We start from the raw sequence: 72,089 nt of genomic DNA on the forward strand, positions 1-72,089 counted from the left end.
TCCATGTACTGAGTCATGTTGGCTGTAGCCTGGGAGAAGCTTGTTCGCTCATCCTTTGGAAGAATTGCTGTGGTCAATGGGAGAAACTAAAGAAAATCAGTGTTTTTAATAAGTAGGAGGGAATTTTTTTTTAAACTAATGAATCTGACCCCTGGCCTTAACTTGGTCTGACTGCCTTTGGGGTGAGATGCTAAACTGAACCCCTCCCTGCTGTCACAAGTGAACATAAAAGATTCCAAAGCATGAATTTGAAGAACAGCAGAGTTCATCTCAGTGCACTGTACAATATTTATTCCTCAACCAAAACCATTGAAAAAGGTTATTTGTCTTTAGTACATCATTTCGTTCCTCAGTATTGCAGGAATTATGATTTTTTCTCCCTTGAAAAGTATTCCTTCTGCAACATGGAAGCTCCTCACGAAAGTTCCATTACTCTTGAACAGCCGAAGGGGCTCTGCTCTGATGTGTGGGCCAGCCAGTTTGCACAATCTGCTGCAGTTTTCTCATGATGGCGTCAATCTTGGTCACTTCCCTGATCTCATCCAGTTTGGTTACAGCCGCAGCTAAGTTCTTTGTCAGCATGTGAACCTGTGCTTCCATTTCTTTATCTTTTTCCTCTGTAACGGGTAGGTATACAAATGACAGAGTGTCTGCGTAGTAAATGCTTTGTTCTGTATCAGCTGTATTTAAATGTTTTAATAGCAGTTTTGTTCCTTTTACATTTAGATGTCTATTTGTTCTCTCTCAGGGCTGTTTCTGTTTAACTGCATCTAACTGCTTGACTACGTGCGGTTTATCATCTTCTGTCATCTGGTTAATCTGGCATTTTGTTGTCTCTGCCATTCTGCAGATATTTATTGTTTTCTCCAGCGGGAGATCGGCTTCTCTCAAAAGCCATTGTTTCAAAGTGTCATTTGCGATCCGCAAATTATTCTATCTTGGAGGAGTGATTTTTAAAGCTCTCCAAATTCACACGATTTAGCTCGTTTTCTCAGTTCAGTTCCATCCTCACTAATGTTGTTACTGCCTTGCATACACGTTAAAAAAAAACAGTATCTTTCATGCGTGATGTTTTCTTTAGAGCTGCAATAGGATTTGAATTTTTCCAATTCTTTCAAGTTGTTTTGTTTCTCACCACTTTCAAACATGAATGTGTTTTCGACTTCTAGGGCTGCTTCACCTGCTACGTGAAGAAAGATGGAAGAGTGTACCCGAGGGTCTTTTTTTAATCACTGCCCGTCGCTGTGAGGTGCAGCTCGAATGGCTGCCAGAACCTCCTCCAGTTTTCGGCAAGATTTCCCTCCAAGCTGAGCTCTGTCGGTGGTTTCAGAACCTCCATTGTTGCATTTAGTTTACTTCTGACACTATGTCTTCTTTTTTCAATAATGTACACAGGCAGTCAACATTGTAGCTAAGCTCACTTTATTGATAGCACATTTCCGTAACATGAACTCATACCTGCAGCAACTGAATCCTATCAACAAGACAGGCTCCAACATGTGCTATCTGACCTTCAACTCCCAGGTCAGGTGATGCCATATCTGGTACTGAGTACGGTATAGTATCTAATACCAGAGTCTGGGAAAATTGTCCTACAGTCAGCTTCGCGGCAAAGATGTCTGGGAAGCATGTCCTGCAGTCAGTTCTTGTTGAAAATAACAAGAGTGACATCACAAGACAGCGCGAGAGCGCAGCGAAGAGATCAGAACCAACGTGAGTGCGGGGAAACTTCAAAAAGCGACGTCAACACAAAGGTGAGAGCTGATTGGTGAGTAGTGGGTAAGTGTTTTTCTCCAGTTTAAAACAGATTAAGCTCAAAGTACATAAATAAGTTAAAAACAGTAAAAAAAAAGTTAAATTAAGGTTTTTTTTCAACTAAAGGCATGGCAAGGCAGCTCAGTCCCACGTTATGTACAGTCTGCAACATGTGGGAAGTCCTAGACACTCCTTAAGCTCTGACCAACCACGTGTGAAGGAAGTGTCACCAGCTGGATTTCGGAGTTTGAGCAGCAGCTGGAGGCACTGAGGTGCATCCACGAGGCTGAGAGTTTCATGGATAGCATGTTTTTAGACGTGGTCACCCCCACAGCTTATAGAAGTGCAGACAGAGAGGGAATGGGTGACCATCAGTCAGAAGAAAGGTGTCAGGCAGGTAGTCAGGAAATCCCCAAGGTGCATCTCGCTTAAGAACTGCTTTTCTGTGTTGAAAAACAGTGAGAGTGATGGTTCCTTTGGGGTGTGCAGACATGCTCATGGCACTGTGAGTGGCTCAGCTGCACCGGTGGTAGGAGACTCGATAGTAAGGGGAACAGACAGGCGCTTCTGCGGCCATAGACGTGACTCCAGGATGGAATGTTGCCTCCCTGGCACCAGGGTCAAGAATGTCACTGAACGGCTACAGGATATTCTAAAGGGAAAGAGCAAACAGGCAGATCATGGTACATATTGGTACCATCAACAGAGATAGAAAGAGGGTTGAGGTTCTGCAAGCAGAATTTAGGGAGCTAGGAAACAGATTAAAAATCAAGACCTCAAAAGGTAATAATCTCTGGATTACTTCCAATGCCACACATTAGTGGGTATAGAAATAGGAGGTTAGTCCAGATTAATGCATTGCTGGAGAGATGGTGCAGGATTTCTGGGAGATTGGGATCGGTTCTGGGGCGGTGCATCCTGTACAAGGTGGACAAGGCTGCACACCTGAAATGGAACGGGACCAACACCCTTGCGGGGAGGTTTGCTAGTGCTGGTAGGGAGGGTTTAAACTAACTTGGCAGGGGGATGGGATCCAGAGAGGAGGTTCAACGGGGGAGATGCACAGCCAAAATTAGAAGAAAGAGCAAGTGAGCCTCAAAGGCATAGAAATTATAGGCCAGTTAAGGCACAAGGGAGTTTGGCAAGGTTGGATAGTATTTATTTTAATGCAAGGAGTCTGACGAATAAGACAGGTGAGTTGAGGGCACAAATTAACACATGGAAGTATGTTGTCATCGCTGTCAAGAGACATGGTTGAGAGAGGGGCAAGATTGGCAGCTCAATATACCAGGATATAGGGTCCTCAGACGAGACAGGGAAGGAGGTAAAAGCAGAGAGGGTATCGCAATATTGATCAAGGAATTAATTACAGCAGTAAAGAGGGGTTACATCTTAGAAGACTTCTCAAATGAAGCCATATGGGTAGGACTTAAAAACAAAAAAGGAGCAATCACAATTGCTGGGAGTGTACTATAGGCCCCCAAACAGTCAGAGAGAAATAGGAGAGCAGATGTGTAGGCAAATTTCAGAGAAGTGTAAAAATATTAGGGTAGTAATAGTGGAGGATTTCAACTTCCCCAACATTAACTGGGTTAGTCATAATGTGATAGGTTAAGAGGGAGTGGAATTCTTAAAATGCATCCAGGAGAGCTTTTTAAGCCAGTATATAGAAGGTCCTACAAGAGAGGGGGCAGTCCTGGAACTTAATTTTAGGGAATGAAACTGGACAAGCGGTAGAGGTATCAGTGGGGGAGCATTTTGCAAATAGTGATCATAATGCCATTAGAGTCAAGGTTGTTGTGGAAAAGGACAAGGATGGACCAGAAGTCAGAGTTCTAAATTGGGGGAAGGCCGATTTTAATAAGATTAATTATTATGATTTGACCAGAGTGGACTGGGTGCAGCTACTTTTAGGTAAATCTGCATCAGAGCAGTGAGACTCATTCAAGAAGGAAACAGGGAGAGTACAGAGCCAACATATTCCAGTAAAGACAAAGAGCAGGACCAACAAATCCAGGGAATGCTGGATGCCGAGAGATATACACAATTGGATAAAGGGAAAAAAGAGAGGCTTATGGCAAATACAGAGGCCTCAAAACAGAGGATGCCCTAGAGGAGTATAGAATGTGTAGGGGGGAAACTTTAAAAAGAAATTAGGAGAACAAAAAAGGTGCATGAGAAAACATTGGCAGGTAAAATAAATGAAAATCCAAAATTATTTTACAAATACATTAAGAGTAAAAGGATAACCACAATCAACTGTTATCATGCCAGTACAGATGAGGCTGCTGTCTCTCAAGGCTAGACACAGCAGCATTTGCAGGGTCATCTCAGGAACTATCACAGGTAGGTACAGAGCAATTGAATCCCAAATTGCTTCTCACATTTGCACCTCTGACTGAGGTCTAACTTAGAAGTGACAAGTAATACACAAGCAGCAAAGGGGAAACACCTTTATTAGCATCTAAGCACCATAGGGAAATATATTAACATCACTGACTCAAGATACAAAGTCAGGGAATGAACTGTTTGCACAGCATTTGAGCTTTGTGTCTCTTTCTGATAATGTAGAATAAATAGAAACACAAGGGATTATAGCCAGTATAGTTAAGTGAGCGCAAAGGATAGCAATGCAAAAGCACACTTTCTCTGCAGCACGGGATCCTTAAAGGCACTTAGCTGAATGTCTCGGATGAGTAACTGGCACACCATTATCTTGGCTGGGCTGGGGTTTCTACAGACAATTTTTCAGTCAGTATCTACATCTACCTTTAGCCCTCATCATGAAATTTCCTCCACCTCCATGGTTAAGCTTCTTGGTAGAGCAAAATTATGTAGCTGAGTCTTGGAGGCCCTGGTGCAATTGTATCATGTATCTTGATACATGAAGTACTGCTTCAAGGTAGGATCATAGAATTTTAAAACACAAGATGATGATTCAGTCCAACATGTATGCACTGGCTCCAACTTTAAGCTTTTTCTCAATCCCATTGAAGAACTGGGACATGGTGATGTTATCTGGGGGCTTGGACATACCCAGGGTGATGCATATGGATTTCAGCTCCATGACGGACTGGCTGGTTTTATCTGGTTGCTTCTGCACTGAATTCAACCCCCTTACCATTTGTCGATATACCCAACCAAATTTTTATTTTTCAATACTTACGCAGCTTCTATCACTGTTTCTGACACAATACTCAAGGCCTTTAAAACCTGGTGTAAAAAAATTCTCCTAATCTCTCCCTCCATTATTTTAATTGGATTTCGTGCCATCTAGTTGATAACTCATTGATCAATAGAAATAGTTTGCTCCTCATTGTTAAGAAAACCCCTCAAAATTTTGATTACCTTTATCTGAGCTCCTCTTAACCTTCTATGTTCCAATAGAAATAAAAACAGTTTTTCTCATCCCTCTTCATACCTAAAACCTCTTTCATTCCAGGTATGATTCTGGTTGCTGTCCAGGCCTTGTTGCTGAGCTTTGTTTCTGCAATGTGACTGCTATGAACACTGTCACCCACATGCTGGATGTTGATCAGGGCTAAAGCAGCCCTGCTTTAACCAGGGCTAAAGCAGCAGCCTTGATCTCCAAGGAACCATCCTTCCAATACCTCTTTGCCTTCAATTAAGCCTTGCATATACAATGATCTTAAAATAAAAGCATCATAGCATGAAATGCTGCCTGGAAACTGGACACTTGACCTGCATAGTAAAATATTAATGTTTAGTGACCAGTTACATCAAGGTGAAAACAGAATTACCTGGAAAAACTCAGCAGGTCTGGCAGCATCGGCGGAGAAGAAAAGAGTTGACGTTTCGAGTCCTCATGACCCTTCGACAGAACTTGAGTTTGAGTCCAAGAAAGAGTTGAAATATAAGCTGGTTTAAGGTGTGTGTGTGGGGGGCGGAGGGATAGAGAGACAGAGAGGTGGAGGGGGGGGTGTTGTTGTAGGGACAAATAAGCAGTGATAGAAGCAGATCATCAAAAGATGTCCACGACAATAGTACAATAGAACACATAGGTGTTAAAATTAAAGTTGGTGATATTTAATATCACCAACTTTAACTTTAACACCTATGTGTTCTATTGTACTATTGTCGTTGACATCTTTTGATGATCTGCTTCTATCACTGCTTATTTGTCCCTACAACCACACCACCCCCCCCCCCCCCACCTCTCTGTCTCTCTATCCCTCCGCCCCCCACACACACACCTTAAACCAGCTTATATTTCAACTCTTTCTTGGACTCAAACTCAAGTTCTGTCGAAGGGTCATGAGGACTCGAAACGTCAACTCTTTTCTTCTCCGCCGATGCTGCCAGACATGCTGAGTTTTTCCAGGTAATTCTGTTTTTGTTTTGAATTTCCAGCATCCGCAGTTTTTTTGTTTTTACATCAAGGTGAAGCAGAAACTCCTTTTATCCATATAAGCCGTTACACTGTGCCTTTGGGGTCTGAATGGCCAATTGGCTACCATTAGCAACTCTGTACCTTGGGAAATTCAGTAGTGTCATAAAATTGGGCAGCCCTACCATGCTTCCATTACTGTTCAGTGAGAAGAGATGGAACAGTTGGCCCTGCAGAACAATGCAACAAAGACCTGTTCTGTGCACAGGAAATAGGCAGGTGCTGGAAATATCTTCTGTGGCAGCCTGAAAGGAGCAGAGGCCACATTGGTGGTAATTAGCTGTAGATCTCTTTGAAGCAATTTGCTACAGAGTCGGGTGTTTTCCTCACATTCCCCCTCATTAACAGCAAAACAAATTATCTGGTCATTTCTCTCAACCGCACTCTGCAAACTGGCCACAATGTTTTGCCTAAAAAACAAGTGAGAACACTTCAAAAGTTTATTTGACCATGAACCACTCTCAGCTGCCCTGAAGATGTAAAAGCCACTACACAAATGCACATTTGTTCTTCCATTAAATCTAGTGAGAGAGAAATAAACCAAAAGCAATTCTCATAGCTTCCAATTGAATTGTATTAAGAAAGAATAGTACGGAGTTGAGAACTTGGCTGCCTTCCAATGCCCATTAAATAGGCAAGACTGGCAAACGACAAAAGAGGTGCAAGAATTCAAGAAATTTGCAGGCTTGCCCCTAACAGTTTAGATACAATGGCTTAAAATTGAAACAACTTATATTTATAAAGTGTATTTAATGTATTAAAAAGACCCAAGGCACTTGACACGAGCATTATAAAACCAAGCATGACACCAAGCCACATGGGGAGTTATCAGGTCAAATGGCCAACAGCTTGGTCAAAGAGATAGGTTTTAAGAAGTGTCTCAAAAGGAGGAAAATGATGTAGAGAGGAAGAGAGATGTAGGGTGGGTATGCCAGAGCTTACAGCCCAGTCAACTGAAGGGCAACCACCAATGCTGCAGTGATTGAAATCAGGGATGCTCAAGAGACAGAATTAGAGGAGCGCAGATATCTTAAAGTGTTGTGGGGCCAGAGGAGATTACAGGGATAAAGAGGGGTGTACACATGGAGGGACTTGAAAACAAGGATGAGCATTTTAAAATCAAAATATTGCACGACAATATAGGTCAGTGAGCACAGGGGTGATAGGGAAACAAGGCTCAGTGACAGTTAGGGCAGAGATATGGAAGACAAAGTTTAGAGGTAGAATGTGGGAGACCAGCCAGGCATGTGTTGGACTAGTCAAGCCTAGAGATAACAAAGGCATGAATGAGGGTTTCAGCCAATGGGTGAGAGAGGGGTGGAGTCAGGCACAGTTATAGGAGATGGAAATAGAGAGTCTTGGTGATGGCACAATTGAGGCATAAGCACATCTTGGGGTTGAATGTAACATCAAGGTTGCAAACAGACTCATTTAATCCAAAACTGTTGTCAGGCAGATGGAAACAGTCAGTAGCTAGAGAATGGAGTTTGGAGCAGGGACCAGAAGCAATGCATTAGTTTTCCCAATACTTAACTGAGAATTAAATGTAATTAAGCTTTCACATGGAACCATCGGCAAGCAACCAGATCAGAAAACTTGCATGAGGCATTAAGAGAATGAAGGGTACTGGCTCTCAAACTCTCAGTTTCTTAACCCCCACACACAATTTTGACCAGCTAAAGCACTTTTACTTGCAAGAATTTCCAGGTTCAATGAGACCAGAAGGTCTTGAGGTGACAGGAGTTACCTGATCCCAGCAAGCTAACATAAATCTACAGCAGCAGAGCTGAAACGAGCTTGTTTGATCCCCGGCCATTTATTGAATGAGTTGAACTGTCTCACACAGGTAAGTGAATAAGAGGCATCTGATCCAAAAAGTTTCAGCAAAGGGTGCAGTGAGTTGACTAATATCCAACAGTAGTTTGATCTTTCAACATCTGAAATTTCAGTTCATTATAATGAACTATTTCAAAATAAAATTATAAAGGAAAGTGCTGGAAATCTGAAATAAAAACATAAAATGTTGGAAACAGAGGGGAGCCCAGTCAGCATCAGTAACGTGGAAAGACAGGGCTGGGACATTTCAAGACTGTACCCGTTACCAGACATCTGACAATATCCATATGTTTGGGGTGGGGGGTATTTTTTAACAGTTCAGTAACAGAATTTAAACTTTCGAGCAGAAAAGCGTTTGTGGCAGAAGTGGATGTGGACAGAGTTTTGTGTGTGTGCGCGAGAGATCCCCAGCAGGCTGAGCTTTGTGGGAGTGAGAGCCCTGAGCTCAATACGTGGCACTCAGGCGAGCAGTTCGAAACAGCAACCAGCCAGTCCGTGTCCAATAAAAGTTATCAAATCTTCCAAAAAGGAAAGGCAGACGGAAATCTTGACAAGGGGCATTATTTCCTTTTTCGTGCTACGGAAGGCAAAACTTTTAAAAAAAGAAAGACAAAAACGAACCTTTTTTACTCGTCTGGCAGTGTAGAGCCCGATACCTTCTTGCACTTTGGATGGCTTCAAGGAGAATCGATCGGGTACATACATACCAAGCATTTTCCCGGGCGGCCCGAGGCCGCTCACCAAGCGCGATGCTCTCAGTCCAGGGGTGGCCTCTGAGAAGTTGCTCTCCTCCCCGCCTCGGCTGCCATGTTAGCGCTGGGATGCCCTGCGGACGCCAGCGCTCTGATTGGTCCAGCGATTTACTCAAACACTCTCTCCACAAAGCGGAGCCTTCAAGAAAGTTTTAAGCACCAGCTCCGCAATAAAGATCTCTTTTACTAAATTAAATTTATTTTTTATTTTTAAAAAGGGCCCCGGGAATCACGATGAACCCAGTTAATTTGCAACAGGGCTGAGGAAAGATTGTGCGGGAAAGGGTGGCTTTGTAAACAGACTGTTCCATGTGAATGTTTAGAGGCGGAATGTAAAGCATTAATGTCAAAATACTCATTTTCTTTTTGTTTGTTGCTTCACACATCAAGAAGGTATGTTTGTTTACCACGAGAGTATGGGAGACCAAACTTTACTAGGTTTATAAAAGATAAAAGAGATCTCAACTTGTCTGTCACCTCATTGTGATAACATGAAATAAGAGTCAGAAATACACCCAAAAAGCCGAATCAGTCTCAAGGTACAAGAGTCAATCATTATGGGTTATATCACCAGCTAACCTAAGGATCAGTTTCCAGAGAACTTGCCCCCTCCTTGATGCCCCGCAATGTTTACACATCGCCCTTCAGCTCGATAAGTCTTAGCTGCAATTCCTCCGGATTGCAGACTGCAGATATGGCTGCCTGAGCTCGCAATGTTCTCCACAAACTCCCACAGGCTACAGTTGCAGCATGTCACCTGCACTAGTCCCCAGAGGAACAGGGCAGAGATTATTTTTTTTTTTTGCGACAGCTTGCATAACGTTTCCACCCTTACATAGCGTTGCTTTATGTATTTAATTAATTAGTCTATGAGTTCAATCATTAGTTTTTTACTTGATCTAGTTGAAGTCATAGGTAGAATAAATTAAATATTGACCTGTAACAGAAACAATGAAAATTATTGGAGGTAAAAACCAGCACCTGTTCCCCTCTGAATTTCCACTCATGCTAAAGGGGGGAGGCAATGGCGTAGTGGTATTGTCACTGGACAAGTAATGCTCTGTTTATGTAGTGGTATCATCACTGGACGAGTAATGTTTGAAGACCACCACAACAGACGGCAATAAAAAATCTGGATTTAGAGGTCTAACAATCATGAAACCATTGTTGATTGTTATAAAAACCCAAGGAAATCTGTCTGGCCTAAATGCACAATGTGGTTGTCTCTTCCATGCCCCCCTGACACTCAGCTGAAACAAAAAAAGGATCTCTACCCTGTTTCCCCTCCTCTAGGAGCTAGTGCCAAAAGTGGAAGAGCTGGCTCACAGACTAGACAAGATGAGACATAGCCATCCTCATGGAATCATACCTTACAGATAACATCCCAAACACCACCATCTCATTATCCCACCAGCAGGACAGTAGTTAGTGCAGTAAGCCTACCTGAGCATAGTCCAGCCACGTATCAAAGAATCAGGAAGAGGACTCAGGACAGGACAGAGATAGGAGGCGCTGGGGTAGAAGGGGAGCCACACAGACAGGCAGGCTAGTGGTGCCGAAACCACACAGGGAGGCCAGACCACTACCCAAAATAGGAGGCAGAGCTGTGCTGGCAGGCTACAGTTTGAAATATAACCATAACCAAAGCCACACAGGAAAGCTAGACCCCAGTTAAGAGGAGGTGGAGCCGTGCTGGCAGGCTATGGTTTGAAATAAACCCTAGCCGAAGCCGCGCAGGGAGGCCAGACCCCAGTGAAATAAGTGAAACCGTATATTCCGCAAGTAACTAAGTTGCTAGGGCCGCACAAATGTACCGCGCAGAGATAGACAGGAATAAGAACAGAGGGCCATCAGGGAAACAGAATAGTGCTATGGAACTCAACTGGGGAATCGCGGACTCCATTACGAGGTTCATAGCGGAACAACAGTCAAGATTAAGCAGAAAGGGGGGGTGGAATCCACAGGGAACCCTTGGGGAACAAAAAGTGTTAGGTAGAACAGAAAAAGGATAAGGAAAAGAAAGGGGTGATGGTTATTATTACCTTGTATAATTGATCTAAGTTACAAGAACTGCTTGTGCTGAAGAGAGAAAGAGAGAAAAGTGGGGTACCCCTAGGGAGTTAATAAGCACTGACGGGCAGGAGCAGGGGAAATGTGAGCTTTCATCGTTTGATGGTCCCTATAGGTGGAGCCTTCAAGATCCCTTTATTTCCCCCATTGCTATTTGAAGTTTCGTTTAGAATATGAGAGTTTTAAGTCGTTAAGTTAAGGATACAAGAATATAAATACAAACCTCTAAATATGTGTTTGTTTGTGTGCAAGGAAGCATTTGTATGTGAGCTTTAATGTGTTTTCTTCCATAAATTGTCATTTGTGTGTGTGTAGTTCAGCACTTTAAGGTTGAAAGCCCCATGTTAGATTAAAGGAAAAGTATACTAAAACATTCCAAAGTTTTGAGTATTAGGTTTGAGTTGAGCTTTCTGGCAAAAAAATAATCGCAATTTGAAGGTATCACAAAGCTAAACAGGGTTAGATGAACCATACTTTGTACCACCCACTTGCAGACTAGAATCACCAGCCTCCAAGTGGATTGAGGTTGATACATATGAGTTGCATTAACTCATGAGTTAGTATTCTAAAATTCTGAGGAAAAAAAATAACCTGAAATTCAAAAGGATTCTAGGAAAACCCAAAGACATAATCACATGGTCTAGGTGGTTCCAATGGATAAAAAGGGGTTTATTTTGAAGAGATGAATTAAATATGAAAGGAAATCTGCATCCCAACAGCACTGTAATTTGAATTTGAGACCATCTTGAGATGTAAAGTGCAGTGTAATTTAACAGATTACTTTGAATAACGAGGATGCTATCCAAAAGCAAAGAATATGTCAATAAACATATGGGACTTATAACTTGGATACAAATCAATACACATTAAAAAGAGGTAGTTTTAAATTTGATAGCATAAATTTCTTACAAAGTTTAAAATCTTGAGGTTTGGTTCATGATAAAGTTCTCAAAAGGGAATTTTCATTTTAAAAGGTTTGACAACAGTTGGCACTAATTCAAATGCTGCAAGCTTTTGTATTTGTAAATCTGTTCCCAAAATATGAAGCTAAGCTCAAGACCTTGACAAAGTTTGGCAGAAATCCAATTTTTGGTCGAATTAATGAATCTGGGATAATTCTAAAAGAAACGGGTCAGACACAATTTAGTGGGTTACTTTTGAGACAATAAAATGTTGTTTGAGAAGAAGATAAGGAATGTGTCAATTCCTGAATTCTGTTTTTAAAACTGTTATGAGAATATTTTATTTATTTTAAAGTCTCTGCAGGCAACCTGAACAAGATAAGATGGTAGCTATTGCATGTGTAAAATGTTATGAGGCAAATAGGAGAAAGAGTTAGGGAAAGAGGACACAATATACAAACATTTTTTAAGGGAAGTGAATTTGATAATCTGGCCATCAGATGAGACATTGGAAACGCACAGGAGGAGATAAGCAAGGATCTAGAGACAGAGATCCTCATTGACATGGAATAGTTAATATGGCCTAAAGAGCAAGGAAACATTTTAAATGATCAAGACAATAGAGAAACTGACATCAAGAGAATCTTAGGATGATCATAGTCAGAGGGAAAAAAAAACTTAGAGGTAAAACTATGTGGAACCTGTAGTTCAGGAATTGAAATGTATGGAGAAATAATACCTAACAACAATTTACCACAAGGTGATACAGGTAAAGGGAAAGCTGAAAAAAAGCTAAATAGATGTATTACTGATTGTATTAATGTTCCTGCAAGCTACAAAAAGTAAGACCACAGGATTAACACTATGATGACAGACAGAGTTAAGCAGCTCTCAGAGAGAACTGTCACTGGAAGTGAAGATACTGAGTCATTGAAGGATAGGATAAGAAGGTGCATTGTAGAGTTGTGTCGGCAGTTTAAGGAATTAAAGTCCGACATGGGACAGCAGCAATAGAGTGTAGACTAGAAGGAGTGGAGGGTGCCTATCCAGATGGATTCAGATCAGGGAACTAACTCATTTCACAAGAAGAGTCATTGAAGAAATGTACACATTTAAATATAAACAGAAATTCCACATTCTCTACCAGCCACAGAGCTCAGGGATGGTGGAAAGGATGAACTGAACTTTAAAAAAAAACATCAATCACAAAAGCAATTCAAGAGACAGGGAACAGCCCAATATTCTATTGCGCCTTAGGGCTACCCCAAGCAGGACTACCGGGTTCACCCCATTTGAACTAATAACAGGGAGAGCAATGCAGCTACCTGAGGGAATCATAGTAGGAGTGGGAGATGTAGGACCACTAAAAGGAAGGATGCAAGACTATGTGAGGGAAATAAGTAAGCAACTGCATGAGTTAAGGAAGGAAGTCAGAGACCAACAGGTGATAGTCAAGGTGAGCTCAGAGTGAACAGGCATGGACCATACGAGATAATTATGAGAGGTGATACATGTGCACTTGTTAATATGAAAATGGGAAGGAAATGGAGGCATTACGCACAGTTAAAGATACATGACAATTGACCAAGCGGTATCCTGGAGAACGGGAGGCAATGTTAATGTCTCCACAGATCTATGATCTTGGTCGTGGGCATATCAGTGCTGGCAACAAGGTCGGGGATAATCACTGCTCATCCCGCACCGCAGGAGGAACTTTGGTACAGCATGGACAGTGCCAAATGCAACATGCAACGGGGAACGATACAAGTAACAGTAGGAGAACAAGTGCTTTTGAAAGGGTTTGCTTCAGATCGGGCGTGGGAGGTCCACCCAAAAGAGAAGGTTAGTACCACTACCCAGCCACCTCCTACATCTACTTCCACAGTCCGAGTAGAGATAATTGAAGCCTTTCAAACCACACCGACTGACCCACTTTGTCCAACTATGCATCCAGGACCGACGAATGGTTTGGTACTGGTTAATCAGAAGTTTTGATGCTGCCACGATATTCAATACAGGGACATCAATAGTTAATTCCATCGATCTAAAAACTGATGCTGAAGGATTTACATTGGCTAAACTAGCCAGCCAATCACAAGAAGTATTGCTTTACATCCTGCCGACTACGCCAAACTGTTGTGGTCACTTTGACAAACGGACCACAGGAGTCTCGGGTACAGGTCACGATCGTTTATTCGAGCAATTGCAAGGAGAGAACCATCCCAATGCAGCTTGAGATAGCATTCTGCTAAATTACAAGTGTTCAACATATTTATACATTATTGGTCACATACAAGAACAGTTTCCAGATTCCGATCTTGTCAACATATAGGTTTACATTAAACAGACATCTCTGGTAACAGGTACATGCATTGTATGTCCCTATTTTCACCCAAGCAGAGACCTTCCCTCCCATCTAAGCGGGGACCATCTGTCCTTCCCCTATTTGTTGAAGAGCACACTTAATCTTGGTTGTTTTCCAACCTAAGCCTCCAGTCTAACTCCCAGGACCTTGCTGGTGATTGCAAACCCTGAGGGTGTACAAAGTTTGAGAGTGTATAAGGTTCATCTGGTTTAACTGTTTAATTGTTGATTTACTGGTTTGCGTGATCTGCCTGTAGCTTTTAATTTAAGTAATTCATTCCCTTATAATGAATTCTCCCTTACCATAAATTCTCATTTACTTTCTTCCCCCTAACAGGCACAATGGTATACAGTGGGGAGGGAGTCCTCAACATTGATTCCAGACCCCATGAAGTCAAACAAGGGCAAGGAAACCTTGTGCTGATTACCACGTACCGCCCTCCCTCAAGTGATGAATCAGTGCTTCTCCATGTTGAATCCCACCTGGAGGAAGCACAAGGGTGCAGAATGTATTGTGGGTGGGGGACTTCAATGTCCATCACCAAGAATGGTGCGGTAGCACCATTGCTGGCTGAGTCCTAAATGACATAGCTGCTAGTCTGGGCCTGCTGCAGGTGGTGAGGGAAAAACATAATTCATCCTCACCAACCTCCCTGCTGCAGATGCATCTGCATCGGTAGAAGTGACCACCGTGCTGTCAGTGTGGAGACAAAGTCCCCGTCTTCACATTGAAGATAACCTCCATCGTGTTGTGTGGCACTACCACCATGCTAAATGGGATAGATTTTGAACAGATCTAGTAACTCAAGACTGGGCATCCATGAGGTGCTGTGGGCCATCAGCAGCAGCAGAATTGTACTCAAACGCATTCTGTAACCTCATGGTCCAGCATATGCCCTACTCTGCCACTATCATTAAGCCAGGGGATCAACCCAGGTTCAATGAAGAGTGCAGGAGGGCCTGCCAGGAGCAGCACCAGGCATACCTAAGCTATAACACAGGTCTACTTGTGTGCCAAACAGCATAAGCAACAAGTGATAGACAGAGCTAAGCGGTCCCACAACCAACAAATCAATTCTAAGGTCTGCATTCCTGTCACATCCAGTCGTGAATGATGTTGGACAATTAAACAACTCACTGGAGGAGGAGGCTCCACAAATATCACCATCCTCAATGATGGAGGAGCCCAGCACAGCAGTGCAAAAGATAAGGCTGAAGCATTCACAAAAATCTTCAGCCAGAAGTGCCGAGTGGATGAACCATCTCGGCCTCCTCCGGAGGTCCCCAGCATCACAGATGCCAGTTTTCAGCCAATTTATTTCCCTCCACGTGATATCAAGAAATGGCTGAAGGCAATGGATACTGCAAAGGCTATGGGCCCTGACAATATTCCGGCACTAGTACTGAAGACTTGTGCTCCAGAACTTGCCGTGCCCCTAGCCAAGCTGTTCCAATACAGCTACAGCACTGGCATCTACCCAGCTTTGTGGAAAACTTCCCAGGTATGTCTTCTATAAAAAAAGCAGGACAAATCCAACCCGGCCAATTACCGCCCCATCAGTTTATTTTCCATCGTCAGTAAAGTAATGGAAGGGGTCATCAACAGTGCTATCAAGCGGCACTTGCTTAGTAATAACCTGCTTACTGATGCCCAGTTTGGGTCCTGCCAGGGCAACTCAGCTCCTGACTTCATTACAGACTTGGTTCAGACATGAACAAAAAAGCTGAACTCCCAAGGTGAGGGGAGAGTGACTTGACATCAAGGCAGCATTTGATTGAGTGTGGCATCAAGGGGCCCTAGCAAAACTGGGGTCAATGGGAATCAGGGGGAAAACTCTCCACTGGTTGGAGTCATATCTAGAACAAAGCAGGATGGTTATGGTAGTTGGAGTTCAGTCATCTGAGCTCCAGGCCATCACTGCAGGAGTTCCTCAGGGTAGTGTCCTCGGCCCAGCCATCTTCAGCTGCTTCATCAATGACCTTCCTTCCATCATAAGGTCAGAAGTGAGGAAGTTCGCTGATGATTGCACAATGTTCAGTACTATTCGTGACTCCTCAGATACTGAAGCAATCACGTCTCATCTGGACCTTGGTTTCTCTTTGGCTTTTGTATCCTGAAACCTTTTGTTAGCTAATCTCGCTTGCCCGCCACCTGATCACAGACCTTCTCTTCTGTTCTTCCTGCTCCCTGCTTCCTTGCTGGGAGTCAGAGTGAAGCAGACCTGCAGAAGACAGTTGGGAGCTGAGGAAAGCCTATAAAAACAGACCGGGGATTGCAGAGCGGCCTATCTTACCGGGAGTCGGAGCAGAGCGGACATGCAGGAAACAGTCGGGAGCTGAGGAGCGCCTGTAAAAACAGACCGGGGATTGCAGAGTGGCCTACCTCACTGGGAGTCAGAGCACAGCAGACACGCAGGAGACAGTTGGGAGCTGAAGAGCACCTGTAAAGACAGATCTATAAATAAAAAGAACTAAAACTTTAAAATAATAAACCAAAATTTAAGAACTTTAAAATTAAAGTCAAACAATAAAGATTTAAATGGCAATAAAAATAAAGCACTCTAAACAAACATCTAAACACACACCTTGTTGTTAAGAAGCGTAAAACTTTTAGTTGTCAGTGTCAGTTGTCAATAAACACAGTAAATTGTAGAATACGTAGGAAGAAAGTAATTAAAGTAAATTAACTAAATAATATGAGTTAGAATCGTGGGACAGGTGTTGTGTTGCAGCTGTGAGATGTGGGATAATTTTGGACATCAAGGTGATCCACGACAAATACATCTGCAGGAAGTGTAAGCAGCTTGAGGAATTCCAGATTAGGATTACTGACCTGGAATCCGAAATGCAGACACTGGAGGGGGAGAAATACCTGGATACTTTGTTCCAGAAGACATTCACACCTCTTAGAAGAGGGTCATTTGTTTTGGGAGGGACAGAAGTATGTGATTGTCAGTGAGGCAGGTAATGGGACTGAGCAGACAATAGGGGAGAAGTCTAAGGCTTTGCCGTTGTCAAACAGTTTTGAGGTGCTCACAACCTGTGTGGATGAAAGCAAAGTCTGCAAGGTGGAAGAACTGGCTGGCCATGTCACAGGAAGCTGTTCAAGCAGGAGGGGGAGAACAATAAGGAATGTGGTGGTAGTAGTGGATAGTATAGTGAGGAGGATCGACACTGTTCTCTGCAGCAAAGAGTGAGAGTCCAGATGGCTATGTTGCCTGTCTGGTGCCAGGGTTTGGGACATCTGCTCAGGGCTGGAGAGGAACTTGCAGTAGGGGAAGGAGGATCAAGTTGTTGTGATCCATGTATGTACTAATGACATAGATAGAACTAGGAAAGAGGTTCTGCAAAGTCAGCGTGAGGAACTAGGTACCAAATTAAGAAGCAGAACCTCAAAGTTTCTCTGGATTAGAGAGACAAATGCATGGCTCAAAGACTGGTGAGGGAGAAGTGGGGTCCCGTTTGTGGGCACTGGTATCACTACTGGGGAAAGTAGGGGCTGTACTGTTGGGGCGGTTTACACATGAACAGTGCTGGGATGAGTGACCTCACAAATTACATAACTAGGGAAGTAGAGAGAGCTTTAAACTAAACAAGAGAGGTGAGGGATCAAGCTTGGGTGAAGATAGCAATTCAAGAGACAAGAGAGCAAAATAGTAATATGAGAAACGAGGGGCAGAGTGAAAAAATCTAAGAATACATCAACAGTCAACACTAGATGTTACAAAGGTAACAAAAAGACAAAACTGACGGCTCTCTATCTGAATGCATGTAGCATTCATAATAAAGTAAATGAATTGAAGACCCACATTGAAGTAAATAAATATGATCTGTTAGCAATTATGGAGATGTGGCTGCAGGACGACAAAGGCTGGGTCCTTAATATTGAAGGGGACGTGACATTCAAGAATAGTGGGGGATATGCCAGGCCATGAGTTTACAGATTGTGTTCGAATATAATCCTGCTGCTGCTGATGGCCCATTACGCCTCATGGATGCCCATTCTTGAGTTGCTAGTTCTGTTCAAAATCTACCCCATTTAGCATGGTGATAATGCCACAAACATGATGGAGGGTATCCTCAATGTGAAGCCAAGACTTCGTCTCCACGACGACTGTGTGATGGTCACTCCTACTGACGCTGTCATGGACAGATGCATCTGCGGCAGGTAGGTTGGTGAGGATGAGGTCAAGTATGTGTTTCCCTCTTGTATGTCTCCTCACCACCTGTCACAGGCCCAGTCTGGCAGCTATATCCTTTAGGATTCAGCCAGCTTGGTCAGTAGCAGTGCTACTGAGCCACTCTTGGTGGTGGACATTGAAGCCACCCATCAGCAAACATCCCCACTTCTGATGGAAGGAAAGTCATTGATGAAGCAGCTGAAGATGGTTGTCTCAAGGACATTACCCTGAGGAACTCCTGCAGTGATGCCTGACATCCAACAACCACAACTATCTTCCCTTGTGCTAGATATGAGTCCAAACAGCAGAGAGTTTTCCTCCTGATTCCAGTTTTGGTAGGGCTCCTTGATGCCACATCTTGTCAAATGCTACCTTGATGTCAAGGGCAGTCACTCTCACCTCAGGAGTTCAGCTCTTTTGTCCATATTTGAACCAAGGCTGTTTTGAGGTCAGGAGCTGAGTGGCCCCGGCAGAACCCAAACCGGGCATCAGCGATCAGGTTATTGCTAAGCAAGTGCTGCTTAATAGCCCCTTCCATTTCTAATGATCGAGAGTATTCTGTTGAGGTGGTAATTGCTCAGGTTGGATTTGTCCTGCTTTTTGTGTAACCAGACATATCTGGGCAATTTTCCATGTGTATACCAGAGTACATTCTGCAGCCTTAGCGCTTCCTGCAAGTGGTGTTTAACATTGAGAAGCACTGATTCATCAGCTGAGGGAGGGCAATGACATGGTAATCAGCAGGAGGTTTCCTTGCCCATGTTTGGCCTGATGCCATGAGACTTCATCGGTTAATGTTGAGGACACACAGGTCAACTCCCACATGCCTGTATACCTCTGTGCCATGACCTCTGCTGGGTCTGTTTTGCCAGTGGCACAGGACATACCCAGAGATAGTGATGCCTGAGACATTATCTGTCAGCTTATGATGATTCCACAAGGATGACAATGTCAGGCTGTTGCTGGACTAGTCTGTGAGACAGCTCTCCCAATTTTGGCACTAGTCCTCAAATGGTAGTCAGGAGGACGTTGGAGGGTCGACAGGGCTGAGATTGCCATTATCATTTCCAGTGCCTAGGTCGATGCCAGGATTCATTCCTTTTTTGTGACTTTGTAACAACTGAGTGGCCCAAGGACGACAGATTTCCTTCCCTAAAGGGCATTCTCATGCCCAGATGTGTTTTTACAACAATCAGTGGTTTCATGGTCATCATTAGATTTAATTCTGGATTTTTATTGAATTTAAGTTGCACCATCTGCCATGGCAGGATTCGAACCCTGTTCCCCAGAGTATTACCCTGTATATCTCTGAATTACTAATGCAGTGACAATACCACTATGCCATCACCTCCCCTTACTTACCTGATAGCTTCATGGGGCTCCCTGCTCACCTGCAAACCAGCCCAGATCAAACCTGGATGTGAATGGTATCATGTTGGGGATTTATCTCCAAGCACACGCCTATGCCTAACTTTCCTTGGTAGGTGAAATTCTGTCCATTAACTCTAATTTTTTTTCCATAGATTCTGCCTGATCTAATGAGTGTTTCCACTTCTTTCCATGTTATTGTAGCATCTAAAGTTTGATTCAGGTGTTGGGTAAATTATGTTGCAAATCAAGATATTAAATGCATTTGTTCTTTTCCTTGACAATTTGAACCCAATCCTCACAGATCATCAACTTTTGCTTTTAAGGCAAACAATTGCAAAAAAAACAAGAGCTTGGTCTGTTTAACGTACCATTTTCATGGATTTATGTAAGTGAGAAAATTCAATCATGTACTGTTGCTTTGCATGTAAGAGTTTAAGTGAATTTATAGCTGACCACCTCTATACTTGATGGCTGGTTTTCTTACAAAATTAAAAGTTGAATAAATATTACATTCTTTAAGTCCCCAAAATTGACCAGAAGGGCTCTGAGGAGATTTAATTAAATTATTTTAAGTGGTTAACACAAACTAGTTTTGACACATTCTAATTGTATATTATATTTGTGTCATTTGGCTCTTATCACCAAGTGAAAATGTGATATTAATCGTAACTTACAGAGTGACTGATAATTTTTGAGTGTGTATTCTGTTATAACTATCAAACTCAGGTTATGCATAATCAATATCGTAAGTCTAGTCATCCAAAACATCAAAGTCCTTGCTGAATGCTAGTAAACATTTAAAGGAAGAAGTAAAGATTTACATTTGTGTAGCACTTTTCAAGGCCACAACATGTTCCAAAGATCTTTACAGCCAAAGAAGCACTTTTAATATGTAATACAAAAACAGAATTACCTGGAAAAACTCAGCAGGTCTGGCAGCATCGGCGGAGAAGAAAAGAGTTGACGTTTCGAGTCCTCATGACCCTTCGACAGAACTTGAGTTCGAGTCCAGGAAAGAGCTGAAATATAAGCTGGTTTAAGGTGTGTGTGTGGGGGGCGGAGAGATAGAGAGACAGAGAGGTGGAGGGGGTTGGTGTGGTTGTAGCGACAAACAAGCAGTGATAGAAGCAGAATATCAAAAGATGTCAACAACAATAGTACAATAGAACACATAGGTGTTAAAGATAAAGTTGGTGATATTATCTAAACGAATGTGCTAATTAAGAATGGATGGTAGGGCACTCAAGGTATAGCTCTAGTGGGTTTTTTTTTTTTATTTTATATAATGGAAATAGGTGGGAAAAGGAAAATCTTTATAATTTATTGGGAAAAAAAAAGAGAAGGGGGAAACAGAAAGGGGGTGGGGATGGGGGAGGGGACTGTTTCCCCCTTCTCTTTTTTTTTCCCAATAAATTATAAAGATTTTCCTTTTCCCACCTATTTCCATTATATAAAATAAAAAAAAAAACCCACTAGAGCTATACCTTGAGTGCCCTACCATCCATTCTTAATTAGCACATTCGTTTAGATAATATCACCAACTTTATCTTTAACACCTATGTGTTCTATTGTATTGTTGTTGACATCTTTTGATATTCTGCTTCTATCACTGCTTGTTTGTCGCTACAACCACACCAACCCCCTCCACCTCTCTGTCTCTCTATCTCTCCGCCCCCCACACACACACCTTAAACCAGCTTATATTTCAGCTCTTTCCTGGACTCGAACTCAAGTTCTGTCGAAGGGTCATGAGGACTCGAAACGTCAACTCTTTTCTTCTCCGCCGATGCTGCCAGACCTGCTGAGTTTTTCCAGGTAATTCTGTTTTTGTTTTGGATTTCCAGCATCCGCAGTTTTTTTGTTTTTAATATGTAATCGTTGTTGTAATGTAGAAAACATGGCAGCCAATTTGCATTCGGCAAACTCCGAAAGACATAACGAGGACGCTGATCAGATAAACTGTTTTTGTGATATTGATTGAAGGATCAATATTGGACAGGATACCAGGGATAATTTTCCATGTACTTCTTCAAAATATTGTAATGAGATATTTTGCATCCAACTGAGAGGGCAGATAGTGCCTCAGTTTAATGCCTCATCCAAAAGATAGTACTTCCAATAGTGCCATACCCTGTAAGTATTGCACGGGATTCAGCTTTTACTTTTGTGGCTCAAGCCTTGGAATGGGACTTGAACCTCTGATTTAGGGGCAAGTGCTTCAACTGAGCCATGGCTGACACTCAATCCAGAATTTCAAAACAGACAAAATGGCCTCACTCAAAGCTCTATTGCCATGTTTTAACTCCCGCCAACTTCATGCGCCCATCACCTATGGGATCAATAACTTATATTATTGTCTCCCTCTTCATCAACATATCAATTTAAAAAATTTCATCTTTGCGTTCAAACCCCTCTATTGCCTTACCCTTCCCCATCCCTGTGCCTTCCTTCCATCCTAGAAGCATCAAGAATTCTGCATTCTTCCAACTATTGGCTCCTAGGATCATTGGCCAGGATTTTTCGCTGAGCAGGCAGGCATGCGCCCTGACATCATTGCGCACTCGCGCAATATTTCGGTTGGCGGGCGCGCTGCCAACTCGTATGCGTGCCTGCTGACAATTATAAGGCCTATTAAGATCATTAACAATCCAATTTGATTAAGATTTTTCATGGCTCGTCCAACCTTATGGTTGGCGGGCAGGCGACAAGGCCAGGCGGCCTTTGCATTTTTTGCGAAACCTCATCCACAGGCGAGATGAGGTTTCGATCCGTCATTAAAAAATATTTCATCCTAATTTCTAACATGACTTTTTTTTAAAATTATTTTTATTTTGAAAATGGTTCATCTCCCTGAGGCAGTTCTGTGCCTCAGGGAGCTTCGCCAGTGCGCACCCGCGCGCATGCGCGAAGTTTGCTCTCGCCTTCCTCCCCTCTCCCACACAGGCACCACTGAGTGCTGCCACGTGCGTTTCACACTGGGTGGACCTTAATTGGTCCGACAGCATGAAATTGCAGTCTGGCCCCAATCACGGGTGGCTTCCCGACCTGCCCAACGAGGGCAAAATTCTGCCCATTGAATCATAGAATCACGCAGCACAGAAAGTGGCCATATCACCCATCGTGTCTATGCCAGCTCTTTGAAAAGCTATCCAATTAGTCCCACTCCTCTGATCTTTCCAAATAGCTGTGTCACTATTTCCTTTTCAAGCATATGTTTGATTTCTCTTTGAAGTATGCTGTTGAATCTTCTTCCATTGTACTTTTAAGCAATGTGTTTCTTGTGTATCACCCACTTCCTTTGCCTTACCATTGGTGGCCATGCCTTCAGCTGTCAGGTCCAATGCTCTGGAATTCCCTCCTTCTAACTCTCTACAGATTTACCTCTCTTTCCTCCTTTGAAATACTCCATAAAATCTACCCTCTGACCAAACTTTTGCTCACCTGTCCTGATGTATCCTTCTTTGGCTTAGTGTCAATTTTTCATTGATTACACTCTTGTGCAGTCCCTTGGGATATTTTACTACATTTAAGGTGCTATATAAATGCAAGCTGTTATCTAATTTCTGTTTATGGGACCTAGTTGTGTGTAAATTGGCTGTTGTGTTTGTCTGCATAACAATAGTGGCTGCTTATTATTGTCTGTGAAATTCTTTGGAATGTTCTAAGGACTTGAATGGCAAGTTCTTTTCCTTTTTGCTTCCCTTTATTTCTAAATGGAATTCATTTAAACTATTTTCTACCAACCATATCTGAAATGATTGTCATTTAAAAGTACCTTATATTTCATATTAGTCTGTTACTATTTGGTTTGGATGTCAATCTAATATCACAGCCACATGCTGAATTACTGAACGTAGTGAGCCTTCCAGTTTTACCCCATAATCAAAACCAACGTAGCAATGCGACTTAGTTCATATGTCTTCCATTTTATCATTGCATTCTTCCAGTTTATTTTCCAAATTTGGTACTACATAAGACACAAGAAACAATGAATGAGAGTTTTATTAAAGAGCTTCAATAAATATGAAACACCAAACAGATGTGATGCAGGATGCAAAAACATCTGATTAGGTTATCAAATCTTGCGTGCATGATGAGTCCTTCTAAAGAAAGTATCAATGCAATTGCTTTCGATGCTAAGCATTAGTAACTGATCCAGAGCATCGTCAAACAGATAGTTAGAATTGTATTTTAATGGGCATGATTCTTAAAGTTTACAATCATAAAAACATAGACATTTAAGACTGAGCTTTATTCTTATAAAATAATTTACAGATTTCCTATGTCCTATATTGCATGTACGATTAACAGGGCAGCTAATTTGAAGCGGCTTGGAAGATGAAATAATTTAGATGCAGTTCATGCAGTGTAGAGGTCAAAAAACTGACAGTACTTGAGTGATCTCCTGCCACTGTAGACCATTCTTATTCAATGTCAGGTGTGACAAAAGACTTGCGGTCATGCAACTGCAAAGGCCTGGTGCCATCTGAGTGCGTCGGGGTCAGTCTCTTCAAATAACCACTGAATTATGTAAACATAAATATACAAGTTGATATCTTTCTAAATAGTACAAATACATGTTGCAACATCTCAGCTGTATAAGTAGTCAGTCTGTATATTTTCATCTAGTGAAATAATGTTCATAGTTCAATAAAGTTTTGAGTCTATACATGGAGTCACTAACAAGACCTCCTTGTTTTGACCAGTTTGCTCTGATACTTGACAGAGTGTCCCCCATGTCCTATGACATAAACATCCAGAAGGTATGATTTGCCTGGCTGTAGTCCTCTGATTGTCTCTGTAGTCACTGCTTTCTGCAGGATATGACTATGGAAATATTTGCAGACCACCTTCTCAGATTTCTTTCTGGTGTCTGGTCCAATGCATTGGTTCTGCTGTCTTTTCTTCTGCTCTTCACTATAGTTATTCTCTACAAGTTTTTTATAAACACAGAACTTGTTTCGCTCCTGTGTGCCCAGCCATGCCACTGTGACTGAGGAGCAGGTACGGAGCTTGTCAAAGACTTTAATACGTGTGTCTTCTGGTACAGATGGGAAGGGTTGCTTGTTTGGCCTGTTGGTGGCTAGGACCTTGAGCATAGATGCACCTTTCTTACTCCCTTTCAGCCGGATGACATACTTGGCTTTTGGTTTCCCTCTAAGCTGGAAGTGGCGCACACCTTCCATATTCTGTGATAGCAGCAATTTCCCATCTCTTCTGACCTGGATTTGGACAGCATCCAGACATGAATGAACATAAAGCATCACCTTCTGGTGGGAGGAAACTGGAGCAAACCTCAGGAACTTGACACCTTTTCGTTTAATAAATACATCAGTCACTTTCCCGTCCTTCAGTTCAATTGTCTTCTGCTTAGCCTCTTCCTTGGTTTTTGCAAAGGTTCCCACATAGGCAGTGCTCATATTTGAGTTGGTGTTAACAGCAAAAATATCAAAATAGTACTGTGTATCTGGTTTCAGGTCTGACACAGTAAAAATGTTTTTGTTGCCAATGCAGATCTGCTGAAGATCCACCTTCCGTGCTCCAATCATATGCCGTGATACCCGTGTGGAGACAGGTTTGGCCATGGTCGTTCGTTCTCTGCCAGGGCCACTGTCTGAAGTAAAGCCAAAGTAGGCAAAATCAAAAGGACTGAAATCTAATCCAGGTTTGGGAACTGTCATAAAGGCATCATCAGCATTTAGTTTTGCTTCCACTGCACAAAGACTTTTAAAGTTATGCTCCTTATTAATAATCACACAATATTGGATGGGTTGCCGCAGTTGTGAAATGGTAGGACTCGGTTTCCAGGCTAACGTGACAGTTGTACGTCCAAGAGCTGTCACGTCCACACGTGGGTCATAGGGAAGCTCAGGATAAGGCTGGTCTGACTCAGGAGTAGTTGTTGCGTAAACCTTGAAATTTGTATCTTTTTCTGTTGAAATCAGTTCCAAACGATACAAACCAGAGGGTGAATTGGATGCTAAGTATGATTCAACATCATTGCCTTTGTAAGAGTACAAATCAGTGCCTAGTTCATTCAGTACTTGCTGTCTTTTCTTCTGCTGGTCCAGTGGTTCTGGTTCACCTGGGAAGATAAAAAATTAAGTAATAACACTTGATAGCAACTTTTGTTCCTGAACAATATAGCTATAACCTCAAAGCTGGTTCAACAAATGGGTCATTGAACTCGATAATACTTGAAAGAAAGCTCGTATTCTAGGTTGCATATCATTAGCTATGCATATAATTCATTGAGGTTCATCCATTGAGGCTTTGTCTCATTAGTTATTGATCTCATTGTTGTTTGTGGGACCTTGCTGTGCACCAGTTGGCTTCCATGTTTATCCAAATAACAAAAACAACTACATTTTAAAAGTAATTCATTGGATGTGAAGTGTTTCAGGGTGTCCTGAGGCCATAGCAAGCACACTATCAATGGAAATATTTCCTTCTTGAATATTTGGCCGCTGATTGGAATAGCATTAAACTGGCTTAGATTGATATGATTTAAGTACCTAACTTCATGCAAGATACACCATTATACTTACCCAAAATGGTCCAGAAATCAATAATGATTCTCTAACATTCCTTCATTTGACAATGTTGTTTTCCACAGATCTAAGGTTAACTTTTTATGTCCAATAATTGGTGACCAGATGAATACTAATATTTTCACTGACTGGCCATCTGGCGTAGAGTCATGAATTACAGATTAAATTCATAAGCAGTCAACATCAAAGACTGAACAGGGAAAAAAAAGAAAAATTGAGTCTCCTTTCTTTTCCTCCTTTCCTGCAGAGTTCCTCTGATGATATTGGTGTTGAGGAACAGATGACTGCACCCTGAGAATGGCTCCATTTCTTTCAAGGAAGCAAGTATTAGGGACCAGCCTAAGAATCAATCCAGAATCTGCACAACTAACTGTGTTTGGGCGACTCTAGATCTGCCCTCAGTCTGGCATCCATTAAAGGAAATGGAAAGGCTGTGAGTTGCAGATAGACTCACCAATGGCATCGCTGGAACAACTCTGGCGGGAAGAAATTTCAAATTAATTTTGAAGATTTTACAGAACAGGTAACAAATAACATTACCATATTTTGCTAATGTGGACAGTGAGCAAAAAGTAGTTCTCACCCCTTTTTGCCTCCTTTAAAATGATATATGCGTGTGTGTGTGTGTGTGTGTGTGTTTTATGATGAGCTATACTTTAAGTGATTCAGAAAGTTATTTTCTAGAACTGAGGCCCAGAGCACTTGTTTTACATTCTCCACTTTAATTAATGATCTGTTCCCTATTCCAAGATGGAAATCATTGGCACATTCACTATAACCACAATAATGCACTAACTACAGCTGAAATCAATTTTTCATTTTGGACTAAGGTTGTAACCACATTATTTCAAAAAAAGAGCAAGAACTACTGAAGCTTGTGGCTCCAAACGCTTTTTGTAATGTAAGTTTTTGTGAACCTAGATTTCAAAATGTGCAATTTAGTATCAAGTATTGTGATAAGTATTGACATGATTTCCAAGGACAACATCAGAGAGAAAATTACATTTTCAAATGTTTGTAGGATTGTCCTGCAAGTTTATTTAGGATAGTTCAAGGTTGTGCAAGCACTGTGGTAATGTTCACAGCACTGTAGAAATATTTACATTTGCTACTGGTTCCTTCTGCACCTAAGATGTATATATTTATAAAAATACAGTATTACAGTTAAATTTGAAATGTTGTTTGTACTGGGCTCCTATCCAAGTAGACATTCCGCAGCATGGGAGGCAAAATGGATAAAAGGCAGGTTATAGTGATACCTTAATAGTTCCCTGCTGTAGACATTTCATGGTAAACGTCTGATTATTGGTTTAAAAGTTAAGAAGTTGGATGCTAACCATATAACAGGCAGGAATAAATTGGGAAAAATTACTTCCCCTTAACATGAATGGAATTATGCCACACTCAGCTTCCACTCTGCAGACAGTAAATCATTGCTATTGTTATTGTGTGCACATAAATTGACCCTAGTAAATGGATCTTTTTTCTATTAGGGATGCAGAGGCTGAATTTATGAGCTGCTTGTACATTACAGAACAGGGGGAGAAATTCAAGCTATTTTCACATGTAGTTTGGATAAAAAAAATTAAGGCCGGAAGAATGAATTTTGTCTCACACTTTCTCACGCTCAATCTCCCCTTGGAAGTACAGAGACTGCAAAATTCGAAGTCCCCCTTCCTCTGGAACTACGTGCAGGCCAGCTTAGTGTTGGACCTAGTCAAAATTCCTATGGCCCACCAATGAGATTCATTGGGTTGCCCAATTGGGACACAATTTGAATTTTTCCCCTCTGATATCTAACAGACAAATGCCCATATAAATCCTATTTACCTATTTCAGCTTATGCTATGGAAATTGGCCCAGTGATTTTATGTTATGTTATTTTATGTTTTATGATCTTAAAAAATATTTATTTATCATAGAAATGTATGGTATAAAATTTTACCTGAAACAGGTTTTCTGTCATATTGCTGCCCATAAGTATGTTTCATTGATTTGTTTTGTACTCGAGCTAAATTTATCATGTGCCAAAACTTTATTACACTTTTATTTATGTGCTCCAAAAAAACCTACTGCTGGGTGAGCAACAGAAAAGGCTCAAACCATCCCAACTGCCACCGTTCTATCTTAACTCAGGATATTGTAAAAACGTGACGATGTGTAAACATGAGATCTCATTTTAAATAAGAATATATCACACTGAACTCTGTTCATTTCAATTCGACTATATAGTGGTTTGATTTAATGCAAAATGATTTGATCTTTAAATTATCATCCAAAGGAATGACTTTTTGTTCATTCATCACTGCCTTACCAGAACCTTCTCCACTCGACTCCTCCGGTAGCTCTTGAAGAGTTAGTTTCCATTCTAAAGGTGCATCACACGGTGTCATGGTAATAGACAAGGGTGTATTGTCCTCTTCAACAACAAAGTAATACCTGTAAGTATAATACATAAGCAGGTAATTTATTCCTTCATTTCTTTATGTCTTAGAATACTGATATTTGGAAAATTAAGATTAAGGTTTTAAATTGTGTGGATTATTCTTGAATTAACATAGATACAAAACATTGTAGAAAGTACACTCTTATAGTGAAGTATGTTTATTGCATTGATTGCATTCATAAACTGTGAGTGTGGAGTGAGAGGAATTTAAGTTAATCAGTTGACCCCAGGTGGTTAGGGAGTAATTTTGAATTTGGACGATGGTGCAAAATGGACAATAGGCAATTGACAGCCCACTCCATAACCTGCCTAACCTTCCTTTACATTGACTTTAATAAAAAGGAAAATTCAGTGCAGTGTGTCATGGATGGCTAATTCAGTATTGCCCATTCTACATCATAAGTTTAAAAGGATTATTGATATCTGTAGCAGCCTTCCATCTTGTAAGATGATGGTTTGAGCTGTGGTGGTCAACTCTGTGTGAAGCATCTCCTGTTGTGGTTCAGCAGCCACAATCTGGCACGGTAGTCTCTGTTGCAGTTGCTGCAGAGGAAGACAGAGGTTGAATAGGTACACAATTCGCTGGCCTCTGTTTTCTCTGGGCCCTCTTCTCAGCCAGCTGAGCTTTTCATTTCTGCTCACCTCTTCCAAAGCCCTTCCAAACAGTCAAACTCCAGAGGTCACAGCCATGAGCGACTATCTTCCAGCTGTCAGTGTCAATATCTGCCTTCTTCATATCTTGCTTGCAGGTGTCCTTGAAGTGGAGGTATGGATGTCTAGGTGTTCGTGACCAAATGGCCAACTCAGCGTACAGAAGGTCTTTGGGTATACAGTCATCATCCATCCAATGAATGTGGCCGAGCCAGCGAAGACATCATTGGTTTAGCAATGAGTGTATGCTGATAGAATTAGCATGCTCCAGGACCTCTGAGTTGGTGACCTTGTCTTGCAAGACATGCTGAAAATATGTCTGAGACAGTGAAGGTGTAGACCGTTCAGCCTTTTCTCTTGTCTAGCATATGTCATCCAGGTCTCACCACTGTAGTGGAGTGCGCTGAGGCCCGCAGGCTTGGCAGACTTGAAGTTTGGTGTCCTCAGTCAGGTTGCTGTTGTTCCACACTCTCTTACTCAGTTTGGATATAAGAGCTGCAGCTTTTGTGACGCGTGTGCTGATTTCAGCATCAAGTGACAGATTTCTGGTAATTGTGGAGCCTAGATATGTGAAGCTAACAACAATCTCTAGTGTCACATTGTCAATGCTGATAGTTGGCAGTATGGCAACATCCTGGACCATCACATTTGACTTCCTGATGTTGATGGTCAAACACTTTACAGGCATGAAAGAGTCTGTCCATTTGTTGCTGCAGGTGTCCCTCCATATGGAATGTTAGTGCAGCACAATTAGTGTAGAGCAGCTCTCTGATGAGGACTTGAGGTACTTTTTTCTTGGCTCTCAGGCGAGCAAAGCTGAACAGGTATCCGTCAGCTCTGGTATGTAAGTAGACACCCTCTGTACATGACCTGAAGGCATGTGACAGCAGCAAAGAGAAGAATATGCCAAAGAATGTTGTTACCAGAACACAACCCTGTTTGACCCCACTACAGATCTCAAAGGGTTCAGATGTTGCTCCATCATATACCTTATACCCATCACATTGTTATGGGAAGAGGAGATCACACTGAGCAGCTTTGGCAGGCAGCCAGTTTTCTCCAGCAGCTTAAACAAACTTCCTCTACTGACATGGTCAAAGCTTTGATGAAATCAATTAAGGCAATATACGGTAGTCTCCTTATCTCACAGCATTTCTCTTGCAACTACTAGACTGAGAAGTTTATGTCAATCTTCCAGGTCCGATACCACACTGACATTCGAAATATGGTATTACATATGGCTTTGATATGTTATTACATGATATGAACAGCAATATTAGATGGCATTCTATCAAATTTTTAAACCAAACATTAATTGATAGAGATGCTATTTATAGGGATACTGATCCATTCTCATGTTAATACCAAAGCCTTCAGGTTCATATGCACTTCATACATCTGGCCAGTCCTATTATTCCGCAGTAACAACTTTCTACCACTAGAGCCTGCAGTGAGTTAAGTGTCCATCAGCAAAAAATGTCATTCATTCTCATGTGCTCTTACATTTACCACTAAATTAGAGTAAGCAGGGCGCATAAAATCCCGCAGAGAGCTGCTGGTTCAGTGTCGCTCCTAAGCTTGCCAGTAGGAGCAAGACTTATCTATGGTGCTGATTGCACAATGATATTTAGTATTAGACTACAGTTAGCATGGAAAAAATATTAGTTATAAAATCCGAACTGATGTGTTAAATTCAAAGTTTAGCTGCATGTCTTCATGCCTACTATTCAAGACTTGTGTTCTTTGATCACTAGACCCCGCACCCTGGAATTCCTTCCCTAAACTCCTCCACCTCTCTATGTCACTGTTCTCTTTTATGACCCTTTTTAAAACCCACTTTTTGAAGACGCTTTTCGAACTCTCCTCATAGTTACTTTGTCTCAGCATGCAAAGCACATGGCATCATTTCTCAAGGAACTTATATAAATACAAGTTGGTGCTGTTATGGTTTCCATTAGTGCTATAATTCAGGAATAAAATGCATGACATGCACAGGCAATCCATATTGTTGATTCTTTATTAAGCACTATAATCAGGTTCAGTTGTCTGATCATGAATAAGACCTGGGAAATTATTGTGCATTTTAACACACAGGGCTGGATTTTACATTGCGGGCGGGGTCCCTGCCCCCAGCATAAGTGTCTAGTCTTAGCCCACCATCACTTACCCAGCTCGATCAACTTTCATTTTTTGCACGGTGGCCCTTTAATTATAATTAGAGTTGCTGGCCACTCGGAGGCTGACAGCTCTGCACACAGGTAGTACCAAGCAGGAGCAGTTGCTGCAGGTAGGCCATACTCCTTGCTCCCACACTCTGGTTATCATTATCAAAATTGCTACACTGCTATATTACTTCATTGGTTCCTTTTGATTTGCCATATCACCTTTCACATGATCCCTCCCCCCCTCCCACCTAGTTAGTTTAAAGCCTCTCTACCACCCTAGTTAGATAACTCAGCAGAACACTGGTTCCAGCATGGTTCAGGTGAACCCTGTCCCAATAGTACAGCTCCCACTTTTCCTCGTACTGGTGCCAGTGCCCCATGAACCTATTTCTCCCACACCAGTTCTTTCAGCCACATATTCATCTCCCTAATCTTGCTTACCCTACGCCAATTTTTTTGTGGCTCAGGTAATTATCCAGAGATTACTACCTTTGAGATTCTGCTTTTTGATTTCACCCCAGGCTGCTCATAATCCCTATGCAGAATCTCTCTCCTAGTCCTATCAATGTCATTAATACCCACATGGACCACGACAACTGGATCCTCCCCCTCCCACTGCACATCCCACTCCAGACGAGAGAAGATGTTCCCAAACCCTGGCACCGGGCAGGCAACACAGCCTCTGGACTCTCACTCTCAGCTGCAGAGAACTGTCTCTATCCCTCTGACTAGACTGTCCCCAACTACCACTACATTCCCATTTACTTTCCCACTCGAATGGCTCTGTGTATCATGATATCATAGTCAGTTCCCTCATCCATCTTGCAGTCCCCATTCTCAACCAAATAAGCTACAACAACCTCAAACCTGTTGGACAATTGTAAGGGCTGAGGCTCCTCCAGTTCTATCTTTATGATGCTCTTACCTGCCTCATTCACAGTCAGAGCCTCCTGCCCCTGACCATAGACCAAATCAGGAGACCCTATCCTAATGGCTGTGACTGCTTTCTAGAACAAAGTGTCCAGGTAACGTTCGCCCTCCAGATGCATCGCAGTGTCTGAAGCTCGGCCTCCAGCTCACTAACTCTGAGCCAAAGTTCCTCAGGCTGCCGACACTTACTGCAGATGTGGTACACACTAGCATGCATCAGCTCCCAAATACTGCAGTCACAATACATCACCTGCCCTGCCACCTTTATTATGTGTTAATTAATTTATTTTTCTTAATTAATTTATAATTAATAAGCTGTACTACTTCTAATAAGCTTTATTAATGCTAGTAATCCTTACTCCTACAGATAAATCTTTATAATTATTAACAAATTATCCAAGCTTTGAACGATAAACGCGAAAAATATACACCAACCAATAACATACCTTGTGACAACACACTTTGATTTTTCTCAGAACGCAGCATGCCCACAGATTAGCTAGCCACTTTTGAACTTGATGCGTCTGCCATTCGCTCGCTTCCCCTTTGTGCCGTTTTGAACTGGCTGGGTCCATAGGAATGTCACTTGCCACTTTGCAGTCCAAGCCTGGATATTGTCCAGGTCTTGCTGTATTTGGATATGGACTGCTTCAGTAGCTGAAGAATCCTGAATGAACATTGTGCAATCATCAGTGAACATCCCCACTTCTGACTTTACGATGGAAGGAAGGTCATTGATGAAGCAGCTGAAGATGGTTGGCCGAGACCACTACCCTGAGGAACTCCTGCAGTGATGCCTTGGGACTGAGATGATTAATCTCCAACAACCACAAACATCTTCCTTTGTGCTAGGTATGACTCCAACCAGTGGAGAGTTGTCCCCCTGATTCCTATTGACTCCAGTTTTGCTAGGGCTCCTTGATGACACACTCAGTCAAATGCTACCTTGTTGTCAATGGCAGTCACTCTCACCTCACCTCTTGAATTCAGCTCTTTTGTCCATGTTTGAACCAAGGCTGAAATTAGGTCAGGACTAACTGACCCTGGTGGAACCCAAACTGAGCATCAGTGAGCAGGTTTTTGCTGAGTAAGTGCTGCTTGATAGCACTGTCAATGACACTTTCCATCACTTTACTGATGATTGAGAGTAGACTAATAGTGTGGTAATTGGTCAGGTTGGATTTGTCCTGCTTTTTGTGGACAACACATACCTGGACATTTTTCCACATTGTTGGGTAGGTGCCAATGTTGTTGCTGTACTGAAATGACTTGGCTAGAAGTGCAGCTGGTTCTGAAGCAGAAGCCTTCAGTACTATTGCAGGAATGTTGCTGGAACCCATAGCCTTTGCAGTATCCACTGTCTGCAGCCATTTCTTGATATCACGTGGAGTGAATCAAATTGGCTGAAGACTGGCATCTGTGATGCTGGTAACTTCAGGAGGAAGTTGAGATGGATCATCCACTCAACACTTCTGGCTGAAGATAGTTGCAAATGCCTCAGCCTTGCCTTTTGCACTGATATGCTGGGTTCCGCCATCATTGAGGATGAGAATATTTATGGAGCCTCTGCCTCTAGTTAATTGTTTAATTGTCCACCACCATTCACGACTGGATGGGGCAGGACTGCCAAGCTTAGATCTAATCCATTGGTCATGGGATTACTTAGCTCTGTCTATTGCATGCTGCTTCCACTGTTTGGCATGCAAGTAGTCCTGTGTTGTAGCTTCACCAGGTTGACACCTCATTTATAGGTATGCCTGGTGCTGCTCTTGGCATGCCCTCCTGCAATATTCATTGAACTGGGGTCGATCCCCTAACTTGATGGTAATGGTAGATTGAGGGATACGCTGAGCCATGAGGCCACAGATTGTGGTTGAGTACCATACTGCAGCTGCTGATGGCTCTCAGTGCCTCATGGATGCCCTGTTTTAAGCTGCTAGGTCTGTTCAAAATCTATCCCATTTAGCATGGGGTAGTGCCACACAACACGATGGAGGATATCCTCAATGTGAAGATGGGGCTTCATCTCCACAAGGATTGTGTAGTGTTCACTCCTGCCAGTACTGTTATGGACAGATTACTCTAATGTCAATCCTTAAATCATTGAAGTAAATTACCTTTTAGGTGTATGCCTGAAGAGAAAGCCACTAATCTCAGCTCCATCTGGGATGATAGATGAGTCATGGAAGAGAGACTTGTCTCGAAGCTGCATCTGGAAGAGCTCCTCATCTCTGGTGGGTAGCTTCTGAGTCCTGGAGTTTGTTGGTAATAACAGCAGTGATGTCACTACCCAGGATATGGTTACCATCATCCTAAACCAAAGACAATATAATTATCAGGTAGGTAGGTGTTAATTTAAAAACACAGGTTATACTGATTCCATTGCTGATAACCTTAAAAATATCAGCACCATTTCTGGGAGATGAATTGAATCATTGCATTCTAAGAAGAAGTAGCATTATTTTGCTCATGATTATATGTTATGCAAGCAAGGCGGTTCTGTTTTGGTGTTGTAAATGAAATAATAATATATGATGGCATCACCACATGTTTAAAAACATGTTCAAAACACTGCCTAATATCTTTGCAACGATGCCTATTTAAAATTTAATGAAACAAGAATTACTATCTTGGAATGAGTAAGTATGGGACCATGTAAATGCATATCTCCACCATTCTCCCCTTACCACCTCCAACACCACTCCCCCGCCCCCCACCCCACAGTCATACACACATCTTTCTGGTTAAAGGTTAGACAGAAATAAAATATTAAAAAAAACACAAGCTGAAACTGTTTCTCCATCAGATCGTGAAGAAGCAAAAACTGCAGGATGAACAATTTGAAGTTGCACTGTTCTAAATACTCAGTTGTTTCTCTTTCTATTTTGAACAGAATACATTTTATGTGACTAAGTTATCCATGTGGAGAAATGTTTACTTTTTGCATTAAAAAATAAATTAGCCAGCTCCCTTGGTGTATTAGTTGGAAAATGAATCTCCCAATGTGGACTTAAACCATGTGGATCAGGAAAGTCCCAGAGAGGCAATTGAAGGAGTGTTCAGGTAGCCTTAGAGAACCTTTACTAAGGAGCGGCACAAGGAAATTGCTATGTAATGTTGCTGTTGCAAGTGTGCATGAGACTCAGACTTAGCTAAATTGTGAACGTGGTCAAAAGACATGCAAAAACTTATTACCCAAGATATGGTTACCATCATCCTAAACAAAGACAATATAATTATTAGGTAGGTGTTAACTTAAAAACACAGGTTATACTGATTCCATTGCTGATAACCTTAAAAATATCAGCACACTTAAATGAACATTAACAAGTTAAATGAGGTGCCAGAGGGTGCTTAGTGCCTGTGGGATCAGATACTGACAACAGTCTGGATAGGAGTGGAGAAAATAGAGGACAAAAATATTCATACTGAATGATACACATCAGATTTTTAGCTGTATTTTTTCACTTCAAAACCCATTTTTATTTTATGTGTTTTTATTTTACTTCACCCATTCATTTTTTTGCATTTTAATTTTCCAATAAGGAGTAATATTGCACAGTCTCTCTTCTTTTCATTTCAAAGTACAATTAAGGAAAGAGGCATGATTTTCTGAATGGGCGGGGAAATGGAAAGATTATCTTTCACTAGAAGTACAAGTAAATCAATAACACTAAGATTCTGTATGAAGACACAATGATACCTGGTAGGGGGGCATTGCCCTCTCTGCCCTTTCTGGCTCTACTCCTGCTGTGAAGGAAATTCCTTTCATGATTTACAATTAAAAATTGATAACTTCAAGGAAGTTATTGCCCAAGAGATCCCCAAGTAATAATGTGCATACAGGATTCTCAAAGGGGGAATTATGAAATAGAGAATTTATTCTCCAAGTGAGGAATACCTGATAACTGGAGAACCAGCTATTACTTCCTTGCAAGAGTAAGTTTCACATTCGATAGCATTATTTCAGTATCATTTGTATATCGTGATTTTCCTTTCAAAAATGGGAAGTTTAGAAGGGTAGCGGGTGTTTTGATACTCATCATCATTTTCTGATTTTGTGCTTTCAGTAATACTTTCCATTGGGAATATGAAGTTTAAAAATTAACCCTGTAAACAACAGGACTGTATGTGGAATCTGCAAAGTACCCATCTCCCCGCCCCCTCCCCGTGCTCCCCCTCACCACCCCATTAGCGAACTTAATTAGTGTTTTGTCAGTTGCTTCACAAACCCACTTCTGCTGTCAAAAATCAGAGACTCTTTGCAGTGTTGTGACCAGTAGCCCCCCAACACCCATACACCCACCATGGACTTAATGAGTCATACAGACTCGAAACGTTAACTGTGTTCCTCTCCGCAGATGCTGTCAAACCTGCTGAGTTTTTCCAGGTATTTTTGTTTTTGTTTTGGATTTCCAGCATCCGCAGTTTTTTGCTTTTATCTTTGGACTTAATCCTGCTAGCTTGGGGTGCTATTCGATCATCAAAAAGATCACTGCCTTGTGGAAACTCATCCCCCTGAAGTGGTCATCTGAACTACTTCTCACTACTCCCTAAAAGAAGTTTGAGAACTGCTTGTGTTGATCAATTCATAGGTTTGTCTCAGCCCATAGAATCAAACTAAGAGGTAATTTTCCTACTTGGCACTTCCAGTAGGGACTGTTGTTCACTAAGTGTACTTATTAGACATTCTGGCACATGCAGCGTTAGCTCGAATTTCTGCTAAGTACTCTCAGTAGGTGAGACACCCCACTGGCAGCACATAGTTAGACAATTAACTCTTTAATGCATCTGTAATGGGGTTTTATTTCTATAAGACATCTCTAAGCACACTTTTCAGGATTAAAATAGAGAACCATAGACAATTAATATATAGCAATTACTAAGGTAATTAAATATGGTAAGTAAACATTCATTTTTAAAAATATTTTAATATTTTTGTCTTTATTACAACAGAGTGAAAGCCTTATCCTAAAAGCACGATGGTATCCGGCGCATCATACTTCTGGCTAGGACAGCCTCACCAATTTTAATCCTTTTTGGAGATTTTCCAATTTAACCAAGAGTTGCTGTGGTGGAAGGGAAGAGGATGATCTAAGCCTTATCGTTACTAGCCATATAATTGTTCAGCCTCTGTTATTACAATGATCAATTTTATATATCTCAAAGAAATTTTTCAAAGCAAGTTCTGCTGAACAAAAAGCTGAAACAAAATAAAGTATATTAGATGGAAATGATGTTGCTTAACCATTTTCAGACAGGTAGTTTGGATCTCTGGCCTGAAATTTCCTCTATGGGCACAACCTGGAAGTTAAGACTTGAAGGTACACTCATCCTCTTGGCATTCTGCTGAGGTCACTCTCAAATTTCCTGCCAACCTCATTAGAATATAGCCAAAGGTAAAAATTGACATATATCAGCACAAACAATTGGGCCCAAGGAGGGAGTTAAACTCACACCATAAATTTCTTCTTTAAATATGAAAATTAAAGTTTCAACTCATTCAACCATTATTCATGCATATTAAGCACAGCATGTTTAAGAACCTTCAGTTGGAGAAGCTTTGCAATTTTAAACATGACTTTTACTGTTGTCATAAAATATGCAAACAGAAAATACCGCATGGATTTCAGTCAGGGTAATTGTTTTTTTTTAAAGATTAAAAAATTGTAGTAGAACACCAGATAAATCACTTTGTTTCCTGCTGTATCTGAAAATCTGATTGAAGTTTCAAGGGAGACTTTGATCAAGTGAAATTGTGGAAAACAGATGTATCAAACTCTAACTTACAGGTGTGGTCATTATCATCAGTGGAGATTCATTTAGGTGTCGTGATAGAAGATTGTAAAAGATAGTGGAGATTTGAGTGTATTGCACTTACACCCGTAATTGACTAAGGTGCAAAACTGTGCAATCTTTCAAGCCATATATTTGCTCTTCCCCCAATTAATGTGTCTCTGATACACAGGAAATTTCAGCCCTTTGTTATTTTACCCAATTCTACCCCATTGTGACATTTTTTTTTTCTCTCTATTGCAAGCTGATACTCCATTAAAGTTTGGATTGAAGATTCCCAACCACCGAAAGATAGATTGCTGTTAAGAAGTACTGCACCTTTATTTACCATGAATTTATTGACTATAGTATTAGAGGGTCAGATATATTTTCACCCATAAGCATATGCAAAACATTTGGAAACAAATAAACCTCCATACCTCCCTATTCATATACATACATGGATACACCTACTTGTACACAAACATACCTGTGAGCAAACACTAATAAAAATCAATACATATCTGCTAAGCATTAAAAAGAAAGCATGGTGCATGATTGACTGTACATAAAATATACAAACACCAACAACTTACACTTATATAGCACCTTCAGCATAGGAAAACATCCCATGGCTCTTCACAGGAGTGTAAGATATAAATTCAGCAGAGAATTACATAAACACAAAACCATGTATATGGGCATGTTCAATGGTGGCACAAGATCCTGGGCACCAGTGCTATCAAAAGAAGACATAGAAGCAGTGAAAATAAAGACTCAGCTATGATAAGCTGAAATAAAGGTTCATCATAACTTCCTTTTGTACTAAGTGCCGCTATTTATAAAGCCCAGGATTCTATATGCCTTAGTAACTGCTTTCTCAACATATGCTGCCAAATTAAATGATCTGTGCATATATACCCCAGGTCCCTCTGCTTCTGCACCCATTTAGAATCGTATCCTATATTTTATATTGCCTTTCCTCATCCTTCCCACCAAAAGGTATCACTTCACACCTCTCTGTATTAAATTTCATTTGTCAGGTGTCTACCCCTTCCACCAGCCCACCCATTTCCTCTTGAAGATGATCACTATCTGCCTCACAGCTCACAATACTTCCAAGCTTGAAGCAAGTCCCATCCAGCCAGCCTAAGAAAATGCAAAGGAATTTAATGCAAGGTCAGCCCTCAGGTCAATCTGATGCTTGATGTCATGTGTGTGACATTAGTCAGGAAAATCCGACTCTACAGTCATATGAAAACCCATGACCTGCATTGTTTAGAAATATATCATAAACTAAGGACAAGGATGGAAAAAATATGTGCTTATTCGTACCTTTGTTACATCTGGACTTGACTACTCTAATGTTCTCCTGACAGTCCTCCCATCTTCTAACACTTGAACTCATTTAAAGCTCTACTGCCCATATCCTAACACACACCATGTTCCATTTGCCCATTGCCCCTGTACTTGTTAACCTATATTTGCTCCTAGTGCAGCAAAGCCTCAATTCTAAAATTCCCACCTGTTTTTCAACTTATTACCTGGCCTCATCCCTCCCTATCTCTGTAACCCCCTCCTGCCAGACAACAATCTGAGATCTCTACTCTTCCTCCCCCCACCAATTCTGGCCACTTACGCATTCCCCAATGTATCACTTCACCATAGGTGACCAAGCCTTCAGCTGCTTGAGCATGAAACTCTGGAATTGGCCTCCCAAGCCTTTTTATCTCTTCACCTCTGTTCCTTCAAGACACTCTTTAAAACTTACCTCTTTGTCCAAGCTTTTGGTCATCTGTCCTAATATCTCCTGATGTCACATTATGTTTTGTAATGCTCCTGAAAATGCCTTGAGACATTTTTCTACCTTAAAGGCCATATATAAATGTAAGCTATCTATACACATCATAAAAGGTACTAGTACGTCCATAGCAAGGAGAAATGCAAACTTATTTCTGCAAATTCAAATCTTGAGGATATCACTTTTTGTTCCTATGGAAAATGCACTTAATTATTAAATGGAAAGACTTCCCTCACCCCCCTTATTAGCTAATTTACCACCGCTGCTGCAATGAACAGATGGGATCGACCCATCTAAAGGCAAGAAGTCGATAGTGTTGAAAAATATAGTAAGATGGTTGGCTGGGTGTGGAGAGTGGCGGGGGGTGGGTGTTGGTTAGATATAGTATTCAATCTCTAAATTACATTGAGGAGATCATTGCTCTGACGCTTCGGAAAGTCAGGTGTATGATGGGATGGGTCAGTACCTCGGGGAAGGCGAGACAAATTGTCAGTTGAAATTTACACCCGGTCTGTGCCTTCCATCGCGTCCTGCAAATATCTCCCGCATCTCCAGACATTGCTTTTATTTATTAATGCCTGTTTCTTCTCTCTCTGGATCAATGGCTGGTGATGGAAAGTCCTCCTTGCGCCCTGTTCGCAATTGTCTAACACTTTGTCATTTAGTGCCGGCTTCAAACGCCTGGCCTCCTTATGAACCCAATAAACATGTTTCTTGACAAGTTCATTTCCACGCCACTTCTTCGCTTTTACGGTTTTTCATTATCTGGCCTCATTTAATAGCAGCGAGCCCCGCTGCTAGTGCCCTGTACACATTCCCCTCCTGTCGATCCAGTTAAAGGGGCAATGCCGACACATCTGCTCCTTCTGTGGATTGATTTTATCAGCACGCACGATTTCAAGAACAGCTATATGATTATTTATTTTAATCACGAAACGTACTCTGTAATCATTTCAGAATTGCATGTTTATTATTTTGGGAGCGAATTACATAAATTGACGTTATAATTTAGCAAGTTTTAATTTTACAAATTCAAATCCATAGGCAAGAGCCTCGCTTCTCACAGCCACACAATCGATGTAATTCCGACTGGCATGTCATCTAGGCTATCCCTCTTTAAAAATGTGCACCCAGCAGCAAACGCACTTCGGGGAGCATCATTATTCCCACTAACAACAGAAACTTGAAAGTTGTACATGTCAAGAAAGAGATTGCGTTACAGTTCCTGTGTGTATGTGTGTGTGTGTGCGCGCGCGCGCGCTTTGAGTTCCAGCCGCTCCCTCTAACTAGGTGTGTGTTTTGGGTTGCAGTCTCTCTGACTGTGTGTGTTTTGGGTTATAGTCGTTGACTGTGTGCTTTGGGTTACAGTCTCTCTGACTGTGTGTTTTGGGTTATAGTCTGTGTGTGTGTGTGTGTTGGGTTACATTCTCTGTTTTTAGGTTGTAGTCTCTCTGACTGTGTGTTTTGGGTTACAGTCTCCCTGACTGTGTTTTGGGCTACGGACTTTCTGTATGAGTGTATTTTGGGTCACTGACTCTGTGTTTTTGGTTACAGTCTCTCTGAGTGTTTTGGGTTATAGTCTCTCTGACGGTATATGTTTTGGGATACAGTCTCTCTGATGTGTAACTGTGTTTTGGGTTACAGTCTCTGTGTTTTGGATTATAGTCTCTGTGTGACTGTGTTTGGGGTTACAGTTTCTCTGACTGTGTGTTTTGGGTTACGTCTCTCTGACTATGTGACTGTGTTTTGGGTTACAATCTCTCTGACAGTGTGTGTTTTGGACTACAGTCTCTGACAGTGTGTGTTTTGGATTAAAGTCTCTGACTGTGTGTTTTAAGGTATAGTCTATCTAACTGTGTGTTTGGGGTTAGTGGCTCTCAATTTGTGTTTTGGGTTACAGTCTCTCTGACTGTGTGTACGTTTGGGTTATAGTCTCCCTGACTGTGTTTTGGGTTACAGTCTCTCTGACTGTGTGACTATATTTTGGGCTACAAGCTCTGACTGTGTGTTTTGAGATGCAGTCTCTCTGTGTGTGTTTGGGTTATAGTCTCTCTGACTGTATCTGTGTTTTGCGTTGCAGTCTCCCTGACTATGTGTGTTTTGGGTTATACTCACCGACTGTGTGCTTTGGGTTACAGTCTCTCTGACTGTGTGTTTGGGTTATAGTCTCTGACTGCGTTCCTGTGTTTTGGGTTACAGTCTATCTCTGACTGTGTTTATTTCGGGTTACAGCCTCTTTAATTGTGGGTTTTGGGCTACAGTTTCTCGGACTGTGAATATGTTTTGGGTTCTGATCTCTGTGTCTGTGTGCGTGTGTGTCCGTGTTTTGGTTACAGCCTCTCTAAATGTGAGTATGGGTTTTGGGTTAGAGTCCCTTTCTCCTTCGCTCTCTCTGTTTGTTGGGGGCGGGGTTTTCTCCTCCTTTGGCCATCATACAACCCGTGATGGTAAAGGGTTTGCGATTGGAACCCGCGGCTGATACTGCCATCAGCGGAAATTCGTGTGCAGATCCAGAAACGTTTTAACTCCATCCCTCCCCTATGCAACTTGTAGTGTTGAGTATTCACCGAATTAACTGTTAAAGACAAATTCTATGGTCACATCTTGCATGAATGAGATTGAGATGAACCTGAAAATGTTACATTGCCGAATACACAAGGGTTTGTTTAAAGTTCGGCATCTGGATCAAATAAGGCGCTGCATTTTATTATAAGGAACGGAGCGGAACGATAGGGAAGTACAGATAGAAAATTATAAGGCAGTGCAATTGAGATCTTTAAACTTTGTTCTGCCTCCTTTTATGTATCGCTGCAGTTAAATAAACAAGAGATTTTCAGGAATCCGAGAAGATATCAGAGGTTTCTGATTCCCGTTTTGAATTCCCCTTGTACTGTGTAAATTACAAAGCTCATTTTCCAAAGCTGCAGCTGTATTTGCACTTTACACATCCCACTTACCCACTTCTCTCTGTATTTTATTTTCATTTTCGAAATGAACATTGCCAATTTGATCATCTCGTTCCTACTTTTATCTCTTAGAAGTTGTTAATCGGTATCGGTTTAAATGAATAATTGTTCTGCTCCCACCCACCCCATGTTACAATTGCTGAAAAATCACTCCTTAAAACCCACCTTTTTGATCAAACGTTTGGTCATTTGTCTTACTATTTCCCCATTGGCTCCTTGCCAAAGTTTGTTTAAATTAAAGGAGCTATAACAATGCAAAGTTGCTTTTGTTCGCGGAGTACTGCTGTTGTGAATTGAGTGACTTGACCACATAGTCAATCCTGGCAGATTTATAAAACAAGCTAACGTTGCAGGTCAATAACCTTTCGTTATGAATTCCAATAAAAGGCCATCGAAAGTTTTAACTCTGTTTCTCTCTCCCCACAGATACTGCCTGCCCCTGCTGAGTATTTCCAGCATGTTCTTATTTTATTTCAGATTTCCAGCATCGGCGGTATTGCCTGTGATTTCTGAGGAAGGGATTGTGGATTAGCCCTGTAGGTTGGGTTGTTAAATAATGTGACCATCTTGAAAATGTAGCTATGTGATGATGGCTGGGTTGATACGCGCGACAGAAAAAGAGCCACTTTCAAAATGCAGCAGGACAGTGACATTCAGCCGCGGCCTAAATACTGAAGATTGAGTTCAAAGGAATGTCAGGTTTATATTTTGTGAATAGAAAGGTAAGTTAAATTATTATTTACCAATCACCAAACCAATCTTAAGCTTCATAGAACAAAAATAAAAATACCTGGAAAAACTCAGCAGGTCTGACAGCATCTGTGGAGAGGGACACAGATGACGCCTCGAGTCCGGATGACCCCTCATCAGAAATATAAGTTGGAAGAAGGGAGTGGCACAGGCCTTAAACTTCATAGTGTGTGTTTGAGAAAGGGAGAAGGGAATGCAAACAGAGGGAGAACAATGTGTGGATGTGTAGAGAGCCTGACACAAAGGAGCAGAGCAGATGATGGAGTCTATGGTCACATTGGCTTTTGTTAAGGATTTGGAATGGAGCTAAACTGCAGATCAACTGTCATCCAACCAAATGGCCTCTGCCCATCCCAGAGATGACCGAGCACATGGGACACGAGAGAAAGAAAATCTTGCATTGATTTCGTAATCTCAGGACGTTACACAGTGCTTTACAACCAATGACGTTTTATTTGGAAGGGTATTCAGTATCCAACTTGCAGGCACAGCAAGCCCCCGCAAAGGAAAATGTGCTAACAGTCTGGTCTTTTTGTTGTGATTTTGATCTAGGGATACCTATTGGCCAGGACGCCGGAGACAGCTCTCCGTGGGCAATGGAATCCACATGTGCCCAGGAGGGCAGGTCACGCCTTGGTTTGAATGTTTTTTTCTGAGCAGCGCGATAGGGCAGTCCAAGGCTTTGCGCTCAGGTCTCTGGAATGGGGCAAGAGAATCAGACAAGAGCATGAAACAAAGATGCAGAGACCATGAATCAGACAGGAATTGAGAGGGGCAAAATGGGAGAGAGCATGAAGCAGACAGAAACGTAATGAGAGTTAGCTTAAAGCATGTGGAGAGTTGATAGGGGAAGATCAAAACAGATACTAACATAAACAGTGGAGTAGATGGAGAACTTGAAGTAGAGAGGGACAGCATTAGGAGGCAGAAGCAGAGGGACCGAACATAAAACTGAGAGCATGGAAAAGCGAGAGGCACACACACAAAGATAAAGAAAGTAACAAACCGGGTAAGAAACAGAAAGCAAGGGAGAGTTGCTCATCAATGAATAATCAGGTGTGCTGACCAGTCCTTGTCTTCGATGCTACTGCTATTTATAAACAGTAGCGGTTTGGTCCTTTGGATTAAGCGACTTGTTCTCTTTTGTCTATCTATGAAATCCCATTTGCCACAAAGCCTGTCTGAATCGAATGAAGGATTGAGCACAAAACAAAAACAAAAATACCTGGAAAAACTCAGCAGGTCTGGCAGCATCTGTGGAGAGGAACACAGTCAACGTTTCGAGTCTGTTGAAGGGTCATTCGGAATCGTAACGTTAACTGTGCTCCTCTCCGCAGATGCTGCCAGACCTGCTGAGTTTTTCCAGGTATTTTTATTTTTGTTTTGGATTTCCAGCATCCGCAGTTTTTTGCTTTTATCGAAGGATTGAGCAGACGTGATTCCGGTTAGCTAGTGCTTTCGGCGCAGTGACACGGGGCGGAAGGATCACCGATTTAACATGCCAATGTCTCCACTCAGATGGAGGAGCAGGTCCGGCTTCCGACACAAGATTTTTTTCAGTAAATTGATTGATCGCTAACAGGTCGAAACAACGAGCCGGAAAGTTAACACATTTCAGCATATTTAATCTACAGCATCGATTGAAGTTACGCAGTGTGCAAGTTAGGAAACCTAGTGCTTATGAAGTTTATTCTGATTTTTTTGCAGCTTTATAGAACCCTCATTAAAATAAATCACATAAAGCTCATCACATGTGATCGTCTTTCAAAGGCTTTATTATTAAAATGACAGTATCACTCCTGGACACAGCTAGCGCTGAGAATTGAGTTGAATTTAGTGCTATGAAAATAACAGGCACGACATAGCAATGGAAAGAGAAATATTTTAGAACCTTATTTACGGCGTCAAGTTCAAAGTTTCGGTAATATTAGATCTGTAATCTAACGAACTAACAGATGTATTTCACCATGTGTCCATCAGCAGTGCGGCGAGAGAGGGGAACATCCCAATAAGCACTGTTCAGGGATGGTGCTCAAAGCCGATCTGTGGAGCACATTTCTACAAAGAGAGAGATTGGTATTCTGGCCTGCCGAATATTGCGGTCAGCTCGCATGTTGTGTTAAGGAGAAGCAGAGATCAGATTACACTACAAGTACTGTACTCCTTCTGTATTCATCTACGTTTGAACGTTGGCCGCAAATATGTTGATTAAAGCAACGAGCTCAAAACCGCAAAATAAGTTTGTAACTTTTAACTAATTGCGTTTTTTTAATCTTTAAAAAAATGTATTGAGGCCACTTACCCTTTACTGCCTAATACGCTAACTGCGATCTGAGACCAAGTTCTGCTTTGAATGGACATGCATTTGGAAGTCTTGTATTTATGGAATTGCTTCTTAGACTGTCCAATCACTTCCCTTCAAGGTGACCCCACATTGCAGCTTGTGCCCACAGTGTGCATTGATGTGGTCTGTAAGTAATTCACAACTTCTCCAGGATTTCGTGCTGTGGCAAAACGATGCTTCTTATTTTAGGATGATTACATTTGTCATCTTTTTAAACTCGAGATGTCGCGTTTTATTGATTTCAAAACAAACTTCGTCTTCAAAACAATTTCGCACAGGCACCCTCGCTTGGAAAAGTAGACACAACAAAGAAACCCGAGGACGACACTATTTGCATGTTTTAACTGGGCGTGGCTGTAAGATGAGGTTTCCTGAGGGGGTTAATTGGGAATCTGAATCTTTCGAAATCGTCTATATTAACGAGTTCCAGACCACCAATGCACGCAGCCGGGGCAAGCACAAGATACTCTCGGCTTTAGTAACCATTTGACATCTTGCTATTCACTGCTGCAGTGCTAAAGGCCGATGTGAAGTAATTGAAAAGCGGACACAACCGGCACTGTCTTTTCACTAGGTTATTATTTGGGATTAGTTTTCCGCATTGGGGTTTGCTCGCAAGTGGCGCTTCCAGTGCTGAAAGGCTGATTGGGTGTCTTTATGGCGGTAGCGAACAGGACCATTAAAGGGTTAAAGTGCCGGTCTCTGGATACAGGCCGAACTGATAACTATCGAAGCCAAAGGGGTTTGAACTATGAACAGATAAGAAAGGGTTAATAGTATTTCACATCAGTATGTGCTGTGGACCCGCCGAATACCAAGGAGCCTGCAAGCATAAGTAATTCAAATATCTATTTCTAAACCTGGAAAGTTATGGAATTTTTCAAGGCGGGAGGGGGAAGACCAGATAGACAGATGAATTTAAAAGGAAAGAGAACAGGATCTGGTGTGATCGAGAGCCGCAAAAAGAACAAGGACAAAATAACAAAATAAAAAATCAACAGTTGCAAGAAATAGTCGGGGCCAGAATTTAGGCACAAAGGGGAAGGAGGAGCAGAAATCAGCTGAAGAAACGGGCGAGTGTCCTTTAAAGCTGAGTCTGGTGGATTGCGCTCCAGACCCCGTGCTTCCCCAGCTCGGAAATGGAAAGGCTGCTGGAATCTTTCTGTCGGTAAGAGATGCCGAAGACAGATCGGAGCCTGGATTCTGATTGAAACTTGAAATGAGAGCTATCGTGTACTTTACCTGATCTCTGTCCCTGTCCCGACTTAAACAGCTTCAGTAAAATTGGAGCCAAACCGCAAACTGCTGACCTTCCGTTTCATCTGGTCAATGTGAGAAAGGAGGAGCAGTTATCTTCCGCGAGTTGATGAAGATGAAGGATGGACAGAGCCGGATATGGTACCTGTGATCAGTTTTAGAATCGGGGACCTAATCTAATTTTTTTCTTGTTCAGATGCATTATCTATTTTTGGTCTGTGAAGGGTAGCGGGATATGAACCTCCTATAGATGATGATGACAAAGGAGGCTGGGTTGGGTTGATTGATGTTGTAGAGTGATCAGAATTACTGTTGGCATGTTATCGAAGATAAGTTTACTTGCTTTTACAGCCACGTTTGAACTAATCGATGCACGTTGATTTACTAGCGAATAAGAATCAACCAGCTATTTCGCGTTCTCTAATGTTTGTGTCACGTTTCCAAGCAACTTGCAATGCTCCTCGCTCGTGCTTTAAGCTCTCCCTACCCACCCTTGCCGAATATTAGCAAAATGACACTGCACTGTGAACCTCCTTGATAGTGCTCGGCAAGGGATAGAACTCCATCACTGTGCTGTAGTGTGAAGCTGTGTTTCCATTCTACGCCGCTCACACGTGCCGTAAAGATCAACGCTAATAATTGGAGCCTCTTTCTAATTTTTTTAAAAAAATCTCAAAATAATGATATTGATAATATTATTACGAAAGTTTCCTAGCCACATACACTCTACCTGGTAAGTGAACCCCCTCAAGCTCTCTCGAAAAAAGAACGTATAGTCAGAATCAAAGATCCACAACGCCTACATGAAATCCACTAGACATAGCTTTCCTAATCACCCTGGCAGCTTTATTTTGATGCGGCATCTTCTCCAACTTGTCTTTATTAAACGCCCTTCTCAGACAACGTGTTGCTGATCGGTAAACCCCATAAAGTTTTGAAAAGCATCAGAAATATGTTACTATTTCTCCTCTTTTCATAATATGAGTTTAAAAGTCAAAACGGAAGATAATCTGGAAAAAAATTGGACGGCCAAAAATAGATTTTTGGATGTCACGTAGAAGTGTTTAACATCATTACAGTACCTCCTTTTTATTTATATGTATAACAAGTGCATTACTCCGAGCTACACTGGATCAAATACAACGGCCCACATATGAAGGTCATCAGTAACATTTGCATGCAACAAATTTTACAGCAATATATGACACGAAATGTCTGCCGGAACTCATGAAAGTTACTTTCCCAATGACGTTTATTTTGCTACGCGATTTTCTGGGATGGGGGAATAGATTTTCTTACCTTGAAGTAATCATTTGTATTGCAAACTTCGAATTCTGTTAGTCCAGTTTATTTTCCCTCGCTTAAAATTCCACACTTCTTTTGAGAAACAGACAGGAGGGCAAGATTAATGCTAGATGAATACAGAGAGGACCTTGAGAATTGCCAGAATGAAGCTATCCTTGTTTGTGTATGTGGCTTATTTTCCCCCTCTCTCTTCTAAATTCCGCAAAGCCAGGTCTGGAAGAAACGTTAAGGTTAAATTTGATTGTTTGGAGGCGATGTGTAAAATCAGGATCTGCTTTGGCTCTGGTAGTCAGTGAGCTGGCTTCCACAGTGCAGAGGTGAGAGTGATTCGAAGTTGAGCTCAAACTGTACTCACTCCGTCCCATTCCAGGCGCTCCACCAATCAGAGTCGCTCGCAGTGCACCAATTCGCCAATCACAAATTAGCATGCTTAACTGCGCCAATCGGAACGGAGATAGGTCGCGGCAAAGCCACCAATTGAAGTGAGAGAGTTTGCCAGTTTGACCAATGGCGGAGCGGATCCAGCGACTGCCTTCCCTTTATGAATGAAAAGACGCGCAGGAGGCAGGCTTCGATCAGCCCGACCTCTGGGCGATAGAAATGGTGAAAGATTCCAAGAGAAACATCGCGAACCTCGGAGATTTTGGCCATGTTTCAAATAAATAGCAGGTTCCACTGGGAATAATTTCTGCATCTGACTTTGCAGAGTTTCAGTTGTTAAAGTTGAGTGATCTGTGCTGTGTTCATTTTATTCGTCAATCTGCATTTAAATGGATATTTATTTAGACAAAATGCTTTATCACCATCAGTTTACACCTTAAAAATAAATAAAATCTGCTTCCCACCAACAATACAAAATGCCGTCTAAATTCTTCATCATGATTGTAATAGATATTGACATTGTTTTCTGGATTAGCCGAGTTCTGCACATGTTGATGCAAATCTTTGCTTGGAGTGGTGGGCGGTCTGTTTAATGCGGTGTGTGTGTGTGTGTGTGTGTGTCTGTGTTTGGGGGAGGTGGGGGGGTGGTGCTCAGTGTGACACTGACACCCGTAATGTGTTTTTATTGTCATACTGCGACTTTTATGACTCAAAGGCTTTAGATACAAAGAGGTTTCAAAATTGTCACAAATTGTGGCAAATCGCACCTGGCCCACCAGTCATTTCGGCGAAAGCGTTTTATTTCATTAGCAATGCGGTGACACGAAGACAGAGGGTGATAGACGGGGGCAGAGCAGCTCAGACAGGAACGACTAACAGACACAAGGGCAGATGGAAATAAGAAGGGACTGATCGAGGGAATGATGTAGAAATATTGAAATATATTTACAATTCTACCTGTAACTTGCCTTACCCATTATAATGTAGTTGATAACCACGTTTTAGCTTCTGAACACTTGCCCCTGTTACTTAGCAAAACATTCGTTTTATCTTTGATGTCCATCTTGAATAATTCTATCTAGCTGTAAGTCCTTGATACCTTTATCAAATGGGGTTTTAAAATGGGGTAACAACTGTTTACAAACAACATGCCATCGTCCTGAACAAAAAAATAAATCAACCAACCCAAAACACTCGTGGATAGTTGCTCTTGACTAACAACAAATGCTGACGATACATAGCTGATGTGGCGGTATCTGTAACAGGGAAAACGACGGGTTACTACTTGGTCCGCCGCCAGCTCAACTTTCCTGGTTTTAAACGTTTATATGGAACTGCTCGGTATTTCCAGCAGGTAGTGTGTGAAAACAACAAGCAAGGTTTCTAATGAATCGAGACAGATTTGGTGTTTAATAAACACACTTGCAGATGGAATGACTTTTGTTTAGTGCTATCGTTTCTTCAATTGCTTGCACAACTCAATCTTCTATCTCTGCAAAACAAATGTCATTGCTTTCAAACGGTAAACAGCTGCAGATGAGTGGCGTGCTCTGAGCACAGTTTCATATTAAACAAAACCAAAATATAAACCAACAGCAAGGGGCCTTGTACATGTTCCCCATCTAGTGGCCAATCCGAGTAGAGCGCTTTCATGACATCCTTCTGGTTAATTATGTGCAACTTCCCGGTGCTGTTTCAAGGCTGATATTAATTATTTTAAAACTGTCATTATTGTATTGAGATAAGTAAGAAAATTCATCCGACAACGCCCGTACTTAATCTAATTTACATTAGCTTTAGAGCCGGTCTCTGCCTCCAAACCGAACCTTTGAGTACAAATTACATACATTTTAATCTGTGGTGGGGATCTGCAATATGCCGTTTCGGAAGGGTCCTGATCGAATCCTGTGCTGTACTAGAGACGGGAGAGTGACTACACCTACTCACAAAAAGCCAAAATAACCAATTTTATAGATCTTATTTTCTTAATTCTATTTAACTTTAAACTGGTGATTTTCATACTTTTCAACAGTTAGAACGCAATAATCAAATAACCGAGGTTTTCCACCCACGGTGGTTGACAGGGCCCTCAACCGTGTCCGGCCCATTTCCCGCGCAACTGCCCTCACACCTTCCTCTCCCTCCCAGAACCATGATAGGGACCCCTTGTCCTCACTTATCACCCCACCAGACTCTGCCATTTCCGCCAACAATGATGCCACCATCAAACACATCTTCCCTACAACCCCACTGGTGGCATTCCGTAGGGATCATTCCCACCTGGACACCCTGGTCCACTCCTCCATCACCTCCGACACCTCAACCCCCTCCCACGGCACCATCCCATGCAACTGCCGAAGGTGCAACACTTGCCCCTCCTCACCGTCCAAGGGCCCAAACACTCCTTTCAAGTGAAGCAGCATTTCACTTGCACTTCCTCAATTTAGACTACTGCATTCACTGCTCCCAATGCAGTTTCCTCTACATTGGAGAGACCAAACACAGACTGGGTGACCGCTTTGCGGAACACCTTCAGTCTGTCCGCAAGCATGACTCAGACCTCCCTGTTGCTTGCCATTTCAACACATCACCCTGCTCTTCATGCCCACATGTCTGTCCTTGGCCTGCTGCAATGTTCCGGTGAAGCTCAACACAAACTGAAGGAACAGCACCTCATCTTCCGATTAGGTACTTTACAGCCTCCAGACTGAATATTGAGTTCAACAACTTTAGATCATGAACTCTCTCCTCCATCCCCACCCCTTTTCTGATCCCCCTTTTTCCAATAATTTTTATATATTTTTTCCCACCTATTTCCATTATTTTTAAATGTATCCATTGTTTTATCTCTACCTTTTAGCCTATTTCGATCCCCCCACCCACCCCCATTAGGGCTATCTGTACCTTGCTTGTCCTGCTTTCTACCCTTAATGTCACCATTAGCACATTTCTTAGCTAATATCACAACTGTCAACACCTCTTTGTCCTTTTGTCTATGACATCTTTTGGCTATCTCCACATATCACTGGCCCTCTATCCAGCTCTACCTGTCCCACCCCCCCCCCCCCCCCTTAAACCAGCTTATATTTCACCTCTTTTCTATTTTTCCTTAGTTTTGTTGAAGAGTCATACGGACTTGAAACGTTAACTGTGTACCTCTCCGCAGATGCTGTTAGACCTGCTGAGTTTTTCCAGGTATTTTTGTTTTTGTTTTTTATTATCCAAGAATCAAATGCTTTGACAGAGAGTTGATTAAATGAATTACTTAATCATTCATATTATTTTATGCCCATCTGACTGTTACAAAGAAATGATTCCAATGTGATTGCTATTTGATCAACACACGGCTTTAAAACTCCTCATTATTTTCTACTGCGAAGTGTTCTTGTACAATGATTCCTTGGTCCCGTTTCATTTACTTGCAGAAATCCACTTTATTCCCGACCCTTTCTCTTAATGGTCGCGGACCCAATAAGCAGCAGCACCAAACTTGGTTCGGAGAATACCAGAATGTCACCTGCTCCATCCTGTGGAAAATAAGTGAACTGCAGTCTTCCACAAAGCCCCAAGAGTCAGCAACAGATCACCAAGAGTCACACCATCAAACCGTTGCAATGGCAAATTCGCATTTTTTTTGAGGTGGTAAAAGCGATAGGAGCAGAGGTGTTCCAACTACAGGGACTCAGCAGACGCCTTTTCCGCCATGGGGAAAGAGATCATAACCATTTCGATTACAGGAGGAGATTATGCCTTTCGATGAGGAAGGCAAAGCAGCCAATCCTTGAATTGTTCACCACCAACGCACCCAACTCGGAGACATTAACAACGATTGCTGGAAAAACTCAGCAGGTCTGACAGCATCTGTGGAGTGGGAGACAAAGTTAACGTTTCGAGTCCGTATGACTCTTCATCAGAACTCAGAACTTATGCCTCACCATAAAAATATTCGTTGATCCGTTTTTAGCTGCAGAGCGTTTCTTGATCAAAAGTTCTCAATCTTAAGGAGGTGCAACGGCAGAGCGGCGAACACAGGACATCCTATTTAGTGTGTTCAACCACAACCTTGACGTTTAAAATATAGACATGGGTAAATGCAACAGGTTGTCTATATCACCTGGGCTACCGGACAGTTAAGGCGGTTGTAGTATATTCTCTTTCTTGCTTGCTTTCTTCCCTCCTTTCTTCTGCTATCCAGCATTCATAACCCAGTGAAAGTCCTCTATTAAAAGTTCAGAATTTACAGTTTTACCAGAGACTTTTCATTATCAGCATGAACACTAGGATAGTCCTACTACCTTTGAACTCTTGGGCTGAGCCTCTCAACACGACCATCAGGCTGAAATGTGGATCAGAAACCCGAACTATGTGGGATGCAGTCACTTTATGATTTTCCCCAGGGTAGCTAATTAATAATTAGAGGGCGAGCCACACCCAGGCACCTAAACTAACTTACATCGGTTCATGGACTCCCAAGATACCTGCCCTTTTTGCGGTCTTGTGGAGTCCGTGGACCATGTCTATGTTAATTGTTGTAGGCTGCACTCCCTTTTCAGTTATTTAAAAAACCTTATATTAATGTTTTGTTTGCACTTCAGTCCCATGGTCCTGATCTATGAACACCGGAGGGGGGCCGGGAGAGAGGAGGACCTCCTTGTGAACCTGCTTCTGGGCTTGGCCATGTTAGCCATTAACAGGTCCAGGCAGTGGGCGATCGAGGGGGGAGTCCCACCTGATTGTTTGTCCCTCTTCTGCGCCTACATTCGTGGCCAGGTGCCCCTGGAGAGGTAGCACGCAGTGTCTGTCGGCACTGTAGAGGCCTTCCATGCCCGGTGGGCACTGTGGGGGCTGGGGTGTTTTATTGACCGCATTAATCACATTTTGATTTGATGTTTGTAAGTTTTCTTTAAACTTTGTCTTTGGTTTTACAGCTAACCTAACTTAGGGGCTGTGTTTACTTTATCCCTCATTTTGTTAATTTCGTTTATAAGGTTGGCTTTAAAAGAGCTAAACTAGCTTGCACTGCCTGCAGGAAACTGGAGGCTAACTAGAAAGGCCTAGCCACCTCCTTTAATTGGCCTTGAGTGGCCATTAATGAGCTGTGTTGGCTACCTAGTGTGCTCAGGAGGTTAGTCCTGCCACCCCTTATCCTACCTCTATGTAAATGGTGGCAGGATGGAGCTGGAAAAGTGGCACGCTGGCTATCAGGGCAGCTCTTAGCTCCCACCCACCTCTGTTCCCAGCCCCAGCAGGAGCTAAAAGCCCTGCCCCTTATGGTTGCTGACTAGTAAGAGCAGTGTGTGAGTATTGAACAAAGGATATGACAGATTGTGATTTCTCATGTGGGGTCTTACTGAATACAAGAGTTGGTTGGCCTGTAATTGGGCATGGGAAGATGTCTCAACTTCAAAAGTTTTAACCTGCCATTTATTCTAGGAGTGAGAAAGAATAACCCACATTCACTCATTTCTCTTCAAGAGGTGCCACATCTTTCCTTGCCTAAGTTCAACCATTTCATGCTGCATTGCATTGACACAATTTTGCAGTGAGGTTGATTGGCAAACATTAACAATTACCACACTGTTAAAGGGGTACTTATACTATTCATTTCTACACTTAAATTTTTGTGGCCTGTTTAATAGGCAATTAATGCAGCGGCTTCATGAAAATCACAAGGAGATTAAGAGAGGTGCTGTTTTCATGAAGCTAAAGGCAATATAGCACAAATGCTTTGGCAACTTGTAGTGATTCACAGTTCAAAGGTTAACTTCCCCTCACTTTAAATTGTTTGCTGATTTGCACTTTAATTATGGCATATATCATTAAGACAATTATTTTTTTCAGCAAAACCTGGTCCAATGTGAAGTAAGACATATAACAGGTGGCCAATGTGATACCATCCATTTAGCGCCTCTGTCAAAGATAAATTCTTGTTTTTAAAGAAAATGCTGTTATAACACAAAGCTATCAGTATCACTTCCTTCCCTGAAAATCTAATTAGAGGTGGATTGGCAGCAAAGCTGGAAAATGTTTTGAAATTTGACTTCATGAAATGCACTTTTCATGAATTCTTAAATTAACTATTCAATGCTAGAAACTGCACTTGACTTTACTCAGAGGAAATTTATCCTAAAAGGGGAATGAAATACACTGGGGTGATATAGTCAAAACACAGTTTTTTTTACTACTTTGCCTTAATTGTATATGATTACTTAAGGAGCTAGATGCTGACTAGAATTAGGCCCCTCTTACACAAGTAAAACTCAATATGATAGTGGCATAATATTTCCCAGAGTTTTGCATGTCATATGAAGGGATCATAAATACACTGTAAGTGATGGCAACTTCAGGGTTAATCTAAATTTATGGCTCCAGCAAATTGCTAAATTTATGTTTCTCACTTGTCCACCTATTGCACAAATATGTATCAAGTCTGGCATTCATAACATCTCAGGTTACAAATCCCAAGCCATGTCATAAGAAATTGCAATTCAATTGGTCCCTGATCTGATCATAAAAGTGAATTATATGACTTGGTTGTGAAAAAAATATAACCATGTTCCTATAGTGGTTAAATGTACTCCTGTAACTGAGAAAATATTCAGGGTAACAAAATATGGTTTCAGAAAAGAAAACTACACATTTATGTTAAAAATAAATCCACAATCCAAAATAACAGAACTGTTTTATATCACAATCTTCTTTAAGCAAGAAAACTATGAAAAACAAATCTTCTTTAGTTATGTAAAATTTATGTATAATTCACACACAGATCTTTATTGTGCAAAATAACGAACAGGGGACAACATTGCTTCCTTATTCTGCTAATACTTCTTTACCATGAAACAAAGCCTAGAAATTGCTGTTAACAATATTAATGAACAAATGGTACATTCATACAAAGTTCATTATTCACCCAAGGCATTGATCTGTTTATTTTAAAATAACATCTTCACTAAAATAATGGACAGAGCAAAGTAATACATACTTATCAAGTACCTGTTAATATTGACTATAATGTTTGTACAATATGCTATTTTTCTTACATAGAATTCTAAATCTAAAGTGTGGCTTGGAAGCAGATTGGCTCATTAATTTTAGGCAAAGAAGTGTCAGATACTATGATTTACAAAGATGAAGAAAGCAAATATATTTACTGCTCAATGCATAATATTAAACTATGAAGGTCATAGTAGACTATTTTTACCACCTGAGTAGAGCTAGTCCCGAAGTTGTCATGGCAACGTTTTATTGTCAACATTAATGATAAAGCTATGGTATTGTATATTAAAATCTTCAAAGGCAACAGCTACTGGTATTGCTGCATGTTAAAGTGACTAAACGTCTTCTGGAATATGCACATATAATGCAAGCAGTATGGAGCAATGCAAGTAAATGAATGTGACAAGCTATGAAGAAAAACAGCAAGATTTGTTGCAAGAGATTATGAGAAGTACAGTAGTGTTGTTGAAATTATGCAGAAGTCTGATTAGGAGCCACTGCAGAATGGAAGAAATTACTATAGGGGTCCTTCTCGGGTTGATAAACTTCATTAAAATGATCAGTATTCCTACTCCAATATATTTAGTAGTCACAATTTGAGAATTAATCTAGGGAAAAGTTAGATATTAAGAAGTTCACATTAGAACTGAAGCATTCAGGTAACATTTTCCCTTCTATTGAATATGACTGAAACAAAATCCTCCCAATAAAAGCTGAAAATAAGTATTTTTGTTAAATTTTAAGATAAGTGCCATATTGCTGAATTTAGCGGTGTTGCATTTTTCTATAACAATCAGATAGCTGCTGATACTTCATACTTCTTTATGTTTGTAAATGCAGCCATGGATGGAACTGTGTTCCAAAGAAGAGTCAGATTGGACTCAAAATGTTAACTCTGTTTCTCTCTCCACAGGTGCTGCCAGACCTGCTGAGTTTTTCCAGCACTTTCTCTTTTTATCTTGAAGAGTTGTTGGGATATTACAGGGATAAGCCATGACATCATTTTACTTTCCTAATCCTAGCCCTTTACCAATGTTAGCAGATGATATGTGCAGGACAGAAATATAATAACACCATTTTGTATCAACATCCTGGGGGGTTACCATTGATCAGAAACTGAACTGGACCAGCCATATAAACACTGTGGCTGCAAGAACAGGTCAGAGGCTAATAATCCTGTGGCGAATAATTCCTCCTGACTCCTCAAATCCTGTCCACCATCTACAAGGCACAAGTCAGGAGTCTGATGGAATACTCTTCACTTGCCTGGATGAGTGCAACTCCAACAACAAGTCAAGAATCTTGACACCATCCAGGACAATGCAGCCTGCTTGATTGACACCTCATTCACTAAAATTCACTGCCTCCAGCACCGATGCACAGTGGGAGCAGTGTGTATCATCTACAAGATGCATTGCAGGAATTCCCCAAGGCTCCTTCGACAGCACCTTCCAAACCCATGACCACTGCCATCTAGAAGAGCAAGGGCAGCAGATAGATGGGAAAACCACCACTTGGAAGTTCCCCACCAAGTCACTCAACATCCTGACTTGGAAATATATCACCGGTCCTTCACTGCCGCTGGGTCAAAATCCTAGAACTCTCTCCAAAACAGCACTATGGGTGTACCTGCACCACACGGACAGCAAAGGTTCAGGAAGGCAGCTCACCATACTTCTCAAGGGCAATTAGGGATGGATAATAAATGCTGGCCTAGCCAGCCAGGCCCACATCCCATGAATGAATAAAACAAAATGCAGGCTGAAAGCCCAACTCAACTGTGATTTGAGCAAAATTGTTGTCAAAAGCACCAGCAATACCATTAATATTTGTCAGCGATGGGCCTTCTTACTCTGGAGGAAGATAGGTGATAGTTTATGCCTTTCAAGGTATGTGTCTCCTAGCTTATAGCATTGTCAGCATAGGTGAGAAAAGGTCATATTCAGAATAGAAACGTTACAGTTGTTCATGTTCGCAGCCTCTTTGATGCTGTAGCTGGTGCTGTGAATACAGTCCAGTGTAAAAAACGTGAGTTTACAGACTCAGCACATTGTGGATCCACTGTCACAGTGTCAGAGTTTTCTTCCATTGCCCTGTCACACTTTGATATGTGAGGTTGCCAGTTTTATAAAATCAATCTTTATCTTTGGTGTTGCAGAGAAAACTGTCTCACAAGAGGCCAGTCATCCTCTTAATAGATTTTCTGAACATTTAACACAATATCAGAGTTAACTGCAGTTAATCCCAAGTTTCACTACGGTGACTATAGTGGTAGGATTCATATCTTAGGACAAGGTTGTCCAATAGAAGTTGCTGATTAGCTCCTGGTATGATGACGGTGATACCATCTTAACCAGATTTTAGTAGAAAACAACACAATACACAACACAGGTAAATGTACTTCATGTGTCTACCTAATCAACAAATATTTACCACAATTTTGTGTTAAACTTTGTAGCTTTTCTCTTTCACCAAAGTTTTGAAATCCAGCACCAGCATTAATTTATCAGAAACAGCACATCCATTCTTTGCCCAGCAGCTTTGCAAGAGTGAGAATGTTGCATGTGGAATGAAGGAGACCAACCAGACCTATCCCTGCTTTGTTCAGTGTGGTTAGATGCTGCTTGCCCTTTGTCTTATGGTGATCTGTTGAAATTATTTGTTATTTGTTGGGTTTGCTTTCTTCTGCTAGTGATTGGTTGAACTAATCACGATGCCAGTGGCCCTCTCCATCCAATGTTGCTGGTGTTTCCATAGCGCTGAAGCCCAGTGTTTTCCCCTATGGTGTACACCACATTAGCAGTTAATCAATAAGAAATGACCAAGAAAAAGGAAGGCACACACAACAATCAAAAAAAGCTTGCGTACTTTGCTGCTGGTTTTGCAACAAACAGCAACAACTTGGATTTATATAGCGCTATTAATGCAATAAAATATCCCAAGGCACTCTACAGGAGAATTATAAAACAAAATCTAACACTGAGCCATGTAAGGAGATATTAGGCATTTGAACAAAAGCTTGGTTAAAGAGGTAGGTTTTAAGGAGCATCTTTAAGGAAGAGGAGATGTAGAGGGGCGGAGAAGTTTAGAGAGGAAATTCCAGAGCTTAGGTCCATTTTACCACTTTATAAATGCACAAAAATGTTAAAGTGCACATGTTCCAGCATGCAAATATGAGCACTGAGATTACATGTCCAACAATAATGTCTGTTATTCATTTTTTAACATATTAATCAACAATGTAGTTAGCAGCATCTGTATCCCTAATCAGCCACAGGTTAATGTATTGGACAACATGATCTGAGGGAATTTCCTGATGACACTGATCTGGAATCACCACTCATCACCTAAGTTTTAGTATTTCAACTGTCTCACATTAGTTACCCCTGGCATTCTGTTTATCTGGTCTTGGCTTGTGCAAGTCATGATTTTGCATTTGTTTAAACTACCATCCAGGCTGTAAAAAATTGAAGATTTGATTTCCACATTGCTTCTTCTGAACCTAAAACCAGCCAGAGCCTTTGCAGTTTAGGTCTCAGAGCAGCATGGAAAATTAATTTACACTGTTGGATTCTGATAATTGTGTCTTTAGCAATGGTATTCATGGAGACTGACAAGTTTTATATTTTGACCTCTCAAGACTAGATTGAGGAAGCACTTTGATTCAAAAGTAGATAAGATCAATGCTTGAAAAGTAACCAATGGAAGCTAGCAAATATACCTTGGTCACTAATGTGTGCAGTGTAGCAATTTGAGTTAAAGAAAGTTAACAACACTCCATCATCTCTATTAGAACAGAAGAACAACTGCTTTTGTGCCTGAAGATAAAGGTTATGGCATACTGCCAAGCTGAAAACCATTAAGGTTTATGCACTTATTGTCCACAGATCAGTTTGGGCGTTGTAGAATTGGAAGTTGCTGATCATTGTGTGCAGCTTTCCCAGAAAGCTTCACTGATACAGAGAATATTTCTTTTCTTTACCCTCATTTTTGGGTTTACTTTATCATTGTCCAAATATTTGTGGCATTGGTGCAGATATTCTGATTATGTGGGTCATAACCACAAATAGGCATTTCCTCAAAATGGTCTGTAAGCTAAGAATTTGTGTGTATGTGTGTGTGAAGCCCCCTTTTCATTTGCAACTGATTCAACTTAAAAAATAACCCAGCAGTCAAGCTTTGTTCTTAAATAAAGTAAAGGTTAGCTTATTACAGAACTACTGCTGAAAGCTATTTAAGTAAAAGTGATAAAGTTATAAGAAAAAATACAGATACAAAGATAAAAATGCAGATAAAGGGAACAAAATGCTTAAGGATGAGATTTCAAATCAATCTCTGTGAGATATCCTTGCAGGCCCGTTGCTTGAATTCCTTCTTTCCGAAGTGAAGGGGTTGAAACTTGAGGTTCAGTTTAGCAGCTGCGATGGCTTGTGCAGTCGGAGTTTTCCTTCGTGGGTGGGCTTGATAGGTAGAGCAGATGCTGGGAGAGAGTATAGGCTCCTTTCCTTACTAGCAACTGCTGGTGCCACCACTTGAAGATTGCCTGGTTTTGTCTCAGCTGACTAGGGGTAATTTCCTGGATGCCTTACTCCGTGACTCTCGGTGGCAGAGAGAAACAAAGCTCTTGCATGCTGTTCACAGTTTGTTCAGCTGAGTGCTGTGCACTGGAACTGATTTCCTGAGGTCTTCTGGGCTCTCTGCACACAGCTGCACAAAATGGCTTCTTACAGTCTCTTTCATACAGTTCAAAAACACAAAAATAGATGCTTTGTTAATCTTCAATAGGTCATTGATTAAAACAAGCAAGGAAGTTAATTATGTTGAGATCCTTTGAAGTCCCTTCCTGTCTCCTTTCCATTAGAAGCCAAAGGGTTTTCATACCTTTTCGAAGATTTAGTGGACATCCCTGGAGGAGTCTTTGTATTTTACTGACTCTTAGTAGCCAGTTCCAGAGATAAGAATATGACAAGGTTTGAACAAATACAGAAAGGCGCCAGGTTGTCTGTCTATACTTCAAATTTTTGAAAAAGGCTTTTAAACTCAAAGGATTGAAAACAGAAATGTACCTTTGATACAGTTGTCCATAAAATCTGTACTACTATAATTATACATTCATGACATGGCCATTCTACTTTTTTCAGGCTATGAAATGATGTTCAATGTGTCATTCCCTTCTTCAACTCTTTGTAGGCTAGAATAAGAGTAAACTGCCTCTGTGTTGGTGGCTGTAAGGTAACTATCCTCCAGTTCATCAAAGTACATCTTTTTCAGAATTTAGTTAACATTAACACAAGTCTAGCAATGGGTATCTTTTTATTCACCAGATTTCTTGTTAATTTTTCTCACATATTATGTTGCATATCATTATCTTTAAGACCATCATTGTTACTTTGCATGGTAACTTCTATGGACTAGAATTGCTTGAGATTAATCTCTGATTCTGCCTTAATACTTACATTGGTGCTGAGCCTCAATGATGTTTTGTTGAATTATGATTGTTTGCTGAAGGATATTGATATAAATATGTTACGGACAGGAAGAGGGTTTACTTTAGAACAGTCTGATTTCTCCACTCACTATCTGACTGTAAACGGAAAGGTGCTTTTTGATTTTTGATTTCCCCCTTTTATAAATGGTGGCATATGTGATCCAACCCTCTATTAATAACCCCACAGCAAACTTGAGATGAGGTCAAAGAAGAGAGTTGGTTTATTTAACACACACAAACACACAAAATGCAGGAAAGGGATTTCGCAACAACTGCCCCTTTTTGCATTCATATAATAAAAGAGGGATAAGGGACAGAAAGGAGTTCAGGGCAGAGACCACAATAAAAATAAGAATTATGGTTTCATGTGAGTCCAGAGTCCAGAATCAAAGTCCAATGAGGAATTCTTTCCAGAGTTCAGCTGGCTGTAGATCAGTGGTGTAAGATTTGGTTTTCTGGTGGTATTGATATCCCAAGTTGAAGTAGGCATGCAGAGATTAAATCAATTCTGTAGGCGATAGTATAAAATCTTCCCAGCAAGGTCAGGTTAGATGGGGGTCAGTGGTCCAACCTGACCAGAGCTTGTTTCTCTGTGGCCTGCTGTCAAATGTTAAATAACAGACTGAAGATAGAATCTGAAAGCTATATACTTAAAGCAATTCACACAGCTCAAGTCTTGGTCATGTGACAGGGTAGTTCCGGGTCGAGCTATTCAACTAATGAGGCCTCTTGTTAAAAATCATTGCGCTTTGAGGAGGTAACTGTAGAACCACTAGCACAATGTTGGATGTGAGGAGTCACTAATAGCTCTGCCTTTGTCCATAGCTGGCTGGCGCAGATGTCTCATCTACTATCCTTTGCGTTGGTTTGGCTAAGATGATTATACAATGCAAGGAGTATTACATTCCACTGGTTGGATGTGTTAACCTTTGTCCACTTTTAAACTGTGCAGAAACTTCCAGAGATGCCATCAAATGGTCAAAGGCATCCATTTTAACAGTCCAAACATTTGTCCATTTTAAAAGAAAAACAATAGTTTCATTGAGTAGCCATGGTGATATAGGCATATATATATATTTTTCCTTCATGTCTTCTTATCATGACAAATAGATAATAAATCCAGTCATTCTCAACCAGCTGCCCATCCATTTCCTGCCTGTAGTGAATAAATGCATTAACAATGTGATTCTAATGTTTAATTTGAAAATTTTGCCAGAGAAAGCATGACCTTGACTGACCCCTAATCATTTTAATGGCTCACTATTTTCATGAGAGATTTTTGGGAAACTCTTTTTTGGAAAAAGAATCAGAAGCGACATGTGCCATTTGGATCACTGAAATGACAAACAAACAAAATAATGGTTGTCAGTGTAATTACATGATCACGTTGCGCATCTGTAATTCTTTAAAAACAGTTTCACAAAGAGTTTTGATGAAGATATTTGGTTACTAGTTTACAGTGATATCCTTTTGGTTTTGACTTTGTAAAGCATGAACCGTCTTATATTTTTACAACTATTGAGTATGATATCCAAGTTATTTCTTCACAAATCTAAGAGCTTCCCCCCTCCAATTCTTTGCAATTGATTTTTATATAGAACTTTTCCTCATTGCCAAGGAACCTTATCAGTATATCGGGTCTGACCTGAGTGGTTCCCAGACATGAATCTTTCAGCAGATGCTCAGGTTCCAACTTCCAAGGTTTTGATTTAAATTAAACTTGCGCCTTTGACTCAGTGTCCTGTACCGTTAATCTCTCATTTGCAAAGTCAAAACACACATTTGTCAGTCTGAATTAAACAGAGAAAACCCAGTGTTATGATTTTGGTCTTGAAATCAGTTCTCTCTCCACCCCCCATAGATCCTTCTCAGTATTATGGCTACAAGATTTTCCTTCTCAATGGTGAGCAAGCGATCAACAAATGTCAAGTGATATGTTGAAACATTTTTCCCCTCAGTCAGTGGGTCACTTGGATCTTCGCACACTGGCAGGAGTGAGATCATTTCTGAGAGGTTCCTTAAGTGCGGACCTCATCACTGATGTGGCCCTCAAGGTACTATGGAATTTTGCATAACAAATTGTAGTCTGGGTTACTACCTGAAATATAATACAAGTTTTCAATTTTTTCACGCTCGTCACTTTTTATTGTCAGACACAAATTAATTTGGAAATGTGAAACTACTGATTTTTTTTCTATTTATTTATTTATATTTATAATTAATGTTTAACCTGGGTTTCAAGGTTTTGATGGAATTTTTTTGGGTCAGAGTCATGCCCAATATGAAACAGTTACTCATCACAGATGGCAGTAATTAACTTGCGATTGCAAAACCACAGGAACAAGCTTTTGTTACTGTTAAATAACATGAGAGATGCTGTGCTTGTAAATCCAGAGGCAAAAACTTTGGTTGAAACAGTTCATGTTTGAGTTAGTGCTCTTTAGTTTTTCACTGTTTTACCTAAACATCAATAAACTTGCATGTGTAAATCATAGAAATGAACAGCTTTTAATAAAAACAATAAAGTTGAGGCTGATTATTATCAACACATGAGCATTGGATTTGAACACTTCCTAATCGAGTAAACTTTCCCCTTTGTGCTGTAGCAATATGCAATTATAGAGAGAAAACAATAAGCAGCTTGACAGCAGAGTTGAGCCAGAAATCATATTTTAAAAAGGAGATGTAATTCCTTTGGGAACATTTGACTTTGATGATTGTTGGAAATACAAGGACTTAGGAAAAATGTACTGGCGAACCAATGGCAAGTGAAATATTCCACTTAACATATTAACGGCATACTTGCTCAAGCACACATTTTACTCGAAGATTACACTAACAAATCCACTGTTTCGTTTTTCCATGTTATCAGTTTTGGTCTACTTCAGTCCTCAATGTTTTTTTTTTGACCAAGCATTGGATGAATGTTCTACAGTCGAAGATTGAAACAGTTATGTATGAGCAAGGAGGCTGAGTGACCCAGCTGAGCTGTACATTGCCCTTTCATTGATGTGACCTGCATTTGAGTCCAACCCAGGATGATGTGTTGAAATTTTCTTCTTTTGCCAACTCTGAAGGTCTAATGTGAAATGACTTTGGGCATTTCCATCTTACCTTTCAGCATACAAAAGTTCATTGTCCAAAGTTTGTTACAAATAATCAAATTCCACTCATAAATTCCATTAAGATAAGTGGCAAAGAGTCAAAATGTACATTGATGTCGTGGGGCCATTTTTCTGCAGTTAAAGTTAAGATACATGGAGGGACTCAATGGATAGAAAAATGATTCAGGGTTCAGAAACAGCAGCTAATCTGCTACCACTCATTTAATTTTCCTGCTAAAGTTGAATTTTACCACTACTGTTGAGAACAGAAAGAGTGAGCTTTAATTTGTATAAATCTGAGGATGTCCTGAATTTTGTGTCAAAACATTATCACTATTTCATTACCATTGCTGAATGCTCTGTCATCGACATCCTGGGGTTGCTATTGACCAGTTACTTAATTGGACCAGTCATAGAACTGTGGCTATAAGAATGAGTCAGAGGCTGGGAATCCTGTGGTGAGTAATTCACATCCTGACTTTTCAAAGCTTGTCCACTATCCACAAGGATGGAATAGCCTCCACTGCTTATTTGAGTGCAGCTACAACAACATTCAAGAAGCTCAACATCACCCAGTTTAAAGCAGCCCTCTTGATAGGCTCTCCGTCCACCAGCTTAAACATCCAGTCTCTCCACTACCAGTGTACAGCGGCAGCAGTGTGTACCATCCACATGATACAGTGCAGCAACTAGTGAAGCCTCCTTCGACAGCACCTTCCAAACCCACAACCACCACCATCAGAAGGGCAAGGGTCGTCGATGCAAGGGGACACCACAGCCTGCAAGTGCCCCTCCAAGTCACACACCACCTTGACTTGGAACTATATCACTCTTCCTTCACTGCCTCTGGATCAAAATCCTGGAATTCCCTTCCTAACAGCACTGTGGGTAAACATAGACCACAAAGACTGCAGCGGTTCAAGATGGTGGGTCAACAATGACTTCTCAAGGTCAATTCAGGATCGGCCACAAATGCTGGCAACATCCACTCTAGATTTTTCTCCTAAAATGTATAGGATACCAAAAGTGGAAAATTGCTGCACTTTTCTGACCTATGCTGGATATGAACTTGGAAGCAGAAGTGATGCAGCTTTGAGGTCAGGAAACCCAAAAGAATGTATTTCCTTGACAAACACGATGACAGGATCTGATTTGCACCCTAAATCCCCATTTCTTGTTCGGAGCCAGAGAGGTTGAGAGGCTGGCTAGCATTGGGGTAGTTAGTCCTTTGGCGTCAGGTCATAGCTGGGGAATGGAGAGGAAGGAGAGCAGGATCAGAAAGGTCAATGGGGTGGAGGTGGGGTGGGGGGAGCGGGAGGGGCATGGGCTAGATCACAAGTCAGAGGGAAGATTAAACATTGGAGCAGGAGGTATGTTGGAGGCCGGAGAGAAGATTGGAGTCTGTACTCAGGGGAGATCAGAGGCCTCATGGGGAAGATCAGAGAAGCTCAGGGTAGATCAGAAGGGTTCGAGAGGGCTTGGAAGGGCTGGGGGGGATGTGGATTGCAGGGGTTTTGAATTGAGTAAACCAGATCCACTATGAATGTGGAAAAGTTCTTACCTCCTGGATCTAACATCCTCATCTCCCTTTGGCTGCTGGGTTTTCCGATGCGCAAAATGTTCCCTGGCTAGGGTTTAATTTAAAATGATGGTTAAACATGAGGCACAAAGACTCATTATAATATTTAAATCGCTTTTTATTAAAACTGGTAGTTGGCAGGTTAGGTTCAGGATTCAGATGTTTAACATTTTGACAACCCATTTGACCATTTCTGGGAATTAAAATACCTTACAAATCAATGGATGCACAAAACCATCACCTATAAAACCACTGCCTATTCTTAGGCTTTCCCAATGAAAATTTAGTTTTCAATCATGACCAGTTCTGATGAAAGGTCAGTGCCCGAGCTTCGGTTTTCTGAGGCTCCACTCACAGTTCTGAGCCTTGCTGATTGTCGGAATAGGTAGGAAAATCTGCCAGTCAGCATTATTCAATCATATGTAGCATGCTCAATGTGTGATTGGACCAAAAAATGATGCTGCATGTTACAAATTCATACCTACTGCAGATATTTTCATGGGTTCAGTGTGTAATATGGTCCCCTAACAGCCCAAGCATCTTTTTATGAGAGTTAACTCATGCAACTGTATATCTAATTGGATGATAACATAGCCAATGATATAATAATGGCATCCCCTTGTGACCTGGTGCAGTATTTGTATCTCTTGTATGTGTATCTCCTAAATCTCTTGGAGAGTGGATTGAGCCAACATCAGTTCAGTTTGAATGATTAAGTTGCTTTAGTCCACAGTAAAATGAATAAAGTGATAGTGAGCAGATCCACTTAATTCAGTTGATGCAGCTTATCTCTGCATAATAACATAGAAACACTGAACATACTCTGCTGTTCCATTTCATTGTTTTGTTCTGCTTAATTGAAAGCATATATTCAGTACTACAACAACTTGCACCTCTAACATAGTTAAATCTCCTAAGGTACTTCTCAGCAATATAATCAAACAAAATTTGACACTGAACCACGTAAAGACATATTAGGGCAGATGTCAAAAAGCTTGGTTGAAGAGGTAGATTTTAAAGAGTTTCTTAAAGGAGGATAGAGAGGCTGAGAAATTTGGGGAAATTTCTTCTCATCCTTTATTGGATGTCAGACAATAAATGTGACAAATTAGAGGCAGTAGAGGGGTTGACAAAGGTAGTGGTTGTAGTGTATTAGTGTTCTGAAATTACAAACGTACATATTGTCTACTTGAAGTTACCATACAGAATTGTACTAGCAGAGAGAGTCTGCAAGCAAAGGAGACCCTGAAGGAGCTGGCCAGAATTTTCTTGTTGGTGTACGGGGCTGGGCCCCGCATGCCGACGCGTAAAATGACACGCGGTGAGGTCGGGTGAACATCCTGAGGTCACCGCGCACCATCACGATATTTAGGTGGCTGGGCACGTGATGTTCTTGGATGCGCTCCTGCCATTAATTAATCAGCTAGTTATGACCCTTGAGGCAGCAATTTTTCAGGGCCCGTGCAATCTTCAGGATGTTGCAAGGGTGCAACGGGTCCAAGGCAGAAGGGGCTGCAGAAGACATCACGATCCTGCTGCCAGGGTATACAGGCAGCGAAGCAGCTACCTCAATATGTCTGAGGTGCAGTTCTGAAGGATGCTCTGTCTCTCAAGGGAGACAGTCACCTCCATCCGTCAGATGATAAGCTCTGAGATCTGCGCCAACTGTATGGATGGGCAACCCATGCCAGTGGCACTGAAGGTCATTGCTGCCCTCAACTTCTATGCCTCTGGCTCTTTCCAGGGGTCAGTGGTTAATCTTTGTGGAGTCTCCTAGTGAGCTGTCCACACTTGTGTCAAGCATGTGACAGACACTCTGTTCAGACGTGCATTGATTTTCATCCACTACCACTGGGACGAGGCCAGTCAGACTGAGTGAGCCAGAGGCTTTGCGGCCATTGCTGGCTTTCCCCGTGTCCAGGGTGCAATCGACTGCACACATGTGGCCATCAAGGCGCCAGTAGGTGAGCCCAGTGTCTTCGTCAACAGGAAGAGCTTCCACTCCATGAACGTGCAGATAGTGTGTGATCACAGGATGCTGATTCTGCAAGTCTGTGCAAGGCACCCAGGCAGCTCCCACGATGCCTACATCCTCAGACACTCCCAGGTGCCGAGGCTCTTCAGTGTTCCAGCCCGGCTGGATGGTTGGCTGCTGGGTGACAAGGGCTATCCCCTCAGAAGGTGGCTCATGATGCCTCTCTGCCATCCAAGAACAAGAGGCCGAGCAGTGTTACAAAAGGAGCCACGCCTCCACAAGGGCTGTGGTAGAGAGAACCATCGGTCTTCTCAAGATGCACTTCTGATGCCTGGACCACTCAGGGAACGCACTCCAGTAGCCCCCAGATCATGTGTCGCTGATAGTGGTTTCATGCTGCGCTCTCCACAATCTGGCGCTGGAAAGGGGCGACCAGTGGATGAAGAAGATGTAGACACAGTTGCTCTGGCTGCACGCGATGAGTCCAGCAGTGAGTCTGAGGATGAGTACGTACAGGAGAATGCTGAGGGGGTAGATGCTGACCCGGGCATACTCCAGGGAGGCAGGGACACCCAGGAGGCTTTAATCCAAAGAACTTAGCCCACCACAGATGGACCTCCAATGCATATCAGGGCTACAGGCTCCATACTTGATACCTGAGTGTAAAATCTGCCTGGATACTAACATTAACTAAAGCCATTGTCAATAAAGCTCAATGTCAGATAACTCACTCATAACATCATGGGTTCCCGTCCACCTGCAGAAGTAAGGAATCACCCTGAGCCATGCTTACATATCAAAATTTAATGATATAACAAAATGAAGTTCAGAAACAAAAAAAAGGTGTTGCACATCACACCAAGTGTTCATGAACTAATAGTGGGGCAACGTAAAAGCACCAGTGAGAAACTTATGGTGTGCCTAAGGTGCCTTAAATTTATGTTTCCGGGTGCTCTCCCCTCGCTGGCACCGGCATTTGAGACAGCCTGCTCACTCTGCTGTCCTGTTGGTCTCGATGACCTTGGCGGCCATTGTCTGGCCCGTGGAGCCGGTGCTGGCCCCACCTGGGGATGAACTGCCAGATCCACAGCTGGCATTGCCCCAGTCACTGCAGACTCATCAGATGCCAAGGTCACTGGCAGAGGGGTGGAGGAGCTGCTGACATCATCCACAGCATCCTGAGAGGAGCCCGCAGAGATGACAGGCAGCTGCTGCGCCAACGTGAGGTGGCTTCAGACCTCCTTGCTCACTGTAGATGGATTGGCACTGAGCTGGGAAATTTGGTGCCCACACCATCTCCCACAGTGGCACTGACCAGCTGAGGTCAATGCTGCTGTGAGGGCTTGCAGGTCCAAGCACAACCCCAGGAAGCCCTGATTGGCCATCTGGAGGAGCCTCTCCATGAGAGTCACAATCTGTCGACGGAGGAAGAATGGCGCTTGGCCATGAGGCTCATTGCATCGGTGATGCTTTGCATGGACTCCTTCAGCACGGGCATCATGCCATGCATTGCCTCATGTATCTCTGCCAGATCCTCCAGCATACTCTGCTGCACTTCCAGCGTTTGCTGCCTCACGGACGACTCCAGAGGCACAACATCAGCCACTGACCAAGCATGTGCCTGGTCCCCTGACTGCCGGCGCCATGGGCACTCTCTGTCTCCACCCGCACCTCAAGCAAGTGTGGAGTGCCCTCACTGCTGTGACCCGGGACACTAGCCGAAGATTTAATTCCCACTGAGGTGCTAGTACCTCCGCTGGTGCCTGCCTGACAGAGATTGTGTGACGTTGGTGGGTCAATATATTCAGGGCCCTTAGATGTGAGACGTGGCCCCTTTGCCTCCTCCTCTTCCCGGACCTGCTCCGGTAATGCTGAAAGGAAGAACAAGGACATTTGATTAGTTAAAGTGGAGACAATGTCAATGTGCATCCCTCTCCCCTGGATCATTATGCTTCATCCCTCCATAATCAATGGTCAACCCATGTTGCAAACTTCAATCACTGAGCATTCAGCAGTGCCATGGCTGCTGGGACACACATGGTGATCTCAGTGCTTGGTAAACATACCTCCCGCCTCAGCGACACCAGTGGACCTGGGTGCATGGCATCTCTCCAGATCCATGGCTGCTGTTCGAATGAGTCAAGATGGCCAACTGGGCCTGGCCTCTGCCACAAGGGATTCAATGCTGTAACTGCACTCAGAGTTGTTTGGGGGAGGGGAAGGGGTGGGGGGGTGGGGGGGGGGTGGTGGTGTGGTGGGGTGGTGGTGGTGGTGGGGGGGCAGGGGGTGGGGGGTAGTTGGTTGGGTGGGGGGGGGGGGGTGGAGGCGGAGGCTCCTTGTGGGGAAAGGCTGACAGCTGCATTAAGTGACCTCTGCCAACATGGTACTTACCCTTCCCGAGCGCAGGAGGTCGTTAAATCTCTTGTGGCACTGGATCCACGTGCATCGCACCACATCATGGGAGCTCACACACTTGGCCAACTCCTCCCAGGTATGTTTGGTCAGGTAGCGAGGCCTCCGCCTCCCGTCCCTCGGAAGCAGGACCTCTTGCTGTGCTACCACCTCCTGCAGGAGGGCAGCTGGGCACTTATCTGAAAACTGTGGGGCAAACTGCTCCGCTGCCCTACCCTCCGGCCTGGCCTGACCTGCTGCCCTACCCTCCGGCCTGGCCTGCTCTGCTGGCCTTTCCTCCAGCCTGGCCTGCTCTCCAGAAGCCCTCTGCTGAGCCCTTCTGCCTGCCATTGTGAGCAGCCTTGCCAAGACTGCCAATGCTTCATTTAAACAGGCCGCCGGGTCGCCATTGGACCCAGCAGTTAGTGTACTCCTGCCGCTGTCCACCCATTCCTGCTATTCTCGGGAGTCGAGAAATATGCTGGGCGGGCCTTAATTGACCGGCACGTGTAAAATGGCTGCGTGGATCCAGTCGCTGGCGGCGATTGGGTCCATGCCCGCCAGCGCCTGCTCCCGCTCCCACTCTGCCTGCCCAACATGGGGAAAATTTTCCCCACTGTTTTAATAAAGGAGCCATGTTGCTTGCACATTTATAATTCTGCTTTGTCTCTGGCTGTTTCAATCCTAAGAACCTCACATTGACAATGAGAATAATGCAGAATAAGAAGATATGAATATTTTTGGAGCATTTTGCCCACTCTCTGCAGAGAAAAATCATTTTAACTTGCAGGCAGCATTTCATGCTACAGTCTTAGAGATACAGTCAGGCTGTGTTAAGTGCAAACAAGCTCAGATCAAAGAAGCAGGAAAACCTTTACAGACAAGTTTAATCACAATTGCTGATGAAAATGGTATTTTCCATGCCCAGTTTACCACCTTTTGTAATACATTTGAAACCATCTTGTGTATTCCCATCTTGGCAAAAGTGGCTGTGATGTTTTGAAGGGGCAATGACAGATTTTGCCATCACAGAGGGCAAAAGGAAAAAAAGGCCTTACTTTTCCATCACAGCAGTGAAGAATTAGAAAACATTTTTGATACATTTACACCTGAGCAAAATGATTACAATTCAGCTACAAAGGTACTAACATCCTATTTTGCATGCAAGACAAACACAATATATGAAGCCATCATCTGCAGTCACACAAAGTAAGAAGCCAGTGACATAATCGATCAGTATTTCATGCGCTCCAGGCAACTAGCTACCAAATGTGACTTAGATGTGGAACAGGTCAAAAGGGAGATAACAACACAAATCATTGAAGGTTGTCTCTCCAGCCAACTACATTTGAAAAGTGCTTGAGAAAGACAGAAAGTGGTAAGAGATGCTGGCTAGCAAGGTCACCATTATTTTCTGAGTCCAGAGCTGCGGAAGCTGAGGCTGCCAAAACTCATTCTCCAAGTTCAACTCCTGTAAACACTGTTCATTACTCACATGCCAAAAAACCATCTGCAAAGCAACAACAGCAATCCCACAATCAGAGCTGTGACATGTCCAAACAATGCTTCCAACCACATTGCTCTTGTTTGTC

The 72,089-nt window shown here is 42.0% G+C and overlaps 2 protein-coding genes across 7 annotated transcripts in view; both read right to left on the reverse strand.

Moving 5' to 3' along the window:
- The window catches only part of prdm5 (PR domain containing 5), a 350,538-nt gene extending 341,737 nt beyond the window's left edge, over positions 1–8,801 (reverse strand). For all 6 annotated transcript variants that reach the window (XM_041197058.1, XM_041196880.1, XM_041196967.1 and 3 more), the window contains exon 1: positions 8,621–8,801. In XM_041197058.1, coding sequence (XP_041052992.1) covers positions 8,621–8,713 — 93 coding nt within the window. In that variant the 5' untranslated portion in view covers positions 8,714–8,801. The remainder of the gene's footprint in view (positions 1–8,620) is intronic.
- Positions 8,802–23,812: 15,011 nt separating this feature from the next.
- Positions 23,813–48,992, reverse strand: ndnf (neuron-derived neurotrophic factor). Its single transcript, XM_041200166.1, has 4 exons — positions 48,575–48,992; positions 34,500–34,694; positions 28,505–28,629; positions 23,813–25,724 (listed from the first exon to the last, which is right to left on the reverse strand). The coding sequence occupies exons 1-4, from the start codon at positions 48,586–48,588 to the stop codon at positions 24,319–24,321; spliced, it is 1,740 nt and encodes a 579-aa protein (XP_041056100.1). The 5' UTR covers positions 48,589–48,992; the 3' UTR covers positions 23,813–24,318.
- Positions 48,993–72,089: the final 23,097 nt, after the last annotated feature.

The sequence above is a fragment of the Carcharodon carcharias genome, chromosome 1 (genome assembly GCF_017639515.1).
Source record: "Carcharodon carcharias isolate sCarCar2 chromosome 1, sCarCar2.pri, whole genome shotgun sequence".
NCBI lineage: Eukaryota > Metazoa > Chordata > Chondrichthyes > Lamniformes > Lamnidae > Carcharodon > Carcharodon carcharias.

Bases quoted from the DNA above. Each gene is read 5' to 3' on its own strand.
- ndnf (XM_041200166.1), bottom strand. The intron at 28,630-34,499 runs GTAATTTACTTC...TTATACTTACAG, and splicing joins TTCAGGCATACACCTAAAAG to GTATTACTTTGTTGTTGAAG. The intron at 25,725-28,504 runs GTAAGGCAGTGA...TTATCTTCCCAG, and splicing joins GTCGAGTGGAGAAGGTTCTG to GTGAACCAGAACCACTGGAC.